The sequence below is a fragment of the Euprymna scolopes genome, chromosome 27 (assembly GCF_053919585.1).
Source record: "Euprymna scolopes isolate OS-2025 chromosome 27, ASM5391958v1, whole genome shotgun sequence".
NCBI classification, from domain to species: Eukaryota; Metazoa; Mollusca; class Cephalopoda; order Sepiida; family Sepiolidae; genus Euprymna; species Euprymna scolopes.
Window position 1 is genome coordinate 115,102,055 of NC_136508.1, and position 71,428 is coordinate 115,173,482.

The window sequence follows — 71,428 nt, forward strand, 5'->3', positions numbered from 1 at the left end:
TTCAAATATATTAAGAGTGAGTGTTTGTAATCCATCTAAATAATACTTTATTTTCAAGTCATTCAAATATATTAAGAGTGAGTGTTTGTAATCAATCTAAATAATACTTTATTTTCAAGTCATTCAAATATATTAAGAGTGAGTGTTTGTAATCAATCTAAATAATACTTTATTTTGAAGTCATTCAAATATATTAAGAGTGAGTGTTTGTAATCCATCTAAATAATACTTTATTTTCAAGTCATTCAAATATATTAAGAGTGAGTGTTTGTAATCAATCTAAGTAATACTTTATTTTCAAGTCATTCAAATATATTAAGAGTGAGTGTTTGTAATCAATCTAAATAATACTTTATTTTCAAGTCATTCAAATATATTAAGAGTGAGTGTTTGTAATCCATCTAAATAATACTTTATTTTCAAGTCATTCAAATATATTAAGAGTGAGTGTTTGTAATCCATCTAAATAATACTTTATTTTCAAGTCATTCAAATATATTAAGAGTGAGTGTTTGTAATCCATCTAAATAATACTTTATTTTCAAGTCATTCAAATATATTAAGAGTGAGTGTTTGTAATCAATCTAAGTAATACTTTATTTTCAAGTCATTCAAATATATTAAGAGTGAGTGTTTGTAATCAATCTAAATAATACTTTATTTTCAAGTCATTCAAATATATTAAGAGTGAGTGTTTGTAATCCATCTAAATAATACTTTATTTTCAAGTCATTCAAATATATTAAGAGTGAGTGTTTGTAATCCATCTAAATAATACTTTATTTTCAAGTCATTCAAATATATTAAGAGTGAGTGTTTGTAATCAATCTAAATAATACTTTATTTTCAAGTCATTCAAATATATTAAGAGTGAGTGTTTGTAATCCATCTAAATAATACTTTATTTTCAAGTCATTCAAATATATTAAGAGTGAGTGTTTGTAATCAATCTAAATAATACTTTATTTTCAAGTCATTCAAATATATTAAGAGTGAGTGTTTGTAATCCATCTAAATAATACTTTATTTTCAAGTCATTCAAATATATTAAGAGTGAGTGTTTGTAATCCATCTAAATAATACTTTATTTTCAAGTCATTCAAATATATTAAGAGTGAGTGTTTGTAATCAATCTAAATAATGCTTAGAATTTTTTAAAATCAATTTGTTTAAATCAAGATTTTGCTTTTTTGTAAATGCTGGATTAGTACGTTTTCATCAGCGATTGTTATTGTGGCAACAGGAAGAGAATTCCAAAGTTTAGCTGTTCTAAGGAAGAAGCTATTTGAGTAGAAAGCTTTCTGACATTGATTATCTCCCTTTTACTTCAATCAACTACCACTAGAGGGCGCGACAGTCTTGAAATCTTTTTCTTTAGTAAATAAAAGGACCGGGAGACGATCTTTCCCTACGAGACCTACCGTCTGCCGATCTATCTATAATGTTATTTTGTCTTGTGAATTTTTATTCATTATGCATTGTTAATGTTGATATACTTCAATTGGTGACGAGGAACGAATAATGCGGAGGAGTAACAAGACAATTTAAAATTAAAAGCGAACACCCACAACAAATCGAACGAGGAAAAGTTGCCGAGTAGCGGATAAAAATGGCTTTATTAGGCACCATTGGAGAATGGAATAGTGCGGAAGAAGAATGGTCGCACTATATTGAGAGAGTAACGTTTTTTTTTTACTGCCAATGATGTGTTGAATGAAGGTAAGAAACGTGCTATATTTTTGTCGGTTATTGGGGCAAACAATTATGCTATTCTCAGGGGTTTAGCCGAAAACAGGCCAGAGCAGAAAACATTTGAAGAACTATGTATTCTGATGGAGAGGCACATCAGGCCGGCCCCAAACGAGATACATGAACGCTTCTTATTCAACACGAGTGACAAACAAGAAGGTGAATCCATTAGTGAATATGTGGCCACACTGAGAAAAATGTCGGAACATTGCAACTTTGAAGAAAAAGTAAATGAACACATACGTGATCGTTTGGTTGTGGGAGTGAAAGATGAGAAGATACAGGAGCGCTTGCTGGGCGAAAGAATGCTAACTTTGCACAAGGCCATTGAAATAGCAGTGTCTATGGAATCGGCAAGGAAATATTCCAAGTTGATGTTGGGAGCACAGACGAGTGGAAGTGAAACGTCCGTACACAGGTTACCATTAAAACGAGAGTGTTATCGTTGTGGAAGCACTGGCCACCAAGCGGACAAGTGCCAGTTTAAAAACAAGGAATGTTTTAAATGCAGGCGAATAGGGCATACTCGTCGGAAGTGTAGGCAAGAAGAGAGCAGGCCTCCTAACTCCGAAAAACGAGGTAAGGAAAGCAGGATGGTGAACAATGTGGAGGAAAATTGTTGTGAAGAAATGGAAATAAATATGGAAAGGCTAGACTTGCACACGGTTGCTAACCTGCGGACACCACCAGTATTGGTGGAACTGCTAATTAATCAAGAGAAAGTGGTCATGGAAGTGGACACTGGAGCTGCATGGACAGTAATGAGCCTAGAAAAATTCAATAAAATTGGCCAAGTTCGTGATCTAAAGGAAAGCCATGTCAAGGTGAGAACGTACACTGGTGAATTAGTGAAACCACATGGGACCATAGACGTGGAAGTAATCCAGGAAGGGTTAAAGCATCGACTACCTTTGCTGGTGGCGAAAGGTAATGTACCGACACTTCTTCGCCGCAACTGGTTGAATAAGGTAAAGCTGGATTGGAGAAGCATGTTTCCTTTATACCAGGAAGATTCCCCTTCGAGGTTGGAAAGGCTTTTAAAAGAATTTGATTCGCTGTTCAGTGAAGAAATGGGGTGTTTAAAGGATTTTAAGGTCAAAATACCCATTGATAAAACGGTGAGTCCCAAATTTTGTCGGGCAAGACCAGTACCTTATGCCATAAAAGCGGATGTGGAAAAGGAGCTAGATCGCCTGGAAAACCAGGGAATTTACAAAAGAGTGGAATACTCTAGGTGGGCTGCCCCCATTGTACCGGTTGCCAAAAATAATAATGAAGGCATCCGGATCTGTGGAGATTACAAACAAACAGTAAACCGGGCATCACCATGTGACTATTATCCTCTTCCTCGGACAGAAGATATATTTGCTACTTTGAAAGGGGGTCAAAAATTTAGCAAGCTCGACTTGAGCCATGCCTATCAGCAGCTGGAATTGGATGCAGAAACCCAGGAACTGCTAACAGTAAACACTCACCAAGGATTATACCAGCCCACCAGACTACAATTTGGGGTACACAGTGTTACAGGGATTTTTCAAAGGGAGATGGACAAAAGATTGAAGAACATTTCTTTTTGCAAGGTGCGTGTGGATGATATCCTGGTTTCAGGTAGTGATGACAGTAGTCATCTGAAGAATTTATACAGTGTATTTGCTGCTCTAGATAAGGCCGGATTAAAATTAAAGAGAAGTAAGTGCAAGTTTCTCCTTCCTGAAGTGACATATCTGGGTTTCAGAATTAGTAAGGAAGGCATAGCGCCTCTTCCAGACAAAGTAGCCGCCATGACAGAGGCACCTCGACCGCAAAACATCACAGAATTAAGAGCCTACCTGGGGGCACAACTATTATCATAGTCATTTGCCAAACTTATCAACTATACTTGAACCGCTTCACAACTTAATGAGGAAGGGTGCTCCCTGGGTATGGGGTGCTGAACAAACCAGGGCTTTTGAAGAAACAAAGAAAATGCTGTGTTCTGCACCTCTTTTAACTCATTTTGATCCATCTAGACCGATTCTGGTGCAAGTAGATGCTTCTCCCTATGGACTGGGAGCTGTAATGGCTCACAAAATGGAAGATGGAAGGGAGAAACCAGTATGCTACGTATCACGAACGCTGTCTGAGGCAGAACGGAATTATGCGCACATTGAGAAGGAGGGGCTGGCCCTAGTCTTTGCGGTAAAAAAGTTGCACCAATATCTGTATGGGAATAATTTTACGTTGTTCACTGACCACAAACCGTTATTGGGGTTGTTTGCTGAAAACAAGCCGATCCCTTCTCTTGCTGCTGCCAGAGTTCAACGCTGGGCCATATTTCTGGCTGCCTATAATTACAGGTTGGAGTATCGTGCCGGGTCCCTTAATGGAAATGCAGATTTCCTCAGTCGTCTTCCAATCAGTGTGCAGGAGCAAGATGTCACACCTAATTCTAACAGGATACACATGATGAACTTGGTTGATGCTCTAGTGACTGTGGCGGCAGTAAGATTGGAGACAAGAAGAGACCCTACTTTGAGTCGGGTGTACGAATACATCCTGAATGGCTGGAGTAGGTGTATTTCAGACACGGCAATGAAGCCCTACTTCAACAAACGGACAGAGTTGACATGTGAAGATGGTACCGTATTATGGGGGAGTAGAGTAGTAATTCCGGCTATACTCAGAACAAAAGTGTTGCAGCAATTACATCAGACACACATAGGGATCGTGCGAATGAAGGCCCTTGCTCGCAGCTATGTGTGGTGGCCAAATCTTGATGCAGATATTGAGAGAGCCGGTAAAGCTTGTGGAACCTGCATACATTACCAAAGCAATCCCGGCAAGGCTCCCATTCATTGCTGGGAATATCCAAGTTCACCATGGGAGAGAGTCCACTTAGATTATGCGGGTCCATTTTGGGGGCACATGTTTTTGATAGTAGTGGATGCTCATTCAAAGTGGACTGAAGTTTGCATTACAAAATCATCTTCTGCTATGACCACAATTGAAAAATTGAGAGGGATCTTCGCAACTCATGGACTACCGGTATTAATTGTGAGTGACAACGGTCCCTGTTTTACAAGTGAAGAATTCAAAGCATTCATGAATGCTAATGGAATTCGGCACATTTTCACAGCTCCTTACCATTCTTCCTCGAATGGACTAGCAGAACGCAGTGTACGCACCTTCAAGGAAGCGCTTAAAAGGATGAATACAGACGGCAAGGCAACACTTGAAACCAAGGTGAACCGATTTTTATTCACTTATAGGATAACTCCAAACTCATCAACTGGGGTTTCTCCTTCCGAGCTGATGTTCAACCGGCAGTTACGAACAGCGTTTCATTTGGCAAAGCCAGACACGTACAAGGCTATGGATGTAAAAACATAAAATGGAAAGGGGGAGCAAGGTAATGGTGCCGCTCCGTGAATTTAAAGTAGCCGATCCTGTGCTTGTGCGTAACTATGGATCTACTCAGCGATGGATTGAAGGTACCATTACCAGACAGTTGGGAGCAGTGAATTTTGAAGTGGAAACCGGTAGAGGGCTAGTAAGGAGGCATGTGGACCAGCTTGTGAAATTCTCATCACCAGTAGCAGTGGAACTTACGCCTGAGATACAAGCAGATAATGCTGCAAAGAATCTTGAGAGTTTCGGCACACCTGAAGTTTCCAGCACACCCGACAGTCCTGAGGAAAGTTTAATACCTGAGAGCAGGCATACGGAAGAGGTTGCAGAGACTCCAGCAGTGGTAGAAAAATCGGCATCACCACCCTCTCGCAAGTCAGGGCGTATTCGGAGACCACCAAAAAAATTTGAAGACTATGTTCGTGATCCAGAGTAAGATTGAAGGGATGTAATATATTGGACAGGATTATCTCCCTTGCACTTCAATGAACTACGGATTATCTCCCTTGTACTTCAATGAACTACCACTAGAGGGCGCGACAGTCTTGAAATATTTTTCTTTAGTAAATAAAAGGACCGGGGGACGATCTTTCCCCATGAGACCTACCGTCTGCCGATCTATCTATAATGTTATTTTGTCTTGTGCATTTTTATTCATTATGCATTGTTAATGTTGATATATTTCAGTTTGATTTTGTTATCAAGCGGGATTGTCGATGATGTGTACGTCGATAGAGCACAAGTGCAATGAGTTCAGCAGAGCACATTCGATTAAAATACTTGTAAAACAGGCACAGGGATGCAACATTGTGGCGATGCGACAGGGGTTGGAGCCTTGTTGACAAAACGGAACTTATTAGATTGTAGATTTTATCAAAGAAGGGGAGGCTAGTGGTAGATGCACCAGCCCAGATGTGGCAACAATACTTCATACATGGGCGAATGGTGGCCTAACAGAGGTACAGAATACTCTCAAATGTAAGCAGTTTCTATCAAGATAGAGGGAGCCCACCTTCCTTGCAGCAGGTTTCGCAATGTTCTCAATGTATTCCAGGTCATATTTCTTGTGAATGTTAAACCAAGGATTTTGAAGGAAGAATTATCAGGTAGAGTGTTATTTGTTATGGATATCGGTGGTTGAAGAGTTTTTCTTTGTAATTGTTACAGGAGAGTAGCTTAGTTTGACTACCGTTAAATTTTACCATTCATTTACGTCCCTATTCAACTCTGGTCTGGAGGTCATTTGTTAATGATAAAGCCATGGTCTTGGATTAGTGTACATCCGTTCTTTCCTCATGTGTGTTATAGAGCATTGTATCATCAGCGAATATAACCACCTTGGACTCAATATTATCGCAGAGGTCATTCATGAATATCAGGAATAATAGTGGCCCAATGATTATGTTGCTTGGAAGGTCCATCAATGACAACCTGAATGGTCCTATTGTCTAGGAAGAACCTAATTATATTAAGTATTCGTCCAGTTATGCCATATTATTTGATTTTCCTTAGTAGCTTTTCATGCCAAACTTAGCCTTGGATATATCGTGGCCCACGATATATACACCCTTGACTTCACCTGCCTTATCCAGTGAATGGTATATACGTTCAGAGAGCACTGTTAAAATAACTGCTGTAGAACATTTCCTTAATCCGTACTGTTTGTCAATAAGATTATTAGCTAACAATAATAACTAATCGGCTTCCTCGGCTGTCCTTTTTCCTCTTTGTTCGTTTTACCTGAATTCATTTGCTTATATTGACACATCTCGTCGAACTTGTCGATCTAAGCCACATTGCAAGTGGTTGTTTACATTTTTGGAAAACTTGGTTAATTGAAGAATGTTGAATTCCAAGTCTTTTGTACTTTCGAATGTTATGATTTCTGATGACATGTTTTCTTGTTTTGACGACTTGTCAACAAACCTTGCGTGTGTGTACCCAGTTCAGTATGCATGTGTGTACAACGGGCAATGATTCCTTAAAAACATATTGCAAATTTTCATAGCAACCCATTCTTTATTTGTAGGTCCAAATATGCTTAAAATAATTAGCCCAAACTATTTCAAATTTTCATAGCAACCCATTCTTTATTTGTAGGTCCAAATATGCTTAAAATAATTAACCCAAACTATTTCAAATTTTCATAGCAACCCATTCATTATTTGTAGGTCCAAATATGCTTAAAATAATTAGCCCAAACTATTTCAAATTTTCATAGCAACCCATTCTTTATTTGTAGGTCCAAATATGCTTAAAATAATTAACCCAAACTATTTCAAATTTTCATAGCAACCCATTCATTATTTGTAGGTCCAAATATGCTTAAGATAATTAGCCCAAACCGAGCAAAATGTATTGTACCGTGGGGGGGAGGGTGAGGATTGTAGATAAAAGAACATCTTATCCGATTTTAAGATCGAAAATCCGACTTTGAATGTATTTTATTTTTCATCGTTTGTGTTTTAATGTGTGAAATTCGTTGAATATGTAAATAATTATTATCTTTCAGATTTGAAAAAAATAAAATCTATACATATTTTCATTATTTTTGCGAAAAAAAACTTTTAAATGCTTGAAAAGTAAATAAATAATTTTCTGTTAGTGAGCTGAATACTTTTTATATACCATTTAATAGGAAATGCTTTCAAAAATTGAGACCAACAAAGAGTGAATTGATAAATAACTGCGCATTTTACTAAAAATGCGATAATTCTTTTAGCAATTTATTGATACGAAATGCAGGAGTTGTTTTCAACACATACTACCATCACCAAAATGATCACCCATCTGGTACTTGCTTAACCTCCTGGATTATGTAGGTAACAAATATATATATATATATATATATATATATATATATATATATATATTATGAAAAAAGAACAAACCCGTTCAACATGATTAAATATAGTTTATTGCGTCCCTCTTCAGGCATCCGCACGTAAATTTAAGCTATTATCAATTTTTAAAACTTCACTACACAAACTACACAATTAGAATTATTTGAAATTCACATACTTATCTATATATTATTACGCTTGTCACTTCAACCGTAATCATCGTATTATAATAATGAAATATCTACTTGGTCTCTTGTTAATTTTCTAATCATATTCGTCTATTACAATGTTATCTTATACATTCTGAGATATTTTAAAGTTTCTAGGGAGTAGTCCCTTACTGTTATGAAGATGAGGGTTGTGTTGCCTTTTATGAGCCATGGTTGTGTAGCTATGTTACTCAACCACAAATTGATGAAAAACCGATGTGATTGCTATGAAATTATACTAGCTTCTTCATCCGGAAATTTGGTAGGTGTTATATCCACGGACTTTTTTGTAAATAAATTCAATGATATCATTAACATTCTGTGTTATTCCTGGCATTTAGATTTGCTTTTGTTATACTGAGGTATATTTAATATGTACTTAGTAACTTGTTTATTTTCTGTTTATTTTCTAATAATTTTTCTTCTATGGTGATGAGGCATTTAGATTTGTTTTTGTTATATTGAGGTATATTCAGTATCCACTTGGTCAAATGTCTATTTTCCATTTTTCTTGTAATTCTCGCCTAGCTATGATGATGAGGCATTTATATTTTTGTTATATTGAGGTATATTCAATATCCACTTGGTCACTTATTTTCTTTTTATTTTCTTATAATTTTCGTCTAGCTGTGATGATGAGGCATCATTACTCTGTTATCCTATACATTTCAACCAAAATGTATTCTAAAGTTTCTAACTTTAACCAACCATGGGTTCATGTCAAATAGTTTGTTTATTGATCTGCAAGATATTTTCTTTTTAAATGCTTTATTTGTGCAGATAAGGCCATCACTTTCGCCTGATTTTCTGCTCTATGAGTTCTTAGTAGGTGTCGAGTCTGAAAAGAATATTTAGAGTTTAGAGTTTTTAGATTCTTTTTAAGTTGAAATCTCGTTCAACAGAAAAGTCTGAGAATTCTTTTTATTTATATTCGTTATCATATCTCGTTTCCAGGCTGATTCGCTGGTTTTTCAACCTCAGTGGGGATCTTTTTTCTTTTCTGTCAATGGGGAAGCAGTTTTGTCTGGATAAATAATGCTACCCAATATGGTTAATTTCTGTCAATAAACTATCTGTTCGAACCAATCATGTAAGAGCATTGTTCACCCTTAAAACAAAGTTACTGAAGTCCTTTATTATTTTTTAGTTGAACTAGTCTTGGCCAATAGCTACATCTGTTCTTTATCAACTGATGAGGTTTGAATTTTGTTCTGTCGTCTTCTCCATAGTCTGCTGAGATTTTTCGGTAGAATATTAGTTGGAGGGGAGTATTTAGGGAATATTTTTCCTCTAGTGCAGCATTTGTTAGTGTGTCATATTGCTATATGCAGGTTCAACTTTTACTTCAGTCGAAGTTCTCAGAATTCAAGGGACCCATTACATAAGGCTAAATCTTAAACTCAATTTATCTAATAAATCAAATTTATTTATACATTTTACCCGAGAGATCTTTTTTAAAATTTTAATCATCCCTTAAATTACAATTCTTTTAATCTCTTTTGCACTTGGTTCACCGGAGATATTTATCAGGTAGTTTTTAAGATATTTCTAATAATTCCGGTTTTATAGAAATTCTATCCAGTGTACGTTTTATATGTTCATTTCTCAGAAAAAGAAAATCCATACACTTCATAAGATTGTGGCTTTTCCCTTTTTTAAATTTTCTTTCCTTGAAGATTGTAATGCTGAGTATGGGGCAGCCAAACCAGCTGCCAATATTGCCCTACTTTTTATTGAAATCAACCGAGAACTCTTTTTAGTATCCTCGCTGTTCCGTTAAATACAATTGTCTGGATCTCTTTTGCATTGGTACACCAGGAATATTAGTCAGTTAGGACTTCAGGTGCTTCTTCATAAGCCATGTGGCACCTATGATAACTGGTATGATGGATATTTCCTTAATATTCCAGTTTCTTTTCATATCATGCATGAGACTTTGGTATTTGGTCCGTTTCTCTCTTTCAGCTCTGTTCAGACCGCCATCATTAGGGACACTCACTTCAACAAATGTTGCAACTCTCTCTGACTTATTCCATATAACTATGTCAGGTTTCTCAGCATCATTTTCAAGGTAAGTGGCTGTAGGGATTACATGGTCGTAATGTATGGTATATAAGTCATTTCCAACTGTTTTTTCAGGCTAACGTTCTCAGAACTTGCTGCTACACTGGATATTTAATTTTTTACAGATGGTCAAGTGGAGGTACTTACATACTCCATCATGTCTCGCTGTATAGTAGCTGTCCCCTAAAAGAACCTTGCAACTTGACACCAGATGAGTGTTTTCCCCAGTATGAGTTCTCATACATTTCTCTAAGTTTTATTTTTCAAAAAAGGAATATTCACAGACTTCAAAAGGATGTGGATTTTCTGTTTTTTTTGTGTTATTTTACTTCAGTCGAAGTTCTCAGAAGTCAAGGTGTCCACAACCTGGGGCTAACACTTGAAATCTTAATGAGATACATATATATTCGAATGTTCCATTTCTGCAGTGTGAAATTTCATATGCCTGACTAAATTTCATTTTTCAGAAAAAGAATATCCACATACGTCACAAGAATGTTGGTTTTTACTCCAGTGGATGTTTTAATGTTTCACTAAATTTGCTTTTCAGAACAGGAATATTTACACACTGAGTCCTCATATGAATAAGTAATTACGATTATTTGGAAAAAGTATATCCACACACTTCACAATAATGTGACTTTCCCCTTTTTTTGTTTTATTTCACTTCAGTTGAAGTTCTCAAAAATCAAGGGGCCCACGACCTAAGGCTAACACTTGAAGTCTATATGAGGTACATATATATTCGAATGTTCTATAAAACTTCTTTATCTCTCAAACAATGTGTTAGTAAAGACATTGAGAACATAGTTTTTTCTCCTCAATTAACCATTTTAACACGTTATAGTCCCCCCAGTGTGAATTTTTATGTCTCACTAATGTTGATCTTTGAGAACAAGAATATCCACACACTCCACAAGAATATGGTTTTTCCTCAGTGAGTTTTCATATGAGTGAGTAAATTTGATTTTTGAGAACAAGAATACCCACACACTTCACAAGAATATGGCTTTTCCCCAGTGTGAGTTCTAATATGTTTCACTAAATTTGACTTTTCATAACATGAATATCCACACACTTCACAAGAATATGGCTTTTCCCCAGTGTGAGTTCTAATATGTTTCACTAAATTTGACTTTTCATAACATGAATATTCACACACTTCACAAGATAATGGAATTTGTCCAGTGTGCTTTCTCATATGTCTCACCAACCTTGACTCTTTATAACAAGAATATCCACACACCTTACACGATTTTGGCTTTTCCTCAGTGTGAGTTCTCATATGTGTCACTAGCATATATTTTTGAGAACAAGAATATTCACACACTTCACAGAAATATGGCTTTTCCCCAGTGTGTTTTTTCATATGTGTAACTAAATTTGATTTTTGAGAACAAGAATATCCACACACTTCACAAGAGTATGGCTTTTCCCCAGTGTGAATTTTCATATGTCTCACTAATGTTGATTTTTGAGAATAAGAATATCCACACACTTCACAAGAATATGGTTTTTCCCCCGTGTGTGTTTTCATATGGGTTAGTAAATTTGATTTTTGAGAACAAGAATATCCACACACTTCACAAGAATATGGCTTTTCCCCAGTGTGAATTTTCATATGCTTGACTAAATCCGATTTTTCGGAACAAGAATACCCACACACTTTACAAGAATGTGGTTTTTCTCCAGTGTGTATTTTTATATGTTTCACTAAATTTGATTTTTTAGAACTGGAATATTTACACACATCACAAGAATATGGCCGTTCGCCAGAGTGATTTTTCATATGCCTTACTAAAGTCAATTTTTCAGAACAAGAATATCCACACACTTCACAAGTATGCATTTTTTCCAAGTGTGTATTTTTATGTTTCACTAAATGCGACTTTTTAGAACAGGAATATTCGCATATTCCACAAGAATATGGCTTTTTTCCAGTGTGAGTTCTCATATATTTTACCAACATTGACTCATGACAACAAGAATATCCACTGACATTACATGAATGTGAGTTTTCCCATCGTGGGTTTGCATGTGTCACTAACGTATCTTTTCAAGAACAAGAATATTCATAGACTTTACAAGAATGTGGCTTTCCCTATTGTTGTAATGTCCTTATTACATAAATATTTCTTAGTGCAATCATTGTCTTTTCAAAAACCGCATAATTTTCTGCAATTTGTGATTATATTTGTTCATATGTTTTCATTCATTTTAACATTAAAGTACATTTTTTTGCACACATATGTGTTGTCTGCATTACAATTTAGTAATACTTTTAAGCAGGAACATCTGTAAATAAAAGAAATAACTGAAATTTAATGTTTTTATATCGTCGACGCAGTTTTGTTTTTTGTTATATTATTGGATAGAAATCACAAACCGCAGTTTACTTTAATCAAAAAAGTCAAATGATACAAAGAAGAAAAATAATTGGATATTTTCTAACTTGATACACAAAGAGTCGATACAGGGGTTTCTAAGGATATAGTCTAGAAACAAGTATATCTAGAATTTTTATATGATTTGCATTATAGTGAACGCACAAGAAACATTAATATATATGATAACCTCTACGGTTGAGTCTGACATGAGGTTTTTACAATAAGATTGTTCACTGTTTCAGTGATGCTTTCATCGTTCTAACATTACAATTCCGACTGGGATTTGCATTATCACTTTGACATCTTTTGTATTTTGCATTATCATTTTGACATATTTTGTATTTTGCATTATCACTTTGATATCTTTTGTATTTTGCGTTATCACTTTGATATCTTTTGTATTTTGCATTATCACTTTGATATCTTTTGTATTTTGCATTATCACTTTGATATCTTTTGTATTTTGCATTATCACTTTGACATCTTTTGTATTTTGCATTATCATTTTGACATCTTTTGTATTTTGCATTATCATTTGACATCTTTTGTATTTTGCATTATCATTTTGACATCTTTTGTATTTTGCATTATCACTTTGATATCTTTTGTATTTTGCGTTATCACTTTGATATATTTTGTATTTTGCGTTATCACTTTGATATCTTTTGTATTTTGCATTATCACTTTGATATATTTTGTATTTTCAAAGGCACTGCATGAGAAAGTCGGCAAGTCCTAGAATATTACAGTTTAAAATAAATCCATGTTTGAAACTTTATCAGAGAAAAACACCACATATTGTCTGCACACAATTCTGTTTATAGAGATTGTTCAACATCAGAAAATCAGGTGTTCTATTGACAGGTATAGATACATTGTGACTCAAGATATTCATTATTGAGTATTACATTAAATATCATGTTATTATTATTTAATAACTTTTTCTGCTGTTGGCTGAGCTGATGTGATTTTAATTGTCAGTCCAATCGAAGAGTGACTGGGCTTGTACCTTCATGAAAGGATAGGGTGCTGTTCAAGACCAGAAAGTCAGGATCCCTTACAAAGGTGTTCTATTGACAGGTCTACATCTTTGTTAAGTCTCCTTACAATATGTAGTGCTCCTCATTCATTATTCCTTGCTGTGATGGAAAACTACATTGTGACTCAACAAGCTGTTTATGATTGAATAGTTTACCAGTCATGTTTACCAATGAAATTCTACGATGATTACTACATACTCTTTAGTTATGTTTCTTTTTTTTTTTAAAGTGGTTTATTATTTATTGTGTGTTTAAAATATTGTGGAACAGATCATGATCTCCATATCTGTAAAAACAGTTCAGGAATCTTTTGTTGGAATCTTTGACAAGGACATTTAAAGATCTCCACTGGAATCGAATCTTTTCCTGAAGCATTACCACAGGATGTATACAGCATAATAACGATTACACACCGGTTCCCACTGGATCACCAAAGTTAAACAATGTTGAACCTGGTCAGTACTAAATGGGTGACCATTTGGGACGTTCAGGTATTGTATGTACTCTCTGCTTATCTTGGCATTGTTTCCAGTCGTCCTGGTCTTCTCCTTGCCATTGGATTCAAACAGTGCCGATTCAGGAGAGGTGTGGTTGGAGATTATGCAATGCTTGCCTACCAATTACATGCGCTACTACCTCTAAGTGGTATCATTTGTCTTTCAAAACTGAACAGAAGCATGGTACCACACAATATATCTTTTATAGTTTTCGAAACTTCTTTGAAAATGTCTCAAGTGAAATACTTAATATGAACGGCCATTAATATGAAACTATGCAACTGCGAATTGTACGTGTTTCACGTACATATCTTAATTACGTCTTGTAGTTTGGTAGAACTAAAATTATAACATCAGTTTTATGTATTCTTAAAGATTTCGTTTTTTTACAGAATACTGAAACCATTTTTCTAAGTTAAAGATAAGTCTAAGATTCATATATAATTTGCTGTTTAAAACTTTCTCTCTTATTAGTCCTTGCGCAAAAGACAGGATACAAAATGTTTTAAATAATAATAATAGAATAACAATAACAAAAACTTTCGCTGGCGAGGACTACTATTAAGCATAACCAGTTATACAGTCCTTTTGAAATTTTCATCTCTATTTATCTCGTTATCTACTGAATATTTTTAATGAAACTTATATGAAATATGTTCCTTATTAAATTGTAAAGATTTTCTATTCTGAAAGAAGTTAAGAAAATTAATCTAAAACCATTTTTTAAAAGTTTTTGTTAAAAAAATCAGATTTTCTCATTATTTATACATGTATGACAAAGAGGGAGTTGCAAAAAACAGTTGTGGTGTGAGGAGAAATACAAACTGAAACAGAGAATATTCAGACCTGTAATAATACAAAGAGGTGGTTGCAAAAATGAGTTGTGGTGTGAGGAGAAATACAAACTGAAATAGAGAGTAGGAGAGTTTTTATAAATACATGCAAACCCACATTCATTTTTTTAAATCCAAATTAATAAATTAAATAAAATATAATCTTAAAAAGATACGATAAAAGTTAGAAAAGCATTCCATACAAGGCATGAAAATTGTTAAACAAAATGTTTTTACTAAAGGCTTTAAAAAATAAAGATACAAGATTCAATTTGAAATTTATTTATCTTCAAAGTGCACTTTTATACATTTTACAAAGTAAGGTATAAAGTTTTATACCTTACTTTGTAAAATTCATAAAAGTGCACTTTGAAGATAAATTGAATCTTTTACCTTTATTTTTTAAAGCCTATAGTAAAAACATTTTGTTTAACAATTTTCATGCCTTGGATTAAACTAACTTATATAAATATATCTGCTTTATGTTACTTAACTGCTATTTTTTGTTTGATTGTGCGGAAGTTACAGCTTGATCCACCACTATTTTGTTTGCAAAACTCTACATTAACTGACTGTCACATAGCAGAAGCTGGCGTTTTTTTCCGACAACGGAGTGCCTTGCTTCGTTTTCTCAAGTGGACAGTTATAAAAAGCAATAAATTTTTTTTTTTTTTAATGCTTAAAAATATTCACAAACAGTAATAAAAAAATAATACTTTTTTTACCATTATGTTTGAACAAGCTTAAAAATATCCACAATGAAATAATTAAATAAATAATAAATATTTAACAGTTTAGAGTGGGAGTCTCCTTCCTATAAAAATTTTAAATAAAATGTTAGCAATCAAATAAACCTGTAACAATTAGTAGTTTTTTTTTGGAGGAGTGGCTCATAATCCGTTTTGACTTTCTTGTGTTTTTTTTTCGAGGAGAAGCAATTTAATAAACTAAAAATACCGGAACAATATTGTTGTTGGCTTTCTTAAATTTTAATATTCAAATTCATATTTGATATTTGAAAAAATTGTCATGTATTTTGTTTTATATATATTTTGCTGTTTTTAATTTATTTTTAATTAAAAAAAATTCTGTTTTGTATTTAGTTTTTTACTATTTTTTTCTAATTTTTGTAATTATTTTTTATAATTTTTAAAAATCTATTTTAAAAATATTTTTATGATTTTTTGTATTTATTTTATTTTTACATCGTGTAAACGATTACTTTTGTTTTATAGTTTTGTATAATGTTTTATAATTATTTTCTAGTATTTTTTTTACATCATTTTTGTATTTATTTTTTATTTTTTTATAATTTTTGTAAAAATGACTTATTTTTGTGTTTTGTGTATTTTTTTTATATTTCTTGTATTCATTATTATTTTTCCAATTTTTATAGATGAATTCTTGGTAAGAACCGAAATGACGTAAAATAAAAGGGAGGTGAGGGTGTTTTGTAATTATTCTGTACTTTCATCTAACGATTTAAAGTGATTATGTCTGAACACTCTAAAACGTAACTGAAAAGAAACACTTTATTTTGAATTTAGATATTTAAATATAAAATATACCTTTCTTGTGGTCTCTTGGTCTTACCAACTTCCAGGACAAGAAATCGTTTAGTCTAGTGGAGTATCCAACTTCGTATTGTTACTTGAGATAACATCATTTGGAAAAGATGAACCATTTCTCATAAAAGCCCGTGTTGGCTAACCATACCGAGATCTTATTAAGTAGTATCGTCCTGTTCTTACTTGTTGATCACTTTGGTGAGGGAAAGAGACGTGCAGGCTGAATTTAAAAAAATGGTGTAAACAGCCTCCTTTTCACCTTGATCTTTTATAAATGAGTATCTTGCTAGATACTGGCATACATAGTTTCTCTAATACCTGGTCGGTTACCCCACTCCTTAAGATCTCTGCAGAGTCCTTCAATGTTTTACATGTGGGACCTTACTGTCTGTTGGATCCACCAAGTTTTCTGAATGATTCACGATATAGTGAGTGTACCCCTGGCCCGTCACTATAATGGATTCTCTACATATGCATTTTTGGATGAGAGGGAGTAGAGTATTTTGTCTCTCATGTCCCTGACAGGCCCCATGAGTGGGATAGCAATTTTTTTGACCCCTCCTCTATCCTCCCAAAAATCCAAATTTGTGGTAGAGGTCGGCCTTTCTGGTTTTTACAGCATACCAGCAAAGGTTTTGTCTATTTCGACAACGATGTTTTAGCCACTGATAGACTTCTGGTTCGCAAACCAGAAGTCTGTGACCTTGCTGCAAAAAGACCACCAGTCCACATATTGCAGTAGATATAGTCAAGCAATCAGTGACTTTCTCATAGTCCCACCATTTGCTCAACCAATGATTCATGAAGAGAATTATTTTCTATGGAGCCATATAGGAATTCTGCAAAAATGTGCCCTTATAGTCACTTGCATGGTGTTATCGGTGATGAAAGTACTGTTACAACGCCATTCACCCGTACATCCATGCTCCAAAAAGGTGCAGTCTTTATCAAACTGTATACACCTGGTAGCAGTTGGTATCGCACTGGGTCTTTGCAAAAACTCCAATGATATGAACGAATTTTTATAGAATATATAAATACTTTTGAAGTATTGTAGGAGCATTCATCACAGGCGGACATTATTTTAAAAGTAAAAAGAAAAAACTGAATTAAGGCCACAAAAAGTTTATTTTAAGAGAAGTGAAATAAAAGAGAATCCAACGTTGTGCATAACAGTGACATCCAAATTGAAAGAATTAAAAAATGTGGATAGAAGTGAAATGCAAATTTGATTTTGCGAGTAAAATTGAAATGAAATATTATTTAATTTCGTGCGAATTGAAATAAACTTAACCTGGTGAGAAGTGAAAGAAATTAAAGTAAAATTGAAATGAAATATTATTTAATTTCGTGCGAATTGAAATAAACTTAACCTGGTGAGAAGTGAAAGAAATTAAAAGTTAATCCAAATGAAATATTTAATTTCGTGCGAATTGAAATAAACTTAACCTGGTGAGAAGTGAAAGAAATTAAAGTAAAATTGAAATGAAATATTATTTAATTTCGTGCGAATTGAAATAAACTTAACCTGGTGAGAAGTGAAAGAAATTAAAAGTTAATCCAAATGAAATATTATTTAATTTCGTGCGAATTGAAATAAACTTAACCTGGTGAGAAGTGAAAGAAATTAAAGTAAAATTGAAATGAAATATTATTTAATTTCGTGCGAATTGAAATAAACTTAACCTGGTGAGAAGTGAAAGAAATTAAAGTAAAATTGAAATGAAATATTATTTAATTTCGTGCGAATTGAAATAAACTTAACCTGGTGAGAAGTGAAAGAAATTAAAGTAAAATTGAAATGAAATATTATTTAATTTCGTGCGAATTGAAATAAACTTAACCTGGTGAGAAGTGAAAGAAATTAAAGTAAAATTGAAATGAAATATTATTTAATTTCGTGTGAATTGAAATAAACTTAACCTGGTGAGAAGTGAAAGAAATTAAAGTAAAATTGAAATGAAATATTATTTAATTTCGTGTGAATTGAAATAAACTTAACCTGGTGAGAAGTGAAAGAAATTAAAGTAAAATTGAAATGAAATATTATTTAATTTCGTGTGAATTGAAATAAACTTAACCTGGTGAGAAGTGAAAGAAATTAAAGTAAAATTGAAATGAAATATTATTTAATTTCGTGTGAATTGAAATAAACTTAACCTGGTGAGAAGTGAAAGAAATTAAAGTAAAATTGAAATGAAATATTATTTAATTTCGTGCGAATTGAAATAAACTTAACCTGGTGAGAAGTGAAAGAAATTAAAGTAAAATTGAAATGAAATATTATTTAATTTCGTGCGAATTGAAATAAACTTAACCTGGTGAGAAGTGAAAGAAATTAAAGTAAAATTGAAATGAAATATTTAATTTCGTGTGAATTGAAATAAACTTAACCTGGTGAGAAGTGAAAGAAATTAAAGTAAAATTGAAATGAAATATTATCTAATTTCGTGTGAATTGAAATAAACTTAACCTGGTGAGAAGTGAAAGAAATTAAAGTAAAATTGAAATGAAATATTATTTAATTTCGTGCGAATTGAAATAAACTTAACCTGGTGAGAAGTGAAAGAAATTAAAGTAAAATTGAAATGAAATATTATTTAATTTCGTGCGAATTGAAATAAACTTAACCTGGTGAGAAGTGAAAGAAATTAAAAGTTAATCCAAATGAAATCCAAATTGAAAGAATTAAAAAATTTGGATAGAAATGAAATCCAACTTTGATTTTTCGAGTAAAATTTAAATTAGAAGTTAATTCATTAATGTGTTTGCATAATCAGAGATAAATTGGGGTGGGGGATGATGAAATAATGGGTGTTCCTACGTTTTAGAGAGCTTCTTTCCTTTTTTTAATTAAATTGTTAAGTGAAAGAACAGAATAATTAAAAAAAAACCTTTCCCAAATTTATGTGTTCTTTTTTATTCTGTCACGTTTTTATGATGTTTCTTTCTGCCTTTTTTATTAAATTGTTAGATGAAAGTACAGAAAAATTATATTTTATTAGTCCAAATAATTAAAAAAAAAAAAACAATGCATCACTATTCATCATTTTATTTGTTTATGTAATTCCAGTTCGTCATGCTTTGTTTTACGTTAAAAAAAAAATAAAATATGAAAAATTATAAAAAATAATAAAATAATATATATAAAAATTATAAACAAAATAAAAAAAAAATCATTTACACGATGTATCGGAGAAGCGTGAACTATTTTTATTGCGGATTTTGGTCTGTGTGCATGCGCAGTCAGCCGACTTACACCATTCTAGCTGATAATACAAATAAAATAATCCCTTAGAAAAATATTAATGCCTCCAAAACTATAAATTTGCGACAGATACGATTTTCAGATTTTAAGCACACTGAAATCTACAATAAATTTTGTTTTCTACTAGTTCGTGTTCGCTCTTTTTCTAAAATAATACCTTTATTTCTACATAAATTTTTTTGCTAATGATCAAGAAAGGGGAGCTCACTTTATCTAAACTTTAAGTGCTCGAAAATCTTAAATATTTATTATTCATCTTTTTTTAATTGATTATTTGTGGATGTTTTATAGGATTTGAAGTGTAAATACCACAAAAAAAGAGAAAGAAATTGGGGGATTTTTGGCTTCTTTTTTTTTAGTTAATTAACTACGATGGGTTAAATTGTAAAAATTAACCAATATTTTTTCTACATTAATTTCTGCTAATTAGTAATGGTCAATAATTGGGGGTTCACTTTATGTAAACTTTATAAAAGGAAGCGATCGCCATTCTAAAATCCGTAACATTGGATAAAGCATAAACAACCAAACGGGATTTTTTAGCTACATAAAATTGGATAAAACAAAAAATTCAAATGAAATTCTCTAGCGACATAATGTGTAAAATGTAGACAGCAATTCGACCAACTTCGAAAAAATTGTGTTTATGGTGGATTGGTGGACATTATAATTTTCTCAGAAATAACAAAAGTTTTATTAAAATAAATACATTTTTGAACAAAAAATCTAAATCTTACATTGAATAATATATTCTTAGATTTTTTAATCGGATAATTTTTATTCACGTTTGTAATAAAAGCTGATCAAATAATTAATGTATTAATTTTATATTAATTATCTTTTGAATTAATTTTTCATTAATTATCTTTTGAATTAATTTTTCATTAATTATCTTTTGAATTAATTTCTCATTAATTATCTTTTGAATTAATTTTTCATTAATTATCTTTTTAATTAATTTTATATTAATTATCTTTTTAATTAATTTTTCATTAATTATCTTTTGAATTAATTTTTCATTATCTTTTGAATTAATTTTTCATTAATTATCTTTTGAATTAATTTTTCATTAATTATCTTTTGAATAAATTTCTCATTAATTACATTTTGAATTAATTTTTCATTAATTATCTTTTGAATTAATTTTTCATTAATTATCTTTTGAATTAATTTTTCATTAATTATCTTTTGAATTAATTTTTCATTAATTATCTTTTGAATTAATTTTTCATTAATTATCTTTTGAATTAATTTTTCATTTATTATCTTTTGAATTTATTTTTCATTTATTATCTTTTTAATTTATTTTTCATTTATTATCTTTTGAATTCATTTTTCATTATCTTTTGAATTAATTTTTCATTTATTATCTTTTGAATTAATTTTTCATTTATTATCTTTTGAATTAATTTTTCATTTATTATCTTTTGAATTAATTTTTCATTAATTATCTTTTGAATTTATTTTTCATTGATTATCTTTTGAATTTATTTTTCATTTATTATCTTTTGAATTTATTTTTCATTAATTATCTTTGGAATTAATTTTTCATTAATTATCTTTTGAATTAATTTTTCATTAATTATCTTTTGAATTAATTTTTCATTAATTATCTTTTGAATTAATTTTTCATTAATTATCTTTTGAATTAATTTTTCATTAATTATCTTTTGAATTAATTTTTCATTATCTTTTGAATTAATTTTTCATTGATTATCTTTTGAATTAATTTTACATTTATTATCTTTTGAAATTATTTTTCATTAATTATCTTTTGAAATTATTTTTCATTAATTATCTTTTGAATTAATTTTTCATTAATTATCTTTTGAATTTATTTTTCATTAATTATCTTTTGAATTAATTTTTCATTAATTATCTTTTGAATTTATTTTTCATTAATTATCTTTTGAATTTATTTTTCATTAATTATCTTTTGAATTTATTTTTCATTAATTATCTTTTGAATTTATTTTTCATTAATTATCTTTTGAATAAATTTTTCATTAATTACCTTTTGTATTAATTTTTCATTAATTAGCTTTTGTTTGAATTTTTCATTAATTATCTTTTGAATTAATTTGGTAAATTTTCAGATTAGGTCCACCCCCAAAATTTTCGGCCATGCTGAATACGAAAATCGCCTTGGAATTCTGCAGAAATAATTAGTTACTGAGATATAAAAAGTTGTATTATGCATTGTATTCTTTGGCGACCATCTTTGTTACGTGCATAGATTTGTTTATGGCGCGCAACGCGCGTAAAAACGATGGCTGTCAAAGAATACAATGCATAATACAACTTTTGTATATCTCGATAACTACTTATTTCTGCAAAGTTTCACTGCGATTTCCGTATTCAGCATAGTCGAACACCTTTAAAAGTCGTCATTTATAAGAAAATTGTGGAGGTGGACCTAATCTAAAAAAAAAAAAAAAAATGCCTAAAAAATGAACTTAAATACCATTAATTTTTTTAAAGGAGTAAAAAATCTTACCTTGCATTTCAGGAATTCATTACGATAAATGACGGGAGGAATTCGTTTATTTTCTTTTGTATACAAAACAGAAAATTTGTTTTGTTTGTTAGGATTTTTTTAGTAAATTGATACAACTTTTGTTTTGTGTGTCAAATTCATTATTAAATAAAATATATGAAAATATAAAAGAATTAAAATTAAAAGATGAAAAACACGATTTAAACGTGAAATTATTTAAAGAAAAAATCAAACAGAACAGAGAAAAGAAATCAACTTCTAACAAACAATGAATTTAGGTCACCATAATAACACGGTGTAATCATTATTTCGTTCCTCGTGTAAAAACAAATGTCCGTTCATTAGTGTGTCCGTTAATTAGTGTGTCCGTTCTTAGTGTGTCCGTTAATTTTCCTATCAAGTTTAGATTATATTTGTCAGTGCTTGTTACGGATTTCTTTTGGTAAATTTCTCTTTTTGTGTGTCCAATTCAATAAAAATAAAATGTATGAAAATATGAAAAATGAGGTTTATTTTTGTAAAACTGAACATTCCATTATTATTTGAATAAATCTAACGACATTCAAGATGAGAACTGTAGTTCGAATAAATCCTCACATAAAAAAAAAATGCAGAACTGAATATTACACATGAACAACTCAAATAAAAGAAATTGCGAAACGGCGAAATCTACAATTCAAGTAATGCATTAGTTAAGTGTGTGAATTTGTTTTCCTGTCATGTTTTTAATGATTAATAGGTACTTGTACAGTTTAATAAAGACAATATAAAAAAAATGAAAATATCGAAAAATGTTTGAATTGTACCTGCGCTATGGAATGAAGTTCTCCGAAAAAAAAATTCATTAAATTTCATCAAGTAGTTTTTGTTTTACATCGAAAAAACAATTTGTTATGATACCGAGCAAAAGGTTCGATTTTTAGAAAGAAAAGCTAGTATTAAAGATGGGGAGGGAGTGTCAGCGCTTTAAACTGAGTTAAGTCCCCGTGGCGTGTTCTAAAATCCAAACAAGCATTTAAAAAAATTCCAAGATGCCTGCCTTCAACCTGCTTTCATAAAAACGTGTTTTTACGCTGCAACAAAAAAAAAAATAAATAAATAAAATAAAATAAATAAATAAATAAAAAAAAACTCGACCAAATTAAGTCAAAATTTTTTTTTCGGAGATCTGTTCCAAACGGATACGTATAATATAACCTTTTTTCGATATTTTCATTTTTTAATGTCTTGATTAAATTGTACAAGTACCAATTAATAAATCATAAATAGATAAGTATTAAGACGAATTAAACAAAACACGTTTGTTGAGCAAAATATCACTTTTAGTTTTTGAGACAGAACATTTCACATAAACAACTTAAAGAAGGAAATACAAAATGATCAAGTCACCGTTTCGATAGCAGTGTTAGACACCGATCTTATGAATGCGTAAAAAAATTGAACAATTCGACCTCCTGCCTTTACAAGCTTATAACTACTTGAAAAATATCATTCAAACCCTATTTTTTTTTTCAATTAAAGGGGCAAAGACAAAAATTTTAAAAAATAACAGGTTTAATAGCGAATTATGCAATATTTGCTTTTTTAACTCGGTTTTCTTTTAAAAAGATTTGAAGAAAATCAACGAAATTTTATTTACTTCGATTATAAAAAATCGACATAAGTTAAAAAAATCACTTACCTATAGAAAATACTATTAAATGTGTGGTTCCATTCTTCGTTGTTCAGAATTTATCCATATTTATATTTTAAATTCAAGTATTTTTTAAATAAAATAATTTTTTATACGACTAATGAAAAAAGCGCTATTTTTTTTTTACAAGGTGGTAACCAATTATCAAGACCTGGAAGCAACTCGGCGATAAGGGTTATTGTAAGTACAGTACGTGAGTGTGGAGATTTAATAAAGTGTCTACTTAAGGGGGCGGTTCATCAGGATTTTGTTTACGTTGGACTTGAAGACATCCAGGTTGTAGTCAGGTGGGAAGTAGGCAGACGAAACAGAGTTCCACAGGTGTGCAGTTCTAAGAAAGAAGCTTTGTTCATGGAATCTACGCATTGATTTAGGCATAGATAAAGAGTGGGGAAAGTTTTTGACAGTGGTTTCAGCTAGACGAGGGTTTTTTGTAAAAGATTGGCGGGGGGGGGGGGCAGAGATTGGAGTTCAGAAAAGCACCTGCCATGGAAATAACGATAAAACAAAGACAGGTTGCAACGTGTCTTCTGTAGGAGAGAAGTTGCAGGGAAGAGAAAAGGGCATCCTCCACTAAGCCACAAAGTCTATTTTGTACTCTGTCAAGGCAGGATAGGCTGTTTTTAGTAGCCCCTGTCCAGATATTGCAGCAGTATTCCATCCTTGGACGTACTTGGCTTTTATATAGATAGAGAATTGCATCAGTAGTGAGATATCTTCTGGAGCAGTAGAAGGAACACACCATTTTTCCAGCGACCTTGGCAACAGACTTAATGTACGTGTTCCATTTCAGATCAGGAGTGAAGGTCAAACCCAGAAGCTTGTCAAAACATGGGGCTTCTCCTAGACGAGAGCCATCCATTTCAATTGATGCCAGATAGGGATCAGAGCGTTGATGATGTAAAGATAGGAGTTTGGTTTTAGATGCATTAAAGATAACCAGCCTCGTCTTCCCCCACTGAACCATGCGCTCGAGATCAGAGGAGAGAGAATCAGAGAGAGCTTTGTCATTTAAAGCCTTTTATGTGTTGCCGTAGATGGTCGTGTCATCAGCATAGATGTCAACGAATGATTTAAGTATGTGTTTAGGGAGATCATTGATGTAGATCAGGAAGAGGGTTGGGCCCAGGATTGACCCTTGAGGGACTCCAGCATTAATACTGCAGACCTCTGATTTTTGTCCATCAACAACTACTCTTATTAGCCTATCAGAGAGAAATTATTTAATGATAGGGAGAACATCTCCAGTTATACCATAGATGGAGATCTTGTGAAGTAGGCCTTTATGCCATATCTTGTCGAAGGCCTTTGATATGTCAAGAACAATTGTCCTAGAAAGGAAGCCTTTGTCAAGAGATTCACTAATCCTATGAGATATAACCATTAGCTCATCTGCGGTAGATCTTACAGAATGGAAACCATATTGCGTGCCACTAAGAAGGTTATTTCTGCTGGGGTGGTTGACTATTTCTCTATTTTATATGGATTCCAGCAACTTACTCGTGACACACAGGAGACTTATTGGTCTGTACTGAGAGGGAGAGGACTTATCACCTGAGTTCTTAAATACAGGGCATACCAATGAGGTTTTCCAGGACGTTGGAAAGCACTTCTCTTTAGGGCAAAGCTTAAACAGTTTCGTAAGTATGGGAGCAAGTTCTGGTTGATGCTTTTTTAACACTATAATTTGGATGCCGTCAGGGCCAGTTGCTTTACTGGAATCAAGGTTCTTGATAAGCTTGGCGACCTCATGCACAAATATTTGTATGTTACCTAGCGTGTTCTGTGTTATAGGAGGAAATATGGGGAATTGATGGCCTTCGTCGCATAGGGTAGAATTAGTTGCAACGTTCTTTGCAAATAGTTTGGCCTTGTCTGAAGCTGACGAGATGACCTCTGGTCCATTGATAATGGTTGGGATAGAACGCACACTTTTGTTCAGGATCCTATTTGTTATTTGCTCAGGGGATGTTGAGAAAAAGGTCTAGGAGGCTTGCACATTGACCTCTAGTATCGGGCACATGGGTGGGCTCGCGAACAATCTGAGTGAGGTCATAAGCAATGGCAATGCCATGACAAAACCTCCCCTCATCGTCCGTCTTATTTGAGTGGGTCAGCCATTCCACGGTGTGGACGTTGAAGTCACCACAGATGTGGATGTTAGCCGAGGGATGTGCAGACAGGATGTGGTCTATTTTCTCAGATATGCTCTTAAAGATAGTAACTCTGCGGTTATGGGGCCGATAGAGGGCAAATATAATGCAGTGGTGTAAGCAAGTGCAACCCGGAAGCACATATAAGGTAAATTGGAATCCTCTCTAGAGATATTCCATGCCACATGGGAAATCATCTTTAATGTAGGCACATATTCCATGCTATGGTGATCTTGGGGGTCAGATTTAGATGTTAAGTTAGAGTATCTGTTAATTAAGAAGTCATCTAGGAAAGTTGTCGGCCCTATTCCAGTTTCGCTTATAAAGAATATTCCGGTTTCATCTCCTGTAATTTGGTTTCAACCTCTGAAAGGTTGGAACGTAGACCCCTGATGTTGGAGAAGGAGACATGGTAGTAGGGGGCTATGTTGGAAGATGGGGTTATAGGTTTATTCGAGTTTTTTTTTCTGGAGATCTTCCATGTTGAGGTTTTGGGATTTGTGGAATAGGTCGGCATACTTCATACAGCAAAGTAGAGAGGGAAAGTAAGAGAGAAAAAGACAGGAAATTTTTTTCTAGCACATGAACAGGTAAAGCCGTAACAATTACCTACTAGTATGGCATCGAGAGGCCCCACCAGAGACTACTGCATGGTCCAGAATCCATTCACCAAATGGCAATACAGCAGCCCCAGTACTTTGGGCCTGCTGATAGGACAGCCTCCTTAGTGGTTAATCCAAGGTTCGGGTCCCTGACTATCAGGCGGATAACGTCAGCCCAGACGAAACGTTTACCTCCAGCACCCTTACTAGTGACATGTCCACAAGGATAGACATAGCGACAGAAAAATTTCCGACATCTCAGACTACTGTTCACCAAGCACTACCGACCTTTAAAGCAGATTTTTCTTCACCCTTTGTCAGAAAATTCACTCATTTGAATGAGGACTGAGGGACAAAAAAGGAGAAGCGAGAGTTACTGGAGCTGCCGATTACACATCCACTGTATTATCTACTCGCCATGGTGTCCTGGGAAAGAATGTTTTGATTGGGGCGTTATGCACAGGAACCGTTTGTTTCAGCAGTATAGTTGTCCGTCTCTTGCCTCCTCTTTTATGACCTACCAGTCGGACTACTGCTTCCCTCCACTATCTTATGTTAGGATCGGATGAACTGACCATTGTCACCGATGTTGGAGCCTTTCATGGTGTCTGACTATTCTTTTTACTTTTCTCAACACTTCATCAGTTGAGTATGAATGGGAATGCTTAATTGTTAATCTTTGTGCTATGCTGGTGCTTAGTCCTTTGGTTTTTGTGTTGCATAGGTACAACAGCCCTAGGAATGGATCTTCTCCGAATGCTTTGCACTTGAAGAGGAGGCGTTTGTTAATTTTACTCTTGCTTCGGCCGCACCATTTGCTTGGCTATTGCCGGGTGATACTGTTCCGTGTTTGAACAGCCATTCCTTGAATTTTCTCAGAAAGTTTATGATGAGAATTGAGAATTACCGTTGGAGGTCAATACCTTTGAAATTCCATGGCGTGCAAACTGCGCTTTTATATATTCAATCAAAGCTTCTAATGTGAGTGTATCCAGTTTGTTAATTGCAAAGAAATCGTTATGTCTATCAATTCTGCTGTTCCCTCGCCATGATAGGAGGTCCGCAGCTACTTGTTGCCAAGGTCTTACCGGGACAGGTGCTATTTGGGCTTATGCTGGCTGGTGATATTCATAGGTTGCGCCGGTACCACAGACTGCAATGTATTGTCTAATCTCTTTGCAGACGCATGTTTATGTCTAGGTGGCCGGCATGTGCCTTTTGCTTCATCTCGGTCCGTACAGCATTCAGTATGACTATGCTCTGTCCATCTTGTACAGTGAGTTCATCTTTGTAACTGAAGAACAACTTGATCGAATTGATCAGGCATTCCTTATCGCCTGGTCACTCTTTAGCGATTACTTCTGCCAATATTCTCATATTGAAGTCTTTAATTGTCTTTTGACGCATCTCTGCGAGCTTGTGGTTTCATTGATGTTACTTCTTTCAATCCTGGCTTGTTTGTTGGTGCTCGTGACAGCGTATCTGCCAATGGTATATCTTACGCTGGCTTGTATTAGAGTGTGTATTTCTATTGCTGGGACACTGCAGGAGGTTCTGTAGCTGTTTTGGTGAATTTGATAGCGACATTTTGCAGATTGAGATGAGGTCAGTCAAAACTGCCACTTCCCTTCCTTTTTAATTTGTGCATATCTTTGTTTGGCATGTTCGAGCTCGACTCGCAAATGCAACTGGTTTGCCAACCTTTGTTAATGCTTCTCGTAACGCATACTCGCATGCATCGTTTTCGAGAATAAGGTCATTGTATGGGTCGTAGTACATAAGAAAATGTGAGTATATGATTGCTTCTTTAAGAAGAATTTATATTGCATAGTTCTCTTGTATAAGTGCTTTTTTGAACTCGTAAGGATCCCGGAATATTCATTTAACTTACATATGAGAGAAATATAGACATTTTCCTAAAATATCTTGTAAAGAACACGACAGAAGACTAAAGTCAGTTTACTTGAATCACATAGAGACAAGTCTTATGATGAATATATCGAGCCAAAGCGCGTTATAATTGCAACAAACGATTTTCCAATGCTATCGAGCAATGGTTAAATACTGTCTGAACTACTCTGGATTTTGGCAAGGGTTTCACTAATTGCATGTCATGATGACACAGGTCTTGATGAACAGATTCGTTCGCAGAAATTAAATCATAGAAAATGTGACATGTAAGATCAAATCACAAAGCGAAATTTAAATGATGAATGTTGACAAGTTTTGTTGGACTGAGGAAAAACAAGTTCCGAACCAGTCTGTCTGTTGAGTCTGTGCAATAGATGCAGCCAATAATAGAAGTTTGTCAACGAGAGAGGAAGACATCGGTTTATGCAAGTCTGTCGTACAGCAGGTGGCCAATAATGCAGAACCAAACCTTTGATAATCACTAATCAGTTTTATTTGAATAGCAACGGTGATGGCGTATCTGTGGTTTATTTGAATAGCAACGGTGATGACGTATCTGTGGTTTATTTGAATAGCAACGGTGATGAGGTATTTGTGGTTTATTTGAATAGCAACGGTGATGACGTATCTGTGGTTTATCTGCAAAAACATAATGAAGAGCTTATCTGTGTTGCACCATAAGAAAAGAAAAACAAGATGGCCGACTTATTTATGTGCTTGGAAAATGAAGTGCATGATGGGAATGGCATTTTTTGTTTGTTTCGTTTTGTGAAGTAGGGTATAAAAAATAGGTGAGCATGTCTTGGAAACTATTCTTCTGTTAAGGACGAGCTATTTCGGCATAACCCTTGGATAAACATGTCTGACTGGAGGTTAAATGGCCAAATGTTGAGGCCCTTTATTGGAGATAGAACCTGGTAATATTGCGAGAACAGTTAAACGTGGTAGCACAGCTCCAAAAGATTAAAGATTATACTTAGAATGGGGAGTCCTCAAACCTTACTAGCAAATGCGGGAAGAAGGCAAAGGAGACCTTACCCTGGTAGAACAGATACCGAAATTAGCATTCGTGGAGGGACCCTTTGATGCACTTGGCAAGCTTAAATATTTACTAAAACGTGTTTGTTTTACCAAAAGACAATAACTCTCACTTTAATATCAACACTATCACTTTAATATCAACATTAAATATATGTTAATTGATATATTGATATCAGCACTATCAGTATTAAATATAATTTAATTAATATTAATGATAATTACATAGTTACTTCATTCGGTGAATTTAATGCATTTATTTTTATTAATTAAAAGTTCATGAATAACAAAGAAAATTATATTTTCTTTTTATTGAATTTAATGAGAAAAACATGCAAAAATGAAAGAAAAAAGTTACCTTCTTGAAAATCATGTTGTTTCCATCAAATATGTAATCGTGTGAATAACTAATATCTAATGACAACATATAAAAACAATTTGTCTTCAACAATTTTGCTACAGTTTTCACTTGTAAAGAATTGGTCTTTATATAAAGTTTTTTTTTTACCTGATGAATAATTTTAAGAATCGTATCCAATAACTACATATAATAACAAGTTGTCTTTACCAACTTTTCCAGTTTGGTCTTGCAAACATTTGGTCTTTATATAAAGTTATTTTTTCTGGAGAACATTACAAAGAATCGTAATATCACGAGTGCGACACATTTGAGACGGATATTGCTAATCAATCCAAACAATACTAAGATTTACTTTTTTCTCATGAGCCGCAATAATAGTTGTGTTAATCAACAACTGGTGTTTTATGCCAAAACACTGGAAGAACATCTGTGTGCTAGTGAGATTTATCTGTTTCACTTATTTTTGTTCTAGGGTTAATTTATCATCACGTAAAATTTAAAGCATCGTAGTAGACACGAGTTGAGCACATTATCATATGTATATTGTGGTTTCTTTATGACATCACGGAATGTTATTGTTCAATTAGTGTTTTTTATATAATTTTTAAGCTTTTTTTAATAACATCTTTAAACAGGTTTTTTTTATTACAAATCATTCTAGTATATCCAAGTGGGACACAATATCACATGACTTTAATGATTCAAAACATCGTCAAAGAGACAAGGATTTTACTGTGTTCTTTTCATATTTATCAGTAAACTTGATTTATGAAAGGACTATGTGCATATTATATTATGCAAGAAATTTGATTATTGGTTAATAAGATGACTTTCCCTTTTTATTATTTACCTTTCAAGCATGTTTTTTCTAATACTTTCGTATTCTTAAAGTTCTCATATTAATCACTTTGATCTTTCAGACAGTCACACACTTCACAGGAAATGTTAATAAGTCTGATTTTTGTCAGGAAGAGTGAGTTCTCATATTTAACTTTCATTTTTCAGGACAATATCTATAGACTTTACAAGAATGTGGCTTTTTAAATTATTTTACTTCAGTTAGTTTTAAGAAATAAAAGGGGCTTAATTCTGGAGAAAACACTTGATTTCATTTTCATTTTAATCTATATTCGATGGGTTCTTTTAAGAAAAAAACGTATTCCATTTATGGCTGCTATTTATTAGGCCAAGTGCTTCTGTCACAACCGGTATAATGTTTATTTCAGAGATCATGTCGTTTTTAGATCATTCTTATGCCCTGATATTTTTATCTTTTACTGTTCAGCTCTATTAAGGCCAAAATCATTTAGGACAGTTGCTGGTAAGTTTATTGATTTCATAAACTATACCTTTTAAAGACATTTTAGGTCCTGATATGTTGATATCTTTTCCTGCTCAGTTGTATTAAGGCCAAAGTTACTGTGGCTTGATGGCCTTGTCTTTTATGTATTTACTGCGTATATGTCTTTGTCATAGAACACTCACATGGTTACTTTTTCATTCGATGTTATCAGTGCTGTTTCATGTTACCAGGTGTTTGATGATCTGTCAAGTTGCATGTCTAAACAAATCTTCCTATCGAGGTATGTAATAATTTGTTGTGACGGACAGTGAGAAATCTATAAGTCAATAGGATTGGGTATTCAGATATTGACTGTGAGTTTTTATATGTTTCATTAAAGTTGATATTTTAGAGCACTTATATCCACAAATATTACAAGAATGTGGTTTTTCTCCAGTATGAGTTCTAACATGACGTGTTAAGGTTGATTTTCGAGAACAAGAATATCCACACACTTCACAAGAATGCGGTTTTTCTCCAGTATGAGTTCTCATATGTGTATTTAACGATGATTTTTGAGAGAAAGAATACTCACACAATTGACAGGAATATGGCTTTTCCCCAGTGTGAGTTCTCATATGAATCCCTAAATATGATTTACGAGAAAAAGCATATCCACACACTTGACAAGAATGTGACTTTTCACCAGTATGAGTTCTAATATGGCGCATTAAACTTGATTTATCAGCACAAGAATATCCACACATTGTACAAGAATACGGCTTTTCCCCAGTGTGAGTTCTCATATGTATTACTAACGATGATTTTACAGAACAAGAATATCCACAAACTTCACAAGAATGTGGCTTTTCTCCAGTGTGAGTATTCATATGTCGCAGTAAATGTGATTTTTCAGAACAAGAATATTCACACACATCACAACATGGTGGCTTTTCTCCAGTGTGAGTGCTCATATGTCTCATTAATGAACTGTTTTCAGAACAAGAATATCCACACATTTTACATGAATTGGACTTTTTCCCTGTGTGAGTTCTTACATGTTTCACTAATGTTGAACGTTCAGAACATGAATATTCACACATCTGACAAGAATATGGCTTTTCCCCAGTGTGCGTTCTCATGTGAATAGTTAAAGCGGATTTTCGAGAACAGGAATGTCCACACACTTCACAAGAATGTGGCTTTTCCCTAGTGTGAGTTCTCATATGTGTCACTAACGATGATTTTACAGAACAAGAATATTCACACACTTTACAAGAATATGGCTTTTTCCCAGTGTGTGTTCGCATATGTTTCACTAATGATGATTTTACAGAACAGGAATGTCCACACACTTCACAAGAATACGGCTTTTCCCCGGTGTGAGTTTGCATATGTGTCACTAATGTTGATTTTTTAGAAAAAGAATATCCACACACTTCACAAGCATGTGGTTTTTCTCCAGTATGAGTTCTCATATGTCTCATTAAATTTGATTTTGTAGAACAAGAATATCCACACACATCACAAGCATGTGGCTTATTCCTACTGTCCGTTCTCATATTGGTCACTGATATTTACTTATGAATAACAAGAATATCCACACACTTTACTAGGATGTCGGTACTTTATGTAAATTTTCTTAATAATTCGTTAAAGCTGAGGCATTATACAGATGCCAAACACCTATCACTATTTCATATGTTTTAACTGAAATATTTTTTAAAATTCTATTTGAAAGTATACAGCTTTTATAAGGTGTTTCTTTTATACAATATAGTTTTATAGCAAGTTTTTGATATTTATTTATATTACCTTCAAGTCGTGGTAAGTTTCATCATGTCATTGTTTTCAAAAATTCCTTTAATAGTAATGTCCAATATAATACATTTCTCACAGATGTTGCTGTAGTGTTTACAGCGTGATGTTTATAGATCATGATACTCCATTAAAATTGAATAATAGGTTCAATCAAGAATATCTGGAAAATAAAATGAAATTCAATATATTTAGTATTTGCATTCATGAGTTTGTTTATTGTTGTCAATATTATTGAATATATCTCAATACATGTAGATTAAATTAATCTAAAAAATAATATAACAGGAAGAAATGACCGGATATTTTTCAAATTGGAACAGAATAAGTCAATACAACTGTTTCTCAAGCTCTAGTCTAATTGAAACTATATCCAGCGTTTTGGTGTATTTCATCTTAGTCTGAAGATATATGGTTAAGCTGAAACATGGAAAAGTAAAAAACTAGTTGTTTAAACTGGAAAAGAAAAGGGCAAGATATTCTAGTAAAATTATAATTAATTTATATCTGTAAATATTGCAGCATTAAGAATTGATTATATAATGTTATAAATTATATTTAAAAATTTCTTAATGTTGCAATATTTTAAGTTATAAATTCATTATATTTTACTAGTCCTTTTCTTTTCCAGTTTTAACTAGTCCTTTACTTTTCGATGTTTAAGCTTAACCATATTATTTTCATGCTTGCATTTTTTCTATAATCCATGATTTTTCCAGGTTTCCAATAAATTCACTTGTTCTTTGTTAAATTTCAGTCTTATTTTGTCCCCATAAACACTTATGCAATAGCAATGTACAGAACTCGTCTGCTTTCAATAAAATACCCCCAATTATCTCCTTTTCATGATTTCATTCTGTCTTTTTCACGAGTTACCTCTCTTTTCGCGAGTGTAATCGCTGAAGCAAAGATGTTGCTATAGAAACCAGTCATAAAAAGCGTCGCTCACCTCCGTACATATTTTTACGATTTTGAACACCAGACAATTTATTATAACTTTTGTTTTTCTGAACGAAAATTTGAATTTTTTTCACAATATAGTTGAGAACGTGAACAATAAACTGTAATAATTGTTTGAAATTTGGTCGAAAAATGAGTGAGCAAAGAATATTTAAAGCAGTTCTAAATGACTAAAACTACCACTTAACCATATATTCAAACACCACTGTGTTTGAATGATTATATATATATATATATATATATATATATATATATATATATACTACCATGGATACCCATTGTTGCCAGGGTCGACATGAAGTTCGGTTTGGCCACACCTGCTATACTAAGAATATTGATCAGTTTTTCATTATTATATGTCAACTCATTACACAGATGCCAAACACCTTTCACTATTTCATATGTTTAAACCGAAATATTTTTTTAAATTCTATTTGAAAGTATACAGCTTTTATAAGGTGTTTCTTTATAATATATAGTTTTATAACAAGTTTTTGATATTTATATTACCTTCAATATATAGTTTTATAGCAAGTTTTTGATATTTATATTACCTTCAAGTCGTGGTAAGTTTCATCATGTCATAAATTTCTCACAGATGTTGCTGTAGTGTTTACAGCGTGATGTTTATAGATCATGATACTCCATTAAAATTGAATAATAGGTTCAATCAAGAATATCTGGAAAATAAAATGAAATTCAATATATTTAGTATTTGCATTCATGAGTTTGTTTATTGTTGTCAATATTATTGAATATATCTCAATACATGTAGATTAAATTAATCTAAAAAATAATATAACATGAAGAAATGACCGGATATTTTTCAAATTGGAACAGAATAAGTCAATACAACTGTTTCTCAAGCTCTAGTCTAATTGAAACTATATCCAGCGTTTTGGTGTATTTCATCTTAGTCTGAAGATATATGGTTAAGCTGAAACATGGAAAAGTAAAAAAACTAGTTGTTAAAACTGGAAAAGAAAAGGGCAAGATATTCTAGTAAAATTATAATGTATATCTTGAAATATTGCAGCATTAAGAATTGATTATATAATGTTATAAATTATATTTAAGTTATAAATTCATTATATTTTACTAGTCCCTTTCTTTTCCAGTTTTAACTAGTCCTTTACTTTTACGATGTTGAACACCAGACAATTTATTATAACTTTTGTTTTTCTGAACGAAAATTTGAATTTTTTTCACAATATAGTTGAGAACGTGAACAATAAACTGTAATAATTGTTTGAAATTTGGTCGAAAAATGAGTGAGCAGTATATATACTACCATGGATACCCATTGTTGCCAGGGTCGACATGAAGTTCGGTTTGGCCACACCTGCTATACTAAGAATATTGATCAGTTTTTCATTATTATATGTCAACTCCATCGTTACCGCAACAAAAATGTCAAAAATAAAAGACCGAATAAATACACAAAAATGTATCCTCCCACCGAAAAAAGCAGAAGTACGACACAAACTCTCCACCAGATATTTCGGCAGAAGGGATACAAAGAGAAGCTATTCTCCGGATATTGAGCACCTTTTTCTGACTATATTCCAGCTTAAGCAGAATTTCTTTTATCCTCCCTCAGTCTAGAATCATTTGTTATTACACTTTGTTGCAACGAAAACAAATGGTAAATAATTCAGTTGTAAAAATATCAAAATAGAATTTGTGTAAACTGAAATACACATTTTTATGTTATAAAAATGATGAGTTATGACTTATTTTGTTATTAAAAGAAAAAAATTAGTTACGATGTCAAAAAAAATTTGAAGAAAACAAAACTCGTAAAAAAAAACGCAAATGATTTTATTTTTATTTTTGTTTTAAATAAAGAACCATACTGAATTGGATTGTTTGTTTATTTTATAATATAAAATCCACTGGAGCAAAACGTTAATTGCGAAATCACGGAAATTATTTTATTTGAACTGTTTCCCAAAATAATGCTTGAAAGTCTGTGTGAATTATTTTTGGTAAAAATAAATAAAATTAAATGTTATCAATATAAATAAAATTTAAATAATAAACTTTAATAGAACACTTAAATAATTGTCTCACTATAAACAATCACTAACACACCATCTAATTTATTTAATAAATAACTTTTCCTTAATGTAATATGCAAATGACGTCATATCTCAATCGTCTATTTTACACAAATCATACTATGGACTTTTTGTATATATTAAGCAAAATGTGAACAAACAAACAAACAAGCAGACAGACAGAATTTATATATATATATATATATATATATATATATATATATATATATATATATATCTTAAAGTAATAAGAGTAATTTGATATATGTGTGTGTATCATAATGTAAGAATGTAAGTAAATTTTAAAAATGCCATCAAGAACGTATTTATTGCATACACGTTTTGTCTCCTTTAAACCTACATAATATTGATATATGAATATGCAAAATTATAAAAATATTGAAAACTTTTGTTAATCCGTGTTAGTTTTGTGTTCCCCCCACATTAATTTGGTTGTAAAGGCTACAGTGATAGTTTATACATTTTTATTTTCTAATTATTTATGTTTTATTTTTATTTTCTTAATCCTATTAGTTTATCTTGGGTTTGTTTGAGTAAATATAGACGTTTATTTATCTGAATATAAATAGGACAATAATTTGGTTGTTATACTTACAATGATATTCTATACATTATAATTTTTATTTTTTGATTCATCTTCATACGAAACAAGGCATATTACAACTTGGATGTTAATAAGAATGATAAAGTTGTTGGTTTATTCATGTGAATATAAATAGGACAATAATTTGGTTGGTATACTTACAATGATATTCTATGCATTATAATTTTTATTGTTTGATTCATCTTCACACGAAACAAGGCATATTACAACTTGGATGTTAATAAGAATGATAAAGTTGTTGGTTTATTCATGTGAATATAAATAGGACAATAATTTGGTTAATATACTTACAATGATATTCTATACATTATATTTTTTTTCTTATTTTTTGACTCATCTTCACACGAAACAAGGCATATTACAACTTGGATGTTAATAAGAATGATAAAGTTGTTGGTTTATTCATGTGAATATAAATAGGACAATAATTTGGTTAATATACTTACAATGATATTCTATACATTATATTTTTTTTCTTATTTTTTGACTCATCTTCACACGAAACAAGGCATATTACAACTTGGATGTTAATAAGAATGATAAAATTGTTGGTTTCCGTTACATTTGAACTTTTACATATCAGTACAATTAGGGAAGCAGGTAGCATGAAGACTAGCTGTTCTAAGGAAGAAGCTTTTAAAGTAAAATGTTTTGTTTTTTTAGGGACCTCAACAGTTAACGGATGAGATTTTGCTCTCAAGCAGGTTTGTCGTTATATGTACATCAAAGGAACACACATTACATTCCATTAAAAGTATTTATAAAAACAGTCACCAGGATACAACATTGCGACAAGATGACAGGAGTTAAAGCCGAATTGACAAAGTGGGACATAATTTCAGATTAGAGACCATTTTTGGGGCATTATACAAGAGAGAGACTTATGGTAAATGCACCAGCCCGGATATGAAAATGATAGCCCATGCGCAGGCGAATCATAAGTTGTATAGAGGAATATTTTTTATTTTATATCTTTTAAAATAAATTTAATAGATAAACAGTTTTGTTTTTTAATCCTAATATTTAATCTTTTTGGCTTTCCTTTGTTTTTTAAGGAGGGATAATAATTTGTGTGTTGTTTGCAGAGGGTGCATGCATTAATCATACATTCTATTTTGTGTGGTTTTAAATAAAAAAACACCTTCTCTTTCAATTTAAATTCTATGTTTTGTTGTTTTAAATAAAAAAATTCTCTCATTAATAATAAAATTTCAATTAAATCCTATTTTTTTTACAGTTTTTTAATAAAAAAAAGCGCCCACCGCCTCTCATTAGTAATAATGTTATTATTTAGAAAGCTATTCTTATCACGAGAAGGTCCTGGCTTATTAATTTATACTTTCAACTAACAAATATAACAATAAAAGGAAGATTTTCTGTGTTATAACTTATTTACTTTTAAAAATAGTGCGTTACGTTATGTTAGAAGAAGAATAAATGGTTGATACAAAATGGTCCTTTGAAGTCCCGATAATTGTCCAAAAAATAGTAAAAAAAAAAAAAAACTCATAGAAAATCAATAAGAGTCAGGATGACAGTTTTTGCAAAATTTTATGTCAAACAATTTTTACAATATCTCTTGGTTTCATTTTATTTATTTTGTTTTTGCTGTTTTTTAATTATGAAGTGAAAGTACAGAATAGTTAACAGTATATGACATCTAATCCCCATCTAAAAAATCTAAGAAACCAAAAACTAATATAAATCCCCCGTCCCCTTCCCATGCAAAAAAAATTTTAAACTGCGAACGATTATAATTATAATTGACTGCTAACTGGTCATAAAGTGACTGCTAATTTTATATTAAATTATTAAGGAAGGTGATCCCCACTCTAAAATAAGTATTATTAATGTATAATTTCTTTAGTGGGTATTTTCAAGACTGTATAAACGTAAGAGTAAAAAACAACCTCATTTTTTTTAGGGTTAAACTACGCTGGGTTAGATTGTAAAGACTTACGAATATTGTTTTCTACATTAAGTAATTGCTAATTGATGATAAGTGATCATTTTATGTAAACTTTATAAAAGAAAATGAGGCATATTTTAAAATATTACAAATTGGATGAAACATAAAAATTAAAACGGAATTCTCCAACGATATAATATTTTTTTTAATCTTATAACAATGAAATACAAAAAAAAATTGTTTTCGTGATCAGATGTATTAACAAAAAGTTTCATTCGATCAACTTCAAATTAAAATATTTTCTCAGAAATCACACAAGTTTTACAAAAACTAATCATATTTTAAAGAAAAATCTAAATATCACATTGAATAAAATATTTTAAGATATTTTTTAAATCATATTATTATTATCATATTTTATTGGATTGCAAAAAGCAAATATAAATAAACTTATTTTAATGATTAAGATTATATTAAAAGTTATAGATTAGATTTTTTAGTGTAAAAAAGGGAAAATATATAAACTTACGTATATTTCCAGGAATTCCATACGAAAAAAAATCGGGATGCATTCGTTTTTCTTTTGTGTTAAAAACAACAAAAATTGTTTTGTTTTTAAGATTTTAGTAAATTCATGCAACGTTTGTTGTGTGTTCAATTCATCAAGAAATAAAATATATGAAAATATAAAAGAATTAAAAAGTAAAAGATGAAACACGCAATTAAATGTAAAATTATTTAAATAGAATATCAATTGCTAAAAGACAATTTTTGGTCATCGTAACACGGTGTAATCATTATTTCGTTCCTCGTGTAAAAATGTCCGTTTATTAGTTAAGTTTGCTGAATTGTTTTCCTATCAAGTTTAGATTGTATTTGTCAATATCTGGGGATTTCTTTATAAAATGTCTTTTCTTTTTTGTGTGTGTCTCATTTATTTACATAAAAAAGATACATGAAGCTTTAAAAAGCAGGTGTATTTATTTATTTTTTTTGAAGATTGATTATTTCATTATTAATTGGATCAGTTAAACTACTGTTAACAGTCAAGATGAAAACTGTAGGCAGAATAATCTTTTTCTACTTTTCTACACAACTGGATATGTTTTTAGTGTTTAAATTTAATGTAACATGTTTATTCAGCTCGAAAAACAGTGTTTATCGATGTATTGGAAAATTTAAAATGGCAGCCGACTCTCTCTTTGAGGCGGTAAGTTTGGGAAAAAGAGTTATAAATTAAAAAAACAGCCAAAATACTGTTAGAAACTCGCTCAATAGATGTTACCGTGACATAGGCCGACATATATTCAGCGGGTTTTTAACAGTATTTTGACTATTTTTTTTATTTATAACTCTTTTTCCCAAACTTACCGTCTCCGATAGAGAGTCGGCCGCCATTTTGAATTTTCCAATATATCGGTAAACACTTTATGTTGTTCGAGCTGAATAAACATGTTACATTAAATATAAACACTAAAAACATATCCAGTTGAGTAGAAAAGTAACTTATCTTGCCTTTTGGTAACATTTATTTGTTCTATATTTGTTTTGTGACAACTTTTTCAAATCTATGTGTACAGCAAAACAAACCCGCCGTTTCGTTGTACAAAGAGCCTCGAACCATATACTCACTAGATGGTATCGAGCAGAAGTTTGTTTCCATGTTTCACAAACGTTAAATGGCTAAAATATAATCACGTAATTATTGAAAATGTGATCATGTGATTAAAATTTAATTTTTTTAACAACGGTATTTAACAAATTAAAAAAAAATTCACGATGAAGATTAAAAAATTAAATGTGTTTTATTTTATAATTGAAAATTAAAAATATTGAACAACAAAAATAAAATTTTCGGTACTTATGTATTATTTCATTGGAAGCCATTCTTAAGATGTGGAGGGTGTTTTGTAACTATTCTGTTCTTCCACCTTACAATTAAAAAAGAAAAAAAAAGATATCGTAAAACTTTAATTAAACCTGGAAAACTATTTAAAAATAGCGCGGTACCAAAAATGCATAAGCACCAAATTTTGGTTTAATTTTAGAATAAGTATTTTTTTCGGATGCATATAATGACAGATAGTACTGCACTATTTTTATATAGTTTTTTTTTCAATTTAAATTCAAGTTTCACGATTGCCTCCTCATATTAAGAATGGTTTATCAAAACAATAACGTTATTATTTCAGCTTGGCACCAAAATACATCAGTACCCAAAATTTCATTTTTATTGCTCAATATTTTTTTTCATTTTAATTATAAAATAAAATGGGTAATTGTATAGTTTAATAAAAACATTAAAAATGAAAATATCGACAAAAAAAGTTTATATTGTACGTATCCATTATGGAATGAAGTTCTCTAGAAAAAATTTACTTAATTTGATCAAGTAGTTTTATTTATTTATTTATTTTTTACAGCGAAAAAAAAAACAATTTGTTATGATACCAATCCAAAGGTTGCCATGTTTCGATTTTTTAGAAGAAAGGCTATTATTTAAGATGGGAAGGGAAGTGTCGGCACTTTAAACCGAGTTATCTCCCCGTGGCGTATTCTAAAAATCGAAACACGGCTATCTTCAGTATTAATATAACCTTTTTTGATATTTTCGTTAAACCGTACAAATATCAATTAAACATATTAAATCATTTTAAAACTTCATCTTGGATTGTTTTTAATTTGTTAAAGAACATGATTAATTTAAATGAAATTTTAATCACATTTTCAATAATTATGTGATTATATTTTACCTTTAAGAGTCCCTTTTCGTGACTACTAAGTTCGAATAGGTAAAAAACCAAAAAAAAAAAAAAACCAACTTCATGAAGCATTTCTCTTACTGCTGTTTTCGGGTATACTTACAACGAATAAGCGCCCAAACTTCCCCATGTTAAGAATGGTCCTCGGAATAAACATCCCTACCCTTCCCATGTTAAGAATGGCTTTCGGATTAGACACCCACAACCTTGTCTGCATACCCGAAAACTGTCGTCAAGGTTGTCGATAATATAGCATATTTCTTGGCTTTGGTAGGACGGTTATTTTAGGCAAACCACGCTGATAATTGATGTAAATGATATACAATATGTTTTTAAAAGTTATATTTGTGATGACAGAAGGAAAACAGGTATATAAACAGCATGTATAATGCATACATATTAATATAATTTATTATTTTTATTGTAATAATAAAAAGGTACTTGTACAGTTTAGTCAAGACATTAAAAATTGAAAATATCTAAAAAAAAAAAAAAAGGTCATATTGCACGTATCGGTTATGGAATGAAGTTCTCTGAAAAAAAAATTCATTGAATTTCATCGAGTCGCTTCAATTTGTTATGATACCGAGCGTCCGAGCAAAGGTTCGATTTTTAGGAAGAAAAACTAGAATTAAAGATGGGAAGGGAGTATCGGCGCTTTGCATGGAATTATCTCCCTGTGGCGTGTTCAGCAAATTTCACAATGGCTGATTTCAACACACTCTCAAAGAAACGTGTTTCTCCACTGTAATCTATGTAACTAATCGATCAAATTAAATTAAGTTTTTTTTTTCAGAGATCTTCAGTCCAAAACAAATATGTAAATTTGACCTTTTTTTGATATTTTCATTTTTTAATGTCTTGACTAAACTGTACAAGTACCGAAAAAAATACCACCTTTTACTTTGCTAATGCTCTTTCAAAAACAAATCAAAATAGTTTTTATGTGTAATTATTTTCTTCACTAGATTAATGCATAAAGATTTTTGTAAAAAAAACACAAAAACTTTATTCAATTTAATCTTTAGAAAATATCTAATATACCCTGTGGTGGCGATAATGTAGTATCCCTATATTATCAAGAATGAAATAAAGAGATAAATATGTACTGTGGATTTAAATAAAAGAAGAGAAGTTTATTAACGTATTTACAGGGAGAGACAAGATGTAATGTTTATCGTGTTCAGTCCATGGAGGGTCTCTCTTCTCGTGTATCCAGTGACAAATGTTTGCAAGGGACATAACTCGCAGAAGAGTTACCTGCCCCTGAAATATTTGCATCAAGAAATTTAAGTATAACCACATGATTACATTATGAAACTTTATATTTATTTGTTATCAAACCCGATTCGGTTAAACTTACTCTGAAACAATATATAAGGTAAATAAAAAAGCGTTTGAACAAGTTACACGGCGAGCAGTTGATTGTAAAGTATTGGTTTGTGTTCTTTTCTATTCTCAACCATATTCACACCCGGGAGCCGGTGCATCATTTTACAACATTAAACTCCTTCTCTATCAAAGACACGTAATGCATGCGAGGAGGGCACAACACAACTAGGTGTATAAGAATTTTTGACACAAAACTGCGAATAAATTTTTTTAAAAGCTCGTAATTTCTCCTTTTAAAGTGGGTTGTTTATTTTCTTTATAGAATATGCTTCCAAAATAAACTATTAAAGTTGTTAAAAAAATAATAGAAATATTTTTTTATTTAAAAAAAACACTGTTTACTAAGTGCCGGCGCGCCTTCATGCAGCCATTTTTTAAGTAATGAAATCAATTGAATTTTACGAGTGAATTTTCTTTTCAATTTAAAAACTTAAAAAATCTATTAGTATTTTTTTTTAGATTAGGTCTACTAGGTGTGTCAGAAATTTCGTAAAAAATATTGACTAATTCCATCCCGTCTTTCAAAGCTTATAACTACTCGAAAAATGTAAATCAAGCCCTAATTATTTTTCAATTAAAGGAGCAAGGACCAAGGTTTAATTAAAAAAAAAACAAAAGAAAAAACAAATGTGTTTTAAAAAAAAAAAAGGTTTTAAACTTCGGACTTTACAGGTAAATTTCTAAAGAACACTACTTTTTTGTTTTAAATTTGAATATATTATTTATTGATCTTTTACGTTCAATTTATGATATATAAAACTTCGGTGAGTAAATGATTTACTTTTTAATAGACACTTGAAAATGGGCGTGAATTAAAAAAAACGTTTGTCTAAAATATTATATTCGATTATTGGAAAGAGCATAAAATTTCACATTGACCCTGAAAATATCGTAAAAATTGAATTAATAAAAAAATTTAGATAGATTTTTAAAATTGAAAAATACTGCGCTCGTAAAATTCAATTAATTTCATTACTGTTTTTTAAAAAATAATAAAATTTTTTATTACGTTTAAAACAACTTTTAAAAGAGAAATTACGAGTTTTTTAATATTTTATTCGCAGTTTCGTGTTAGGGGTGTCAAAAGTTCCTACAAAAATCCTGATACACCTATAGGTCCACCTCCACAATTATCTTATAAATGACAACTTTTATAGGTTTTCGACTATGCTGAATATCGCATTGAAATTTTGCAGAAATAAGTAGTTATCGAGGTATAAAATGTTGTATTATGCATTGTATTCTTTGGCGGCCATCTTTTTATGCACGTGCAGTGTTAATCATAGATGAGTAGATTTGTTTATGGCGCGCGCGCGTAAAAATATGGCCGCCAAAGATTACTATGCATAACACAACTTTTTATATCTCGATAACTACTTATTTCTGCAAATTTTCAATGCGATTTTCGTATTCAGCATAGTCGAAAACTATAACAGTCATCATTTAAAAGAAAACTGTGGAGGTGAACCTAATCTGAAAAAATACCAAAACATAAAATGAAGATTAAAAAAAAAAACATATACAAAAGATAAAATGGGGGTGGGGGGAAGTATATTAAATGAAAAAAAGGGTACAATAAAAACGACATAAAACGAAAAAAATAAAATGACACGAAAAAAAGACAAAATGTAACTACACATGAAAAAAGAATAACATCGAAAAGTAAGCCTAGTACTCCCGAAGAAGGAGATAAGGCATGGGATGTAAATATTTTCTGTTTTTAGTTTCGATTTTACACCTCCTTAGAGGTGCCCAGAAATTGCGGTTGGCACTGGGTGCCATCGCGGAATATTGGGAATAGTTTTCAACTAGCAATAACAACGCCTCGGAAAATCCTCATTGGCTATTGTATCGCCTCTGCGCAACGACACCGAAATGATCGTCTCCAACGAAATACATAGCACAGACGCATTACAACCTTAGCGATCCCAAGTTTTCCTTTTCATGTATTAATTAAATCAGCGTATTATACAAAACTATTTTAAGCTAATATTATCAATCAGAAGAGTATCATGCATCATTTAATAAAGATAATTTATTCATTTATGCATGTAAAATAGTTTAAAACAACCTTTGTTTATAGAAAGTGCACAATTAAATACAGTTGTCTGCCCTTGACGGCCTTCACGTCTAAGAGTTATGAACACGCGAATCTACGTGTGGCACATTTACAGTAGGTGCTTTCTGTGTGTTTTACGATACCTTTTTGACATCAGTCCGTCAACACTTTTTGATATTTTGCCCCCAATACTATATAAGCGTATATACATTTATAAATAAAAAAAATGTTTTCATAATTTTTTTCCAATAATATATATATACATTTATAAATAAAAAATATTTACATAATTTTTTATGCATTTATAAATAATTTCAAATAATATATATATATATATATATATATATATACATTTATATATAGAAAAAATATTTACATAATTTTTTTATAAAAAAAAACGATTTGATTCGGAAATCTTAAGTAGGACTTCCCACAATGTGTTTGCGCCGGCTAGGAATTTTATCCTGGCCCCCAAAATCAACAAATAAAATAAATAAATTAATAAAAGGATTAAAAAAAATAAAAATTGAGCAAATCTATATTATTCAATTAGAAGCTGATAAAGAATCAAATATTATATTAATACAGTGAATTGAAATAGATCATGATATTATTACTTGATCCAAATGTAATGTTTATTGATGGCAAGGTAAAATTTGTTCTTTTATATTTTAATTTTTTGGTAACTTTTATTCTGATTCATTATTTTGCGTTTACGATAAGAATTACCTCACATATAACAACATTTATTATTAATAAAAATAACTTGCTTACGAGTTCCCCAGGCAACGCAGGGTACCCCTGCTAGTAAAAAAAATTAAAATCTAACAAACCTGTGACAAGAACTTGGAGGCGTTTCCAAGGTACACGTTCTCTGGCGCCGTGTCCTTCTTTTTTCCGATTGAGCTTTTTCGAGTACAGCCAATGCTGAGTGGATGTATGGAAGCCGATACCTTTTTTCTAAAAAATAAATACACAAGTAAAATACTTTATAAGTGCAATTTCTAAGATATGTTAATATATGTTATATGCACTTAGATAAATCACTGCATAGAAGATACTGCCAAGTCAGCTGCAACAAAAGTAAGGATTAGTAGAAAAAATAGATAAATATCTACATAAATAATAAACACATAAATAAACAATAACAAAATATAAAATAAAATAATCCAATAAATAAATGGTATTAATCAGAATATTACAAATGTAATTTAAAGAGCTCGGCGCCAAGTATTGATCTAAAAATGTAATTGATGCAACAAGTTGATTAAAAATATGATTGATATGTGTTTCTAAATATACATAATAGTTAGTAAGTATGTTAAAAATTACATTATAGTTATAATAACTTATATCTATGTTAAATCCAATATGTCTGACCACACATTATTTAATATATATACTCATTATGTCCACGTTCATAACTTCATTTCCGAAATATTAATAAAATTTTAATTAAAATATTAAATAAAATAAATTATAAATAGGATGTAATTAAGTTCACCGTAGAGGGAATTAAAGAATAAGGATAAACATGGTTGGATATAGTCTAGAATTATTAGATCTAAACAATATTTATAAATCTCATTAACTTGAATTAAAATTAATACTAGGTTTAACTTTGATATACATTTATTTGATTATAATTATAATAACATGTCATCAGATGTAGGAACTTTGTATTATAATCATTGGTGTATTAGAAGACATATAATTATAACAAAAATCACACTTAAATAAGGAATTAGTTTCTCAAAACGTTTATTAAAAATTGAGGTTCGTATGTAGAACGGAGTTAAATTGGGGAAATGTAAAAATTAAATCATTTTTTCTATATAAAGTATTGAAGGTGCTGATATTGATTATAATATGATAAAATAGTTAAATAAATAACAAATTAGAGTAATTGGAAGTAACTAATTTACAATTCTACATTAGCAGATATTAAGTTAAAATTTAATAACCCATGATTATCGATTGAAATAATCCATTATAATATCATTTTGTATCGATAAAATTAGCAAATTAATTTATAACAAAAAAATAATTAAAGTCGATTTAATTTCTAATAAATAATAATGAATGAAAAACAGTATAACTATATTAAAATGTAAATTTTAATTATTAGCATATATATATATATATATATATATATATATATATATGTGCTAATAATTAAAATTTACATTTTAATATAGTTATACTGTTTTTCATTCATTATTATTTATTAGAAATTAAATCTATATATATATAGACGTTGGTGTAAATAAATAAAAATAAATAAATTTAATCTTAGAGGCTTTTATCCAAGGGAAGTAACTCGACTTGCATTTTATTAAATTAATTGAAGGGAGATGATGTAACGATTTGAAACGATTGAAAATAATTTTCTAATTATTCTAAACTTTAAATGAGTTCTGAAATAATTTTAATTTTATTTCGGATAATTGTGTAGTCATGAGATTTAGCTGTTTTTAATAAAGCGTTTTTTTTTCGCAGTTTAAATTAGTTTCGTATATATTAAAAGATAGGATAGTTTATAACGTGGTTGATATTATTTTCAAAATTATGTATACACAACTTAGAATCATTGAATTTACTAATTATTAAATAGAACTTTTTGTAATGATGAGACCACAAATTAATTTGGTAATACGAAAAGGTGGCTTTCCTTTTTCCTTTTTTGTAGCTAAGTTTAGGTTTCGTACACATATTTAGTAGTTTATAATTTAGTTGACATAGTTTTGTTGATATAATTTCCATAAGTATGTATGCATAACTTAGAAATAATAAATGTACTAATTATAAAAAAAGAAATTTTAGGTAGTAGATTCATAGATTGAGATTGTTAGTAAGTATTGTTGAGGTTTCCTTTTTTCTGTAACTTAGTTTAAGTTTCGTACATTAGGACATGTATATTGATCTGTAATTTATGACGTATATTTTGGTGAAATTATTCTCGTAAGCAGGTAGACATAAATGAGAATTAAGAAAATGAATAATTTTAGTAATTATTAAATAGTATATTTTGTCAAATGATTCATAAATTAATTAAATGGTAAATACGAGGAGGCAGATTCAATGACTTTGTTTGATTAAAATCCAAAATTGCATAATTGAAAAATATAAAGGTAACTACAGCTTCTCTTCCAATTTTCAGATTCTTACCATGTTGTATCACATTTTAATTCCTTTTGGTGGATGGATTGTTGCGATTTCTTCTGATGAGTTAAGGGCATAATAGATTCACTAATTGATATAATAATTAAGTGATTGATTTTGCGCTACGAAACAGATACTGTCAAGAACTGTACAAATCAATTGATGTAAAGGAATAAAATACAAAATTGTCAACATAATGTACTTTGGAACATAAAGTTTTTGTCATTTATTTTATATATATATATATATATATATATATATAATTAATATACGAAAGTTTTTGTCATTTATTATATATACACATATATATATTATAATTATTATTATTGTCAACATCATGTACTTTGGAATATTAAGTTTTTGTCATTTATTCTCTCTCTCTCTCTCTCTCTCTCTCTAATATATATATATATATATATATTAGAGAGAGAGAGAGAGAGAGAATAAATGACAAAAACTTAATATTCCAAAGTACATGATGTTGACAATAATAATAATTATAATATATATATGTGTATATATAATAAATGACAAAAACTTTCGTATATTAATTATATATATATATATATATATATATTATATATATATATATATATATTAGTAAATACTTGCTATCTATCCCAGCGTAGTTTATCTGCTAAAAATGTCAAAATCTATTTTAGCTTTTAAAAACATCAGCACTAAAGGAATTAAAAAAATAATATTTTAGATTTTCGAGTAGGGGATCACTTTCCTATATAAATCCAACATAAAATGAGCACCTTCTCCATTGCAAGTGGCAGTCAACCAGACATATAATCGGTCACAGTTTTCAATCTTTGCTACAATTACTGGGGAGGGGGGGGGGCATATATGTTTTAGTTTTCTTACATTTTTTAAGGAGGGATATGAGTTCATGTGTTAACTATTCTGTATCTAAACCTTCCAATTTAATAAATAAAAACACCGTAAAAATATTGTTGTTTGCTTTCTTACATTTTAATATTCAAATTCATATTTGATATAAAGAAAGTGTCATCTTATTTTTTGTTTTTTTTATATAAAAATGGGAATGGGGTATATTTTTTAAATTTCAATTTATAAATTCGAAGAGTGGGCTTTTTACTTATACATTCTATTTTTTGTTCTGTTTTAAAATAATAAAACCCCACCTCTCTTCATTAATTACTAGCCTGCATGGCCAGCGTTTCCCAGGGGTGTCAAGGTGTGTTTTAAGCAAAACAAAAAGTGGTAGTAGGCAAGCTCAAACCCACAGTCCGCAAAGAAAAGAAAATGAAAGGAAATCTGACGTCTTATCACTACTCCATGACGTGACCGGAAGTTCAGAAAGTTAAAATTAGGAAAAATCAATCCAATTGATATGATGGCTCGCAAAAAATCGATCCCTCCATGTAGAAAACTGCCCAGTTGAGGGTGAAGGAATTAATGTTTTTGGTCCAATTTTTCGATATTTGTCATCCGAGACAACAAGCGTCACACTGATACTTATCTCGTGACAACTGTCGTCTCTGACAAAGGTTGTAGGCAAAATACAAACATACATACAGACATCTAAACAGACAGGTGAGATTTATATTACAGATAGCATTATTATTTAGAAAGCTATTCTTAACATGGGGAAGGGAGTCCTTGCTAAATAATTTGTATATTCATCTAACAATTTAATAAATGAAAAGGTACATTTTGTAGTCAACATAAAAACGAAAAACTGGACAAAAAACAAAATCTATAGCAAATAGTTGTTATTAAAGGAAACATGATTAACTCTTCTACCTTCTTGGATGAGATTTGTTTGTTTTAATTTATTTTAAAGCGTTTATTTACTTAAAAAAAACTGTACCGAGTCTTATGTTAGAAGAAATAAAAATGGCTGATATAAAACGGTCATCTAGGATGTCACGATAATCGCTCAAAAATCGATGATTAAATAAAAGACACGTAGAAAACCATAAAATTGATACTTTTGAAAAGTTGTGTTATGCCCAAAGATTTTTATTTTACGATATCTTTGGTTAAATAATTTGTTAAGTGAAATCCCAAATAACTATTTGAAAATAATAAAAATAAAAACTATTTGTAAAAAATAACAACACAAAATAAAACGTAAGAAAGCAAAATATAAAAATAAAAATGATATGAGCCACCCATCTCTTGCCCATTCAACCAAAAATTGAAAACTGCAAACGATTACAGGTATTATTGCCTGCTAACTGGTCATTAAATCGATGCTTATTTTATGTTAAATTTACATAGGAAAGTGATTCCGCGTCCTAAAATCTTAAATATTTATTATTATTTGTCGTGTCTTTGAACGATATTTTTTTTTGAATTGTTGAAACGTAATAGCAAAAATACTTAATTTTATTTTATTTTATTTATTTAGAGAATAAACAACACTGGGTTACATTGTAAAGATTTTCAAATATATTTTTCTACTGATAATTAATGATGGTACATAAATATTTGATCATTTTATGTAAACTTTATAAAAGAAAGTGCTCCCCATTCTAAAATTTTAAATATGGGATAAAACATACAAAATCAAACGAAACTCTCTAGCGACATAATAGGTAAGTGTAAACGGAAAAATAATTATTATGTTAAAATAATTAGGTACTTGGGCACTTATGTTACCCTGCTGAAATAACAACCTTATTATTCAGAATTCCATTCTTAACATGGAGAGAGGAAAGTGTTTTGCGACTCTTATGTAACAATTTAATAAAATAAGATCTGGTAAAATTCGAATTTAACTTAAAAATCAGATTTTTAAAAATAGAACAGAAGCATAAGTGGATAATCATTTAACAATTAAATACCGGAAATTAGTTTTATTTATTTATTTTTAATTTAAAAATTTTTTTTTTTTTTTTATTTATTTATTTTTATTTATTTTTTATTTTTTTGTGACTAGTTTTCTTCGAATTGAATCATTGTGTTTACGGTTCTCGGAAATACCAAAAGTGTTTTCTTTCTAAGAATAGATTTTTAGTGTAAAAAAGAAAAAAAAAGAAAAAAAAAAACTTATCTTTTATCCCATGAATTAAAAATAAACCAAATAAATTTGAAATTCACATTTTATATCCACGTCTGTTATAAATTATATAGAATCAATATTTTTATTGCAAAAAAATAAATAAATAAATAAAAATAATAATAATTTAATATTTAAGGTTATTAAAAAAATTCGGATTAGAAATGTAAACAAAAACTTACCTTTCATTCCAGTTCCAATACGAAAAAAAATCGGGTTGAATTCTTTGTTCTTTTGTGTTCAAAACAGAAAATTTGTTAGAATTTCTTTAGTAAATTGATTCAACTTTTGTTTTATGTGTTCAATTCATTAAGAAATAAAATATATGAAAATATAAAAGAATCAAAATTAAAAGATGAAAAACACGATTTAAACGTGAAATTATTTAAAAAGAAAATCAACTGCTAAAGAACAAAGAAGTTAAGGTCATCGTAATACAACGGTGTAATCATTATTTTGTTCCTCGTGTAAAAACGTCTGTTTATTATTAAAGCGTATCGATTTGTTTTCCTATCAAGTTTGGTTTATATTTGTCAATGTTTACAGCTTGTTTTCGATATCTTTTGTAAATTTCTCTTTTGTATGTCTATTTCATTAAAAATTAAAATATATGAAAACATAAAAATTAAAATATATGAACACATAAAAATCAGAAAAACTGAACATTTCATTATTATTCTAATTAGTCAAACTACCGTTAACATCCAAAATGAGAATAGTATTCTAAATAATTCGGATCAAGTAAAGAATAGATACCCCGTAGCAGACGACGCCGCCTGGCGGTGCCAGGCGCACAATTCAACTAACACCGGTGATTCGACCTTGACATTGGCACAAGCACACGGCGTCGGTTGTTTGTAAACACGTCAAATAGCAAACATGCTCGAATATTCGCCAGCATTTTTTTTTTTTAAATATATTTACAAACTTTTGAAGATAAACCTTAGAATAATAATTATGTTTCGCGGATTTTTGTGCTAAAGATTGATTTTTATGTAATGTGTTTTATAATTCTTTTTTTTTTCTGTGTGTGTTTTTAATACAATTCAGTATTTATTTAATTATTCTTTCTTTAAAACATTAACTTTACCGACAATTAATATATTTTTTTAAATAATATTTTTAAATATTGAATTTTGATTTAATCTCATGATACCATCACGTGATCAATTTATTAAATGACAAAAAAAAAAAAAAATCCAAAAGTCGAAGAAGCCAAAATTTTACGAGGTATTAAAAGAAATTAATATTTGGACCATTTTGTTTTAAATACTGTAACAAATGGATAAAGCCATTTTCAAAGATGTTGTGTGTCCGTTGATTTCTAGAGACCATCTATCCATAATTGAATGGATGAAACAGCATTTCCTACTTGCAAATGAAATGAATTGTGAATTCTGTAATGTCCGTATGAATTGGACGAAACATTCAATGACATTGGATAAATATGTTTGGAAATGCCAAAATAAAATGTGTCAAAAATATAAAAACAGAACATTTATACGATGCAAGTCATTTTTTTTAAAATTCCAAGTTATCCTTACAGTCATGAATATTAGCAATATATATATGGAGTCAAAGAATAAGCAAAAAAAAAAAAAAAAAAAAATGCCATGATGCAACTGAATATTTCGAAACCGACGGCCAATTGCTGCATTTCGAGAAATATGTGTGAAATATTTTATCGATAATCCCATATTCTTTACTTGATCCAAATAAAAGTTATAAAAAGATATGTGAATAAAATAATTTTTTTTTTATCTCGATTGTTTATACTTGTGATTTTATTATGCATAAAAAATTGCCTCGGCCTAAAAGGATTTCTCCTTCACTGACCACCGACATACATCGCACTGTAAATAAATATTGAATTGTATTAAAAACGTACAAAAAAAGAAATGGCCAAAACCGTATAGAATGAACCTTTTTTTATAAGTTTTATCCAAACAGTCTTTATTCGAACTTATGGACTGTTTTTGTTTTTTTTCTTTTTTTTATTATTTATTAACTGTTTTATTCTTTTTTTATCACACAAAAATAGAACTTTTATAATGAAATATATATTATGGACTGTTTTTCAAACATCGAAATTTTAAAATTAAAGTTTTATTTAAAACAAAAAAAAAAGACGAGGGTTTTTTTCTTTTCGAGATATTTTTTTTTTCACCATTTATTACTTTGAAATTTTATTCAACAATGAAATGATAAAAAACTTTTCGTTAAATATATTTTTAAAAAATTATTATAAAATATCTATAAAGTCTATTTTTATGTCTGTAAAAGTTTGTTGAAAGTTCAAATAAAGTTTATAATTTAATTGAAAAAAAAAACACCTCGTCTTTTTTTTTTTTTTTTTAAATAAAACTAACTTTAATTTTAAAATTTCGAAACAGTCCATAATATATATGTCATTATAAAAGTTCTAGTTTTGTTTGATAAAAAGAATAAAATAGTTATTAAAAAGTTCTGTAAATATATTAAACACGCACTCAGAAAGACACCCATTTATTGAAATATCTTTTATTTTTAAAAAAAATCTTGCTCGCGAATATTCGTAAAAATGTAATATTTAAAAATATTATTTTGAAAATATATTAATTGTCGCTGAAGTTAATGTTTTAAAGAATAAATATTGAATTGTCTTAAAAACGCACACAGAACCCCCCCCCCAAAAAAAAACACGGTACATAAAAATCAATCTTGGTCGCAAAAATCCAAAATAGAAAGAGACACCCGTTTATTTAAATATCTTTTATTTAAATACGTTCGTTTTGTTACTTATTTTAAAAAAATGTTTTGTAAATATATACTTTTTCTTTTAAATCTTCAAAGGTTTTGTAAATATATTTTTAAAAAAATACTGGTGAATATTCGAGCATGTTTGCTATTTGACGTGTTTAAAAACAACCGACGCCATGTGCTTGTGCCAATGTCAAGGTTGAATCACCGGTGTTAGTTGAATTGTGCGCCTGGCACCGATAAGCAGCGTCGTCTGCTACGGGGTATATATTCTTTACTTGATCCAATAATTCAATATATAATATAATATAATATAATCCTTATAATAAAAAAAACGCGAAGTTAGTAAAATTACAAGAATATATTTGGACCAAGAAAGCAAACTACAATAATTACATTATGAAACTTGAAACTGAATTCGGTTAAACTTAAGATTTCTGCCCAACAAATGTCGCAGTAACATTTATTGAGTGGTTTTCTACCAACATTTTGTTTTATTTCTTATTTTGAAGCGATTATTGAGCCTTCAAAGACATTGCGGTAAGCTTTTCTTGTTCTCCAACAGCGTTTAACATTACATGTTTTTTGAACGGATTAAACATTATACATTAACTAAAAACACTGAAACCGTATCCATTTACTAGGAAAGATACCCGCGCTTCGCACGGGACTTTGCTGCACATTCGCCCTTCCCCGCGCCCCCCCCTCAATGTAAACAAAATGTTTGTTGTTTTGGTGGGGGTGAACGTGTGGGTGCTCATTTTAGGTTAAATTATTATAGAAAAGTGATACCCCACTTTATTGAAACTAACATTAATTCAAAAATCCTGAGTCCTTAAGTTCATGCCATGCAAACGGTAAATTTGCGACGGGGTTGATTATCAGATTTGATGTGAAAAAAAAAAAAAAAATCGGTTTGTGTCAAAAAACGAAAATATATATATTTTTTTTTATCATAAAAATAATTATTTGTCCAATCACGAAAATGTGTGATTCATCCAAATTGGTGAAATTAAGAAAGTGAAAGGAGGGTTATGGTCATTTTTTTGCTCTTTGGCATTTTTTTGTGCTTTTACCTAAATGCACGGTGCACGGCACGACGAGCGGCCATCTTGCTTGCCAAACTGTAGTGATTACGTTTGATAAAGAATGTCTTCAAATATGAATAACTACTCGTTTGCGCAAGAAATTAATGCGATATTCGTTCTCAGCGTACCCAAAATTTTATAAAGGTTTACAATTTAAGGGCGAATGCCGATTGGTCCGTAAATTAAAAAAAAAACTGTTTTATGGTAATAATTATACCGTAGCGATGTATGTGATATCTAGGGACTGCCAACAGACGCGACTTAATGATTTTTTAAAACCTTTGTTTATCTTCTTCAAACTGCAATTAATAATTAATCTTTGATATGATTTTTTAAGGTTTTAAGATTTACAGTTTAACGATTAATAATATTATAAACATTTGTATATTAAATATGAAATACGGTTTCACTGAATGTTAATTTTGTTACCTACGAGGTTCCATATTTTCTTCGGTAAAAAAAAGACTAGAAAATATGAGGGGGGCTACAAAATGCTTAATATTTGTGCAATAATATTTTCAAATTGTTTTTAATCGTGCGATAAAATAGCTGACAAGAGTCATGTTTACATTAAAACTTAATATTTAAAAAAATATTTAAACACAATTAAAAAAAATATGTTATAACGGAACATTTTGAAATAATGGAACTTTAATCCCTTTCACCGTTTAAAAATAATTAATTTTTAATAAGTTTCCTTTTTCTTGGCAATTCAACTGATATTATATATATTATAACTGATATTATGGTATATATTAACTCGAAAAAAAAAAACTATTTAAAAAAACATAATGATATTAAATTTATCATTTTTTTAAATTGAAACTTCAAGGTAATTTTTTGTTCAATATGTGTATTTAAATGTTTAAAAAATAAATATGTTTTACTTATTTGAACTCTTATGTTTCATAATAAATAGAAATTTCGATAGATTAAAATATATTTTGTTCAAATTTCGAAAAAGATAAATAGGGGTGGGGCAGTGGGGCACGCACAAAAAATATTTTCCCTCATAAAATGCAGTTTCCGTAAAATATATGTAATTTCATTCTAAAATGGATAAGTATCGAAAATGTCATGAAAATCTGACCATTAGTTGCTTTTTGCTAGATTTATTAAAAACGGGTATGTTTTCACGTTAAAAATGCTTACTACATGGGAACGTTATTTTAAAGCGCCAATTATGTAAACACGATTTTCGTCTTTCAATTTCATTACATTCGTACGATGAAAAATTAAAAAAAAATATTACTAGTTTATTTTGCCCTTCGTTTAAATGGTACAAAAGTTATATTGATAATATTAATTTATGATAAAGTTACGTCGTTTTACATATGGGGGCTAATTATGTGGTGACTTTTGGTAGTGCCTAGTGATATCATATATGGTAAATAAAATATATATTTTATATTAAATAAATTATAAAGAAAATCTGTTTCGCAGGCAATTAAATACACTTGCTATGGTATAATTACAATCAATCCTGGGACATTTTATAAACAAAAAAAGAAGCAAATAATGTATGGGATGATGGATTTTGACATATGGAAAATTGGCCTTGTGTCTGACTAACTCTGTCCTCGTAGGTATCACTTTTCTATAATAATGTAACGTAAAATGAGCACCCACTTTGTGATTACCACATGATGAGAGGTGGATGACAGAGGAAGAAATAAACAGTTACGGAGAAAAAAAATGGAACAAAAAAACAAAACGAGGGGTTGAGAAATGGGTTGAATGGAGAATAGTTTTAAGAGAATTAGAATAAATGAGGGATTTGGGAGTGAGTGGAAGGAAGAGTAGTTTCGAGGAAGAGAGAATGAGATTAGGAGTGAGGGAGAAAGAGGTAGGATAAAGAATGAAAAAAGATATATTAGGTAAATGAGAGAAAGGAGAAATAGAAGAAGGGGTGAAGCAACAGAGGAAGACAAGAGATTTCGAAAAAAAAAGCAACAGATGAAGCGCGATAGAGAGAGATAGAGAGAGAGAAGGGAGAGAGAGAGAAGGGAGAGAGAGAGAAGGGAGAGAGGGGGAAATAGTAAAAAAGATATTGAGACAAACAAGAAAAAAATCGATAGTGAATGAAATCATTGTTTATTTGCTAGACACAACACCAGAAAATCCCTTCACAATTAAGTTGAGAGAATTGAGTCTTTTCACGGATAATCTGTCTATAATGTCCGCCTCCTATAAATTCATAATTTTGGTAACTGAAAATATCCGTACGCATCATTCAAGTTGGTTTAAATGTTTAATATCCGGGGTCATGGGTGGAGTTCGACCAATAATAGACACACGAATTATGTTGGATGTTATTAGACATTTTAGTTCATAGATCTAGAGGATGTGACATAAATACTGTTACAAAATAAAACTCAGATTTATTCCAACAAAATAATTTATAACAAAACAAAATTACATAAAATGATTAGCAAATAATGAAGTAAAAATATAGCTTAAACATGATTCAAAATGTTTGCTTTGAATGTTCACTAAACTACGAAGTATTTTATGTGAAATTATCTATAGCATAACATCTAATGACATTTTCTATCAGCATTTGTTCAATTTTATTTTATTTAAGCTGATCCAGGACTAAATGGGTGGAATGCGGAATAGTTTTAAGAAAATTAGAATAAATGAGGGATTTGGGAGTGAGTGAGAGAGGCAGAATTACAAAAGAGAGAGGGAGAGAGAATGAGATTAGGAGAGACGAAGAATTAGAAAATAGAGAGGAAGAAAGAATCCGATTAGGAGAGAGGAAGAATTAGAAAAGAGAGAGGAAGAAAGAATCCGATTAGGAGAGAGGAAGAATTAGAAAAGAGAGAGGAAGAAAGAATCCGATTAGGAGAGAGGAAGAATTAGAAAAGAGAGAGGAAGAAAGAATCCGATTAGGAGAGAGGAAGAATTAGAAAAGAGAGAGGAAGAATTAGAAAAGAGAGAGGAAGAAAGAATCCGATTAGGAGAGAGGAAGAATTAGAAAAGAGAGAGGAAGAAAGAATCCGATTAGGAGAGAGGAAGAATTAGAAAAGAGAGAGGCAGAAAGAATCCGATTAGGAGAGAGGAAGAATTAGAAAAGAGAGAGGAAGAAAGAATCCGATTAGGAGAGAGGAAGAATTAGAAAAGAGAGAGGAAGAAAGAATCCGATTAGGAGAGAGGAAGAATTAGAAAATAGAGAGCGATAAAGATGGAATAAAAAAAGATATATAAGGTAAATGAGGGAGAAAGAAAGGCAAAATGCAAGAAGGGGTGAAGCAACAGATGAAGACGGAGATTTCAAAAAGAAAAAAAAAAGAAAGCAACAGATGAAGCGCGGTAGAGAGTAAGGATAATGTCATTTTATCTCATCATTTGTTCAATTTTATTTTAAGAACGTTAATATTGTTACAAGAATTAAAGAAGGATTCACTCCCCATGATTGACCACAAAGAATAATCAAGAACGTTAAGATCACGTAATGATGAAGGTCATTCTTGTTTGCTGATCCAGGACTAAAGTTGTCTGTGTTACTTGAGCGGTTTGGCTTGTCGCATCATCTTGCAATCAGCAAATACAGAATTATAACATGGGATTAGTGCACATTTAAAAATGTCCTCAATGTAACGTTCTTTGTTAAGAACAAGAAAAAATAATCTATTGGCATAAAAATTGATGGAGATTTCCCTCTTTCAGAAATGGCTGCTCAGACCATCACTGATGATGATTTCTTCATTTTAGAAATCTATTCTGCATTATCAGGTATTCTCACAAGGACTTTTTTATTTTGATGCTTGTGGGATGTTGAAGTGAGAATAACTTTTCATCTGTGAAGATGATGTTATTGAGCGTGCCTTGTCTGATAATAAGGTTTAACAAGAGTCGATTTCTGATGAGTTTCTTTGCAATTGTGGCTGCAGAGAGAACTGTCGCTTTTGGAGCTTATAAGGTGACATTAAAAGGTCACTTCGACATATCCTTCACATCGTCCTTTGTGATGTTTGTGCTTTGTTTACCATTTGTCTCATGCATCTTTTTGGATTTCGTCTGTTTTTTTCTCTAACATTTTTGATAAGTTTAGGTGTTCTTAAGGTGTGGGGACGTTGTTTATCTTTGAACAACAAAGTTTCCATGTAATGATCAATCGTCGATTTTATGAACATTTTGTTGATTTTGAGTTTTTTCCCCAACTTGAATATTTCTTGTGCACGCCTTTCTCATGTTGATCTATGGTTAATATTCTCTTCAATTCAACAACATTGTTTAAAAATTAACATTTTTTGTTTCTAAAAAAAAATTAGAAATCATACATTACATTATCATTCAATGACAATTAAATAGTAAATTTATTTTAATATTATCATAGAAAATAGGTCGGACATTTTGTAACAGGACTTATGCCCCACACTGTATATCGAAAGAAGACACTTTCAGTAGCTGTAGGCGACAGCTAGACGAATTCCTCACGATTAAACGTTGATTACATTTACATGCAAATTAGATACAATCAGAACGTTGGAATTTAAGTGGATAATAAACTGGTCGAGAGAAATGGCGTATTTCTTGGTATTACAGAGATTAAGGGTGATTAAGCGGAGGGAGTACAAACCTAGGAGTGAGAGGTACTTGGAAGAAGTAGGGAAGGATTTCTGATTTTGATTGTATTATCGGGGTAAGCGCATACGCAGACCCCACACTTAGAAATAGCACGTCCGAGTCGTCCACATTTGGGACGATCGCAAAGGTCAACCCAACCGCAGTGCAATGGATGGGCCTCGCTCTGGGGGAACGACCTTAATGATCACCGTTTATATTTAATTTATTTTGTTCAAAGAAAAAATTACAATTAAAAAAAATTCCAATATAAAATTAAAACATTTAAAAAAGTAAATTCTCCAAAAGACAAAACAAATTTAGGCACAAGGCCCTATAAGATCTGGGGAGGGGAGTGTTGCAGGGTCTTTGTAACTAAAGTAAAAATGGCGTCTTTGGCGACTTTACTCTTGACTGGCAACATTTACCACAATACCTCATTCACTCTGTGGAATCTAAAGCTAACTAATGAAAACCCCAGCGTTTTTACAAAAAGGATATATATATATATATATATATATATATATATATATATATATATACAATTTCTGTATGTGTGTGTGCGCATTTTTTTTTATTTTTTATTTTATTTTATTGTTTATTTTTTTATATTAATTTATTAAAGTGTGTGTGTGTGTGTGTGTGTGTGTGTGTGTGTGTGTGTGTGTGTGAAAAAGTTCAATTCATTGGAAAAAATGAAAAGTTCTTGAATTTGGAAGAAAAATAGTTCGTGTTGGGGAGTAGGAAATATAGGAAAAAAGTACAAAAAATACGTTTCCCCTACGTAAGGTAAGTATATTTTTTTATGTGCCCACCACTTTTTAAATCACACTTTTATACTTACCACCAACAAACAATAAAAAAAAACTAAGATACCTCCACATAATTCTCACCAATATCAGTATATCACAACATTTCATTCACTAATAACAACAATTCATAACAAATAATTTACTATCATTTAAACTTACCAACATTTTCACAAAATACCTCAATTCTTAACGGAACTTACATTTTACCGTAATATTAAATGTCAAGGTCGTTTACATGTGAACAACATAAATTCATAATCTTTTCAATGAGAACAAATACAAACGAATGAAAACTTTTAGAATTCAAACCAAAGCACTAAACCAAAGACATATTTATGTAATTAAAACAGTTTTGTATTTCATTAATTGGCACTTGTACAGTTTAATCAAGACATAAAAATTAAAATATTGAAAAAAAAAAAAACGAGTTATATTGTACGTATCCGTTATGGAATGAAGTTCCACGAAAAAAAGTAACGTAATTTGATCAAGTACTTTTTCTTACAGAGGAAATCAAATTTTATTGTAATCGACCTATCATCGCCATTTGGCTATTTAGGGACACGAGGAGTGGTGGCTTTATACAAAGGACAATGAAAAAAAGATTAAAAAAGGACAAAGAAATTCTGTAAAATAAGTGAAAAATATTTTTCTAAGTATTTTTTCTGCTCATGTTTTAAAACAAAATAATCTCGTCAAAATTTGAAAAACTTTAAGCGGTGATTGTAGTTATCTTCTCCTGGCGTTCCCTTTGATGGCTGGATCAAATCAAGAGATTTCTTTTTTCATGAAAACTTTAATCCATAACGAATACATACAATATATTTTTTCAATATTTTTTTAATTTTTTGATGTCTTGATTAAACTGTACAAGCACCCATTAATCATATCAAAGCACGGATGAAACAAAAATAAATTAAAAATTACGATCAGAAGAGTTATTTCCCTTACATCAGCAGTAATTTAAAAAAATATCAATAGACACTAAGAATAATTTGCGTCGTCGTCGTCGAAGTAATCGATAATATAGCATAGTTCCTGGCTTTACTATAAACAATTATTTTAGACAAACAACGCTGATAATTAATATACTTTTAAAAGTTATATTTGTACGGACAGAAGAAAAACAGGTTTAGTTTATCAATTTAAATGTAATTACGAAAAAAAAAAAAAAAAAAAAAAAAAAAAAAAAAAAAAAACACCAACGGTTTTATTTTGCTAATTTGTTAACGATCTTCCAAAAACAAATTAAAAAAAAAAAACAACAAATTTTTATGTGTAACTATTTTATACACTAGAATCATGTATACAGGTTGTCGAATTTTTGTAGTCGTTAACAAAATTCGACTTTAGTATAACAAAGTGAAAGAAATGGAAAAAGGTAGAAAATAAAGTCATACAAGAAAGAGCAACAAATGTTGTGATTCAATTCCGTTTTATTAACGTAGAAAGGCTAGCTGCTTTTATGCCCCTAAGCAGAGTTAACGTTAACCAAGGTAACACAAATTAAAATAACAAACACAATTGAAAACCATAGAAAGGTTGCAAAAAAAGTCATTGAAAAAATGTTGGAAACAACAAAAAGGAGAATTATCTTTTTTTCTCTTTACAAGTCCTTTGCAAAGCTAAGACGATATGGGTGGGCTGGGGGGGGGCAAACGAAAAAGAAATAAAAAGGTTACATACATCAAAATTCCTTTTTTTTTTGTTTACTCCTTTTTTTTTCTTTCTTTTTTTGACGAAATCTCTCTCGGGTCTTGTGCAAGAGTTTTCCTTTTCACTTCCTGTAACGATGTTATCGTTTCGTTTCGTTACAATCCTAGTTTTGTAACAACGTTATCATTTCGTTTCATGACAATCCTTGTTTTGTAACAACCACGCATGCGCACTGAAAATAAAGGCCTCCATGTTTTATATTTAAAACTAACAACACGCGTCTTTTCATTTCTCTCTATTAACCAACCACACAACACGAGCTAACACAGCGTGACATGGTGACAGCGGCGAGATAAAGGGAAAAATAAAATAAAACAACGATAAAAGTAAGACATTGTATTTTTTTTTTCTCTTTTCTTTTCGAACGAAAACTTCGTAAAACACACACACACCCACACGCTCGTTGAAGCTCGCAACAACACTACTGCTACTGTGGCTAATATATCGATACCAGTTCCATTCTCGACTGGGACTCGCCTAACACTGCAGAGTCATTCAAGATATTCCAACAACGTTTGGAACTTCATTTCACAGCGAAGGGAACTAAAGAAGAAGAGGAAGTGCCTATCATTCTACTCACAACTGGCGAGGAAGGAATTCGTAGATACAACAGTTGGTCTATGTCAAACGAAGACCGGAGAGACGCCAACAAAATTTTCAACGCATTTCTGGAGCAGCTGGAACCGGCAACCAACCACCGTATATGTAGGCTCGAACTCAGTAGATACCAACAAAAACCTACCGAGACAACAGACATATTTCTAAACAGGTGTCGCTTACAGGCGAAGAAATGCGATTTCACAGCCCATGAAATGAACGAACGTTTAGTAGAAATACTGATAGCCAACACGCCCATACCGGACTTACAAAAAGAACTGTTGAACAAGCCGAAGGGCTACACAATAGAAGAGGCTGTGAAATTAGCATGCACATATGAGGCTTCAGCCGTGTATATAAACAAAATACACCAACTACATGGGCTGTCACAGATAGACACCATAAATCGCGGTGGTTGCGAACGCCAGGAAGGCAACAGAAATACCAGCAACTTGTGTAAAAATTGTGGATGGGACCACCGTTTTGGCAAGGAGCATTGCCCTGCCAAGAACGACATATGCAGCTCCTACGAGAAAATGGGCCATTGGGCCAAATTGTGCTTCTCAGCGAGACTCAGACCCAGGAAACAAGAAAAACCCTGGCACAAAAGCCGCAGCCAGCCAAGGCACAGACAACATGGAACAGGCCGAAAAGTCGACAGAGTTGCTGAACATGACGACCGAGCCACAACAAAACTACATGCGGCGATGGAGCACCTCACATTCAGCACTATTAACAGTGAACATCCACTGCACAAACAAAAAACACAAAATGAAGCGTTTGTCAATATCAACGTTATATTGACAGACCACCCAGGTACGCACAGCCTCAAACTGAAGGTAGATACGGGTGCACAGGCAAACACACTACCTTTACGCATATTCCACAGTATGTGCCCCTCCGCCATAAACGAAGACGGAAACCCAATACCTGGATCACTAAACCCAACGAAATGCGTACTGACAGCATACAACAACACTGAAATAAAATGGCATGGCACCACAAACATCAGGTGCAAATACAAGGACTCTTTATGGCTCAACACTCAATTTTATGTGGTCAACACCCCAGAACCAGCTATACTGGGTCTGCCGTCATCTGTAGCCTTCAACGTTGTGACAATGAACTGTGCCATATCCGTTCAGCAACAACCTATCAACAGCATAGATGATCTGATGCGTTTATACCCCGACAGATTCGACCGCATTGGCGAGTTCAAGAAAACACACAAGCTATCTGTCAACCCTAACACTCCATGCCACATAGACGCACCAAGAAGAACGCCAATAGCCATGCGGGAGAAGATCAAGGCTGAACTAGACAAGATGGAGTCACAGAATGTCATTCGTCGTATTGAGGAGCCAACTGACTGGGTAAGCTCCCTTACATATGTAACCAAACGCGACAACACAATAAGAGTCTGCTTAGACCCAAGGGCACTAAACAAAGCCCTAATACGGCTGTATCATCAAATCCCAACAGTTGAGGAACTCAATCACCGGTTTGCAGGTGCAAAATACTTCTCAAAACTGGATGCTAAGGCAGGATACTGGTCTATAAAGCTTGACCAGGAAAGCCGTATCCTGACCACTTTTCAAACACCATTTGGAAGGTACTGCTTCCAACGACTTCCATTTGGTTTAAACGTGAGCCAAGACATCTACCAGCTCGAGATGGACAGAATACTTGAGAAGTGCACAGGAGCATGTGGTATAGCGGATGATATTGTTGTATATGGCTCAACAGAACGTGAACATGACAACAACCTAAGGCACCTCATGGAAGTCGTCACACAAAAGGGCCTCACAATGAATTCCAAGAAATGCGAGATAAAACGCCAGGAAATATCCTTCTTCGGAAATATATACACCCATTCTGGAATGAAACCTGACCCAGCAAAGGTACAAGACCTACAGGAAATGCCAGAACCACACAATAAAACAGAACTGCAACAGTTTCTAGGTGTAATGACATACCTATCCCGCTTTATTAAGGATTTCAGCTAAAAAACCACTGTATTACGTGACTTACTTCACAAAGAGTCAGAATTCCAATGGGAGCCACACCACCAGACGGTTTTCAAAAACCTGAAGAGTGAAGTGTCTGAAACGTCCCTGCTTCACTACTTTGACCCCAAGCGCCCAATCTACTTACACTGTGACGCAAGTCTTCATGGAATAGGAGCAGCGCTTCTACAACCAGACTCAGCTGGCAATTTAATGCCTGTCTTATATGCAAGCAAGAGTGACACAAACAGAACAACGATACGCATGTATCAAGCGGGAACTACTGGCAATCGTGTTTGGCACACATAGATCCCACACATATTTATACGATCATGGTTTCCAAATTGTCACTGACCACACACCTCTATTCATGATCATTGACAAACCTCTCACCTCAGCTCCAGCTCGCCTACAACGAATGCTCATCCAGCTACAGGGATATAATTTCAGATTATCCTACAACAAGGGATCCGAAAACATATTGGCTGATGGGTTATCACGCCTGCCATCACCTGGTAATTCGGACCATATCGATCTGGATGTTCGAGTTGACACCATTCGTTTCTCTGCTGACCGCATTGAAAAACTGAGAGACTGCACAACAGCTGACCCTCTGCTTAACCAGCTAAGAGATACCATTGTCATGGGATGGCCTGAGACAATCAAGCAACTGCCTACCGATATCAGAGAATTCTGGAGCCTAAGAGATCAGCTATCAATTGATGACGGCCTTATCCTTAAAGGACAACAAATTGTCATTCCTCAGACCCTCCAAGAAGATATCCTAAAGCAACTCCACACCGCTCACTTAGGACAGGAGAAAACCAAACTCCTAGCCAAAGACACTGTCTATTGGAAAAATATAAACATAGACATAGAACAATTCACAAGCTTATGTAGAATCTGTCAACAACATCAGCCATCACAAATGTCAGAGCCTCTTCTGCAGCACGACATTCCGACAAAGCCATGGGACATAGTTGGAACAGATCTTTTCGAGCTCCATGGACGTCAATGGCTGATCATAGCAGACTACTACTCCAAGTACCCTGTTATCAAACAGTTACCTGCCCACTCACCAAGCAGTGTTGTCATAAAAATAACGCAACAAACCTTCGGAGTTTGGCATACCGTCAAAAGTGGTTAGTGACAACGGGCCGCACTTCTCAAACGCCCTTTACCACGAATTTGCCACAGAATGGGGTTTCAACCATCAGACCACCTCACCTCGAAGACCACAGGGAAATGGTTTCATAGAGCGCCAGATAAGGACCATCAAGACTATCCTCAAAAAGGCCAAGCAATCTAGGACAACACCCAAAATTGCATTATTGCACTGGCGCTGCACACCTATCTCAAACGCCATACCCAGCCCCGCACAGCTACTCATGGGTAGACAAATCCAATCCCCAATTGCAACAAAAATAGAAAACAACCACCAAGATCAGGATCAAATATATGATGCTTTTAAACAAAGGCAACACAAGCAAAAGAAATACTTTGACCAGCATGCGCTCAAGGAAGACCTACCACCTTTATATCCTGGCCAGAGGGTAAGAGCACAAAACCCTACACACGGAAACTGGGACTTAGCAACCGTAGCTTCTCAAGCAGATGGTCCCCGATCATATCTCCTACAAACTGCAAACGGATATATGATACGGAGAAACCGGCAGCATATTAGGAGTGCTCCAATAAGGCCAACACCACCACAAATGCCAAAGCATGTAACATTTGCAGAACCACCTGCATGTACAACTCAGTCTCAACAAAGAGACTCCCAACAATACACTCGCAGTGGCAGGATGGTACGACCACCATCAAAAATGAACTTTTGAGCATTTTCTAGAGAAGTATAGCAAACAATTCATGGGGCAGAATAATCCCCTGCTTCGCTGTAGCTATTCAGGCAGTCTACCCTGAATTAGCCCTTACCTTTTATCATATATTGAATATGCTCAATATCATAATCTTCATATTGGTAAAGGGGGGATGTAACGATGTTATCGTTTCGTTTCGTTACAATCCTAGTTTTGTAACAACGTTATCATTTCGTTTCATGACAATCCTTGTTTTGTAACAACCACGCATGCGCACTGAAAATAAAGGCCTCCATGTTTTATATTTAAAACTAACAACACGCATCTTTTAGTTTCTCTCTATTAACCAACCACACAACACGAGCTAACACAGCGTGACACTTCCTTCTTCAACAGTTTTCTTCTCAACTTCCTTCCTCAAAATGGTTCCTCGGAATCTTCTGGAATTTTCCTTCCCAAAGGGTATTTAAACGAATGAATTCACCTTCTGAATAACCTTCTTGCTATTTAATTGAAGGTCCCCTTTCAAAGGATAGTTTTCAAACACTGTTAATTCCACCCTTGGGCAAGGCCTTTAGCCTTTTAATTAAAGGGGGATGATACGTTGAAGTTTCAATGGAGCACCTAACGTCGCGTCAGGTCGGCGAGGTAGTCGTTCTAGCTACTGACGAAATTATAGTAACTGGAATTGGAGGAAGGGGACGGGAAATTGGAGGAAGGGGGCGTGCAAAGGTCCCTTGAGTACATTGTCATTAAAACACCCACCTTTCCCTCACATGAAAACATACAAGATCTGGATAGCTAATCATGACAGTGGCAACCTGCTGACCTCACCCCACCTCCGCCCAGCTTCATAGTGAAAGAGTTAAAAAGGGATAAAAATTCTCAAACTATATATATATATATATATATATATATAAGATTATATCTTTTGTTCTTATTTATTGCCTCCCCACAAGTTAGACAAAATCGCTTTTAATGAGGAGAAAATCCAGCTCCCCCAAAAGAGGCACTTTGGATAGGAACAAAAATTATTTTTTTGTTTCAGCCATTAACGATTTCGGATCAAGTAAAGAATAGATACCCCGTAGCAGACGACGCCGCCTGGCAGTGCCAGGCGCACAATTCAACTAACACGGTGATTCGACCTTGACATTGGCACAAGCACATGGCGTCGGTTGTTTTTAAACACGTCAAATAGCAAACATGCTCGAATATTCACCAGTATTTTTTAAAAAATATATTTACAAAACCTTTGGAGATTTAAAAGAAAAAGTATATATTTACAAAACATTTTTTTAAAATAAGTAACAAAACGAACGTATTTAAATAAAAGATATTTAAATAAACGGGTGTCTCTTTCTGTTTTGGATTTTTGCGACCAAGATTGATTTTTATGTACCGTGTTTTGGGGGGGTTCTGTGTGCGTTTTTAAGACAATTCAATATTTATTCTTTAAAACATTAACTTCAGCGACAATTAATATATTTTCAAAATAATATTTTTAAATATTACATTTTTACGAATATTCGCGAGCAAGATTTTTTTTAAAAATAAAAGATATTTCAATAAATGGGTGTCTTTCTGAGTGCGTGTTTAATATATTTACAGAACTTTTTAATAACTGTTTTATTCTTTTTATCAAACAAAAATAGAACTTTTATAGTGACATATATATTATGGACTGTTTCGAAATTTTAAAATTAAAGTTAGTTTTATTTTAAAAAAAAAGACGAGGTGTTTTTTTTTCAATTAAATTATAAACTTTATTTGAACTTTCAACAAACTTCTACATACATAAAAATAGACTTTATAGATATTTTATAATAATTCTTTAAAAATATATCTAACGAAAAGATTTTTTTATCATTTCATCGTTGAATAAAATTTCAAAGTAATAAATGGTGAAAAAAATATCTTGAAAAGAAAAATAATATGTTGTACTAGTAATTAGAGTAATCAAAATAATCTTCATATAAAAATGTGGTTTGAATTAAGAAAATCCGGAAGATTTATTTCACTGACCCATACATCGGGAATTTTAAAAAGCGCACAAAAAAACAAGCATTATTTCTCTAAAATAAAAACATTTTCTAAGAATTTTAAAAATAAATGTTTTATAATTTTATTTGTATTTCTGAAATGTATCCTTTTTAATTTATTTAGCATCTTTTAAAAAGTCATTGGAAAAAGATTTATTTGTAAAATAATTTTGTTATTCTTTGAAAAAAATCTTTTAAAAAGTCAATAAAGAAAGGAATTTATTTGTAAAACATTTTATTTCATTGAAATATATCTTTTAAGAATACAATGTTTAATAGTTGATAAGTGTTCGTTTATTTGGTGGAATAACCGAATATTGGAATTGTAGAATGAATAGTTCTCATCCAATCAGCGGTGCCGGATATTTAACAGGAAGGAATCATAATTTTTGCGGATTTAAGGGGCAAGGATATATGTATGGGTAAGAAATGTGAATGACGGTTAACACCTAGAAAAAGTATGTAAATAGAAAAGTACTCGGTGTAGAATGGTGACGTAAGAGAAGTCAGTAAAGCGAGAGTGAAATTTTAGCTAGTTTCTCTTTAGGATAGGACGACGGACTTAATGTACATTTTTGATATAACGAAAGAACGTGCATACAATTGCGGTCCACAGTTGGATGACGTAATCGCTAATGACGTAAACATAGTAAGATTTTATGTGTCATCTGTGTTGTCAACCTAAGGTAGTTTTGTCAAGAGGGGGAAAATTACGTCTTCTCTAGCCGTCTAAGCATTGTAAGATGCGTCGATGCGATAACTTGGTTTATCTGAAACAATTTCTCTCCTGCAAAAATTAAGCCGATTCTGGAGCTTCCGTTTTCAATATGTGGTCTTATTTTGTGATAGGACGCCAGTTGTTATTGCAATTGAGGGATTAATAATTTAGAGTCAGGCAGCTTAAGATATTTGGTTAAGCTCCAAAGGGAGGGTGTTGCATGCTACAATGTTAAATACCAATTTTAAATTGCCACTGATGGTAACGAGTGACGGTTTGAGAGTTTTACATTATTAGCTGATGATGATAAGGGACGTATAGGGAAGTCAATTCACAAATAATATCATGGTTGTAAGTGATGAGATGCCATGGTTAAAACTGTTCAAATGAATCAACAAATGAATGGTAGTGTAGTTTAAGATGTGTTTCTGATGCATTGTTGAATGAAGGAAATTGTGATTCTCTTTTTTTACTTATGAGAAATTATATCTGTGTTTTCATTAAAAACAAAGAGACGTATCGCTGAAAGTTTATTTTAAGGTCGAATCAGTGAATTATTATTTTTGATGAAGCCACTTCCTTTAATTTCCTCATCCAATATTTTATTTTATTTGCTACAGAGTTAGATTAGTGATAGGAAAATATTTTGTTTTGATAAAAAATCCATACGTTTTATGAGTTTTTAATTCCCTTTTCTTTGTTGCTACAAATGAGGGAAATGCACGGATCTGCATAGATTTTATTAAGACTTTATATCTGAAATCGTCTCATTTCTGTCCTTTATCTTGGTTGCCGAGATTTGTTTTTATTGTTTCATATCATTTTATATATGTTTATCTTATGGTTAACGACTTTATTAATAGCTGACGTTATTGAGAGAAGTATCCTCGTTGCAAGTCCCATGAACCTGTATATATAATGAAAACGTGAAGACATCCGAGGATAAGTTCTGAGATGTGTAGCAAGAATTTATTGACAAGAACTTTATTAACATGGTTCACATAATTATCGTTTTCACTTTGTATGGTACTTCATATGTTTTGTTAGATCTTCTTTACGAGAACATGAATATACACATTTTTCACAAGAATATGGCCTTCCCCTACTGTGACATCTCATGTGCAATGCTAGATTAAATTTACTTGAAGATGAATATTCACATTGTTCACAAGAATATTGCTTTTCCCCAGTGTGATTACACATAGGCATCGCTAGATTTGGTTTCTCAGGACGTGAATATTGTTCATGAGGATATGGCTTTTCCTCAGTCGTAGTACTCATAATCATCGCTAGAATTGATTTCTCAGAACTTAAATATTGACTTTGTTCACGAGAATATGGCTTTTCTCCAGTGTGAGTACTCATATGCATCGCTAGATTTGGTTTCTCAGAACACGAGTATTGACTTTGTTCACGAGAATATGGGTTTTCCCCAATATGAGTACTCACATGAATCGATGGATTTGGTTTCTGAGAACTTGAATATTGATTTTGTTCACAATATGGCTTTTCTCCAGGGTGAGTACTCACATGCATCAATGGATTTGGTTTCTTAAAACTTGAATATTGACTTTGTTCATAAGAATATGGCTTTTCTCCAGTGCGAGTACTCATATGCATCGCTAGATTTGGTTTCTCAGAACGTGAATGTTGATTTTGTCCACTTAAATATAGCTTTTCTCCAGGGTGAGGTATCATATGCATTACTAGATTTGGTTTCTCAGAACTTGAATGTTGACTTTGTTCACAATATGGCTTTTCTCCAGAGTGAGTACTCACATGCATCGATGCATTTGTTTTCTTAGAACTTAGAAATTGACTTTGTTCATGTGAATATGGCTTTTGTCCAGTGTGGGTACTCATATGCATTGCTAGGTTGTATTTATCAGAACGTGAATATTGATCTTGTTCACGAAAATATGACTTTTCTCCAATGTGAGTACTCACATGCATCGATGGATGTGGTTTCTCAGAACTTGAATATTGACTTTGTTCACGAGAATATGGCTTTTCCCCAGTGTGAGTACTCATATGCATCGCTGGATTTGGTTTCTCACAAATTGAATACTGATTTTGTTCACAACAATATGGCTTTTCTCCAGAGTGAGTACTTATATGCATTGTAAGATTTGGGTTATCAAAACGTGAATATTGACTT

General features: G+C 31.7%; 1 long non-coding RNA gene and 2 other non-coding genes across 3 annotated transcripts; all 3 read right to left on the reverse strand.

Annotated features, from left to right (window-relative positions):
• Positions 1-30,040: 30,040 nt before the first annotated feature.
• LOC145249078 (uncharacterized) lies at positions 30,041-51,582 on the reverse strand. The gene is made up of 4 exons (XR_013863473.1): positions 51,346-51,582; positions 45,801-45,927; positions 34,715-34,840; positions 30,041-33,363 (listed from the first exon to the last, which is right to left on the reverse strand). It is a non-coding gene; the product is annotated as an uncharacterized LOC145249078 (long non-coding RNA).
• On the reverse strand, positions 44,646-44,777 carry LOC145249260 (U4 spliceosomal RNA). Its single transcript, XR_013863507.1, has one exon. It is a non-coding gene; the product is annotated as a U4 spliceosomal RNA (small nuclear RNA).
• Positions 51,583-59,633: 8,051 nt separating the features above from the next.
• LOC145249121 (U1 spliceosomal RNA) lies at positions 59,634-59,792 on the reverse strand. The gene has a single exon (XR_013863498.1). It is a non-coding gene; the product is annotated as a U1 spliceosomal RNA (small nuclear RNA).
• Between the last annotated feature and the right edge of the window lie 11,636 nt (positions 59,793-71,428).